The 72089-nt window shown below is 39.3% G+C and overlaps 1 protein-coding gene, 1 long non-coding RNA gene, 1 other non-coding gene and 1 pseudogene across 3 annotated transcripts in view; 1 reads left to right on the top strand and 3 right to left on the bottom strand.

The window, feature by feature from the left end:
* Positions 1–1565, bottom strand: part of LOC141621612 (uncharacterized) — an 11298-nt gene extending 9733 nt beyond the window's left edge. The window contains exon 1 of the long non-coding RNA XR_012532496.1: positions 1243–1565. This is a non-coding gene — a long non-coding RNA (uncharacterized LOC141621612). The remainder of the gene's footprint in view (positions 1–1242) is intronic.
* Positions 1566–34841: 33276 nt separating this feature from the next.
* Positions 34842–36517, top strand: LOC141621611 (large ribosomal subunit protein uL18c-like; annotated as a pseudogene).
* Positions 36518–37292: 775 nt separating this feature from the next.
* LOC141623650 (beta-1,3-galactosyltransferase GALT1-like) lies at positions 37293–44216 on the bottom strand. The gene is made up of 8 exons (XM_074439769.1): positions 43875–44216; positions 41544–42627; positions 40333–40568; positions 39957–40238; positions 39475–39603; positions 38172–38351; positions 37977–38084; positions 37293–37780 (listed from the first exon to the last, which is right to left on the bottom strand). The coding sequence occupies exons 2-8, from the start codon at positions 42394–42396 to the stop codon at positions 37562–37564; spliced, it is 2007 nt and encodes a 668-aa protein (XP_074295870.1). The 5' UTR covers positions 42397–42627; positions 43875–44216; the 3' UTR covers positions 37293–37561.
* A 5838-nt stretch (positions 44217–50054) lies between these two features.
* On the bottom strand, positions 50055–50161 carry LOC141624965 (small nucleolar RNA R71). Its single transcript, XR_012534768.1, has one exon. It is a non-coding gene; the product is annotated as a small nucleolar RNA R71 (small nucleolar RNA).
* Between the last annotated feature and the right edge of the window lie 21928 nt (positions 50162–72089).

Genomic DNA, 72089 nt, shown 5'->3' with positions numbered 1-72089 from the left:
CAACCTCGTGGTTGACCACCGTGTATTCGTGAACACCGTGATGAACCGTTTTATGGGAGCGAGACTTGACGAGGTTTAAGAGATAGGACGGAGCCGGATGGGCGTGAGACACTGGATCAGACGACTTAGTAACTAGATCATCATCTAGAAGACTTCACTTTTATTTATGTCAGTTCTTGTAATTTAATTTGAAAAGAGAATTTGTAATAATTAAGTTAAAATATTATATAAATTGCCTTGGAGTTTAATTTGTTATTCACTACCTCGGGAAACCGAGATGGTAACAGTCCGTTTTATTCAGGAATGTCTTGACGAGGACTTCTTTTATAAACCGGGGTGTTACATATTCTCATATAAAAAACACATTAATAGACTCTAACAGCAAATGATAAAAGCTCACAAAGTTTAGTCAAAGCTATTAATTGAACAGAAGGATCCGCGTCATTACTCAAACTACGTTGATACTCTCGAAGACTGTTATATCGATGATCAGCATCATTCATATCATTAGAATAGCTGGGACAGATGGAGTACTTGTTAACACGGTACTAGATTTAGAATTCAAAAGCAGAATTTAGACAATGGAAATCCAAAAATACCCCAACTTGAAACCCAATTCAAACCAAGTGCTCAGAAAACGTGTCAATATTTAATGACATTACTGCATTAAACATAAGAACCCTAAAAAATTTAAGATCAAATTCTTCAAACTCTTGATTCATCGGGTCAAATTACAACAATTAAGCATATACGTACAATCCAGAAAACCAACTGAAATCAACGATCCAATCCCAACCAAATTACAAGCTCGCTTATCGACATGTAATTCATCAGAGGTTTCGGGTCTTTTCTCACCCCTACATACTCTCCATTTATGCGGTCCATATTCAATACCAACATTTCCAAACACCAAATTATAACTCTAAAATAATTGAAAATACAAAATTTGTAATAACCAATTTTTAACCATGATTTTTCTAATTTTATACGAAAATAGAAAAATTGATGATGAAGTATTGCAGTGTGTGGCGATGACTGTTATAACATTAACTAAGAAACAAAATCCAAGCATTTTGGATAAAAATGACACGATTACATTAACAGAGAACAAGAACAAAAAATATCATATTAGATATATAGCTTGATTGAATCAATCAAAACAAAAAAAGAAAACCCCCAATTCTTATCAAGTTAACAAAATAATGCAAGAAATTACAATTAATCCCAAACAGAAGATCTTACTTGAAACGGAAATCCAGCCATGTTTTTCGTCATCGCCCCTTTTCTTTTTGTACCAATCCATCCAATGTCTAATTTAGAGCCGAAAACTGCAATTAATAGAAGTCGTCGGAAAATCAATAACTTGGTTGCTTGAAATATAAGCGACAAAAGAAGAGTGGTGGCTTGCTGGTTTGGTCAGCGTGGCCGGCAAAGGATAACACCATCTACGGATGTTGTCTGGAAAGCTACACGGGCGGTGGTGGTAGATGAGGGAGATGGAAAGTTAGAGGGAGATGGGAAGTTAGCCGGGGTGTGAATAAAATAAAAAGAATAAGGGAGAGGGAAGTTACGCGATGAGTTTGATTTTGCCTTTTTAAAATTAGTTCGTACGGTTCGTACCGTACTTTAGTTCGCACCTGACCCCGACCCTATATATATATATATATATATATATATATATATATCTGTTACTCGTAATCGTTTGTTTAGTCTTGATTAGATTGAATGAGGGTTACGATATAAGCAAGCAATGTTATAGTAGTCTTGGCTATAACTTTGAAGATTTGTGAAGAAACATTGAAGTAAAGTTATATATATAGGTGCTTGAGGTATAACTTTGAAGATGCATTTAGTAATTTGGATGATCACTTCAAGATAAGTCAAGTACAAGCGTTAGGAAGCTCAAGAGCTTATGATTAAGATAAAGAGATGATCCATATACTTAAGATCTCCAGGAATATTAGCTAGTATAGGACTTCTTCCAATAACGGTATATTTAGAAGTAATGTTGGCAAAGTAAAGTTATAGCTATTTTACCTATAACTTTACTTACTAAGCTTAATGTTATAGTCATTTGACCTATACTTTGAGTTGTGATATGAGGCGCACGGCCTAGGATTTTAAAACAATATTTCCAAAGCTTTGATCTTAAATATCTTTTCTTGGAAGCGTGTATTTATACTATAATGAGATTTGGGTCCGATTAGATTGAACAAAATTGAGAGTATACTATTGATTGGTAAAACAACTTATGAGTTGTCATCCTATCTAGGGTTTTCTAGTTATTCATATCTAAACTCTAATTTAGCCCATTTAATATCTTACTAGGGTTTTGCGCAAAGAGGGGTTGGGCCTATGAGCCGTTTTCTCCCTTGATTCATAACTCCTTGTGTAAGATAAGAATTAGGGTAAATCTCTTGATAATATTTGTTAGAGGTATTCTATCTCCTTATATCATTTGATTTATTCCTTTTTATCTTCCACGATATTATTGGATTAAATTATAAGAGGATTAGATTTATTTCTTGTGCAATAAACTACACAAGACTCACGACACCTTTTAGGGTTTCGAATGAAACCTAGACCTCCTTCTCTACTATAAATACACAAGTGCTTCATCTATTCAAAGCAAAATTTTCATGCTATTAAATTCTTTTGCAAACAAAACAGAGTAAAGCTTTTATAAACTAAATCAAATATTATTTTGTTTTGCATTAAAAAATCTTTTTAGAAAAGTCGTGCTTCATATTGCTATTTATTTCTAAGAATTCCATTATAGGATAATAGTGATTAGATTCGTTCTTATAGGTTCAATTGTGTGAACATCGAAAGAACAATCAAAACGCTTTCTTATTAACGCAAGTTAGTCGAGTATTTAACGATACTCAAAGTAAGTTACAACTAGAGTTAGTTGTACGAGTAGGATTGATAATTTTGTAATCCGTAGAAAGGTACTAAAGTTATTAATCGAGAATAGTGGACGTAGGCTTCGACGTGTGAAGCTGAACCACTTCAAATATCGTGTATCCCTTGCATCTTTCTTTATTTCGTTATTTACAATTTAAGTTGTTAATTATTTAGTCGAGTTTAAATCATAAACTTTGAGTAATTAATTAACATATCACGCTCATACGGACGAATAGAAAAAGTGGGCATATTTACATATATTTAATTCACCCCCCCCCCCCCCACCCCCCCAAGTATATCGGATCGATAGACTCTTCACACTCCATTGCCGGTTCCAGATAGACCATAGGAAGATGTGTCGATGGATTTCATTATCGCTTTACCTCGCACTCAACGAGGTAATGATGTTATTATGGTGGTGGTCGATCGTTTATCAAAGATGGCTCATTTTGTTGCTTATAACAAGACGGATAATGCAAGCAATGTGGCTGATTTGTATTATAAGGATATCATTCGTCTACATGGAGTGCCAAAGACAATAGTTTATGATCATGATTCGAAATTCTTGAGTTAATTTTGGAACATATTATGGAGGAAGGTTGGAACAAAGCTTTTGTTTAGTACTTCCCACCATCCATAAACCGATGGTCAAACCAAAGTTATTAATCGTATTCTTAGAACTATTTTACGAGGCTTAGTAAGCAAAACTCAAAAGGATTGGGATTTGAAATTAGCACATGCCGAGTTCGCTTACAATCGTTCTCCGACGTTTGCAACGACTCACTCTCCATTTAAAGTTGTTTACGGTTTGAATCCTTACTTACTGTTGGATATAATACCGTTACCTAAAGACGAATTGTTGCATAAGGATACGGAGTCCAAGTTGAAATCTATGATCAAGCTACATGAACAAGCAAAGGAGCGAATCAAAACCGTGAATGAGGCTTACAAGAAAAGGTTGAACAAGCACAGAAAACAAAGGCTTTTCAATCCAGGAGATCTAGTATAGTTGCATTTGAGGAAAGAAAGGTTCCCTAGCAAAAGGAAGAACAATATAATGCCAAGGGCCGAGGGACCTTACAAGGTGATGGAGAAAGTGAACGATAATGCATACAAGATTGAACTTTCATGAGACTATGGAGTACATGCTATATTTAATGTCGGGTATATATCTCTGTACCTTGATGATGACGGGAGTTCTGAATTGAGGACAATTCCTTTCAAAGGGGGAGGGGATGATGCGATATTGAATAGTGAAGAACTTAACTTAGACTAGGAGCAGCTAAATGAAACAGTCCCCAAGACTGTTTACTTACATTAACCATTTGGTACCAGGTCCGAATCAGCCAAGGGTGTCGTATACTCATATGTTTACTTGGGCACCAAGTAAATTACTTCCTTGGACGTCAAGAAAGCAAAGGCTGAGTATGGAGCAAGGAAACGTGCATAGGCAAACACTAAGTTGGTTGCCATATCTTTCATAGTTCAATTTTTCCTAACTAGTAGTCTACCCGGTTTTAGGAAAGTTTCCAAGTTTCTTAAAATATGGTTTAGTTAATTATCATGTTGTTGTTATTTCTTTTAGTTAATTTACCTAAAAGTATAAAGAGTACAATAAGGAAATATAGACATAGAGAAAACGTGTAATAGGGAAAGTCGACTGTTTCCTTATTTCCATCTAGGAGTGGGTCTAGCTTAGTATAAATAGGGCGCTATTGTATCCTTATTTCACATCAAGAATTATCAATAAAATTTCAAGTTTTCGTTTACAATTGTGTAAGCATCGGTGCAACGAGTTTTGTTCCAAATTCAGCTATTGTTTGACGCGTTTTCAAACATTAACACGAGTTATAATCAATAGGTCCTGATTATAATTCACCATTGTTTGAGTTATAGGTCTACCTCAAGCAAATATCCTTTGTTTTCTTTGTTTCATTTATATTATAAAAACACATAAAAATTATCAGGTTCAAGTTCTTATGTCAGACAGTTCCCACAACAGTTCAAATTAGATTAAATTCAAAAATCGGTCAGTCCTAAGTAGTGTCCAGTTTAATTAATTCCGCTGCACATAAAAAAATCTTATTCTTTCGAATAATTTTCGTATCACAAATCTTAATCATTGGGTTTATGATTTGATTAGGATATATATTTCTTATTCTTCCTTGAGTTTACAGCCATTTTCAGGAACATTATTACATTCTTATTTTGTTTACTTTCCCACAAAAACCAATCCTTTTAAATTAAAATCCTCATTGGTTATCAGAGCTTCGATTCAGAGTTATTAGTTCATTTATTCCGAACTACAATTAAAAATGTAAAATAACTCATTAGTGAAGAGAAGCTTGCGGGAATAGAGTTCATGGTTGAGGACCAAATAGGAGTTTTTAATGTGATGGTTAGGGCCATCAATGAGTTCATAGGGCCAAACCCATCAAAATTTGGTCATGGCAAAAGCAGAGGAAGAGGCAGGCGACCACCTGATGGAGGAGGAATAGGGCCACCACAACCACTTGGAGGAGGAGAGCAACTTAAACACTAATGACACTAAGGCAAGAAGAATCAAAAGGAACCAGGATAAATATATAAAGGTAGAGATTCCTGACTTTCCTTCTGTTTATTAAGGCTATTTAGACCCCTTATATTCCAGAAGTTAATATTATCCATTATCAATTCTCGATGAGGATCTTTCCTCAACAAATCTTTCAACTATAATTTTCCTTCCACTTAATCCACTTTTAGTCAATTGAACAGATCTTTGCAATGCACTATTGAACGCCTCCATAAAAGTTGACTTTCTTGGAACAGATTCGCCTACATATGCTTGTGAATTCACGCGTGATATAATTCGTGAATGGGTCATTACTGTCTCATTCACTCTATGAGTAGTTATCTCAGGCGTAACAGGTTGCACAGCTCGCTGTAGAACAAGTTTCACAACTGCCACAAGCCTCCAAACTCGCTTGGTTATGATCTTTGGTATGTCCATAAGCTTAGTTTTGGATTTCCTACAATTCAGTGGCATATGTCCCATTTCTTTGCATTGTGTACAAAGGATGGGGAAATCATATTCCACTCTTACCTTCTGCACCACCCCTTTCTCATTCAGGAATTCAAGGAACTTAGGGAACTTCTAATCCATCTTAACCTTAGCCACTACCTTAGCAAAATTAAGCAATGTTTTATGTTGAGTAGGCTCACCCGTCTCATAAACTCTCCAACAGTACTACTAATCTTCTTCAAAGCATTTGTACCCGATAATTTTAACTATAACCACTTTAATCCATATAAGCACAGTGGAAATCTCATATTTGACTAGTTCAGTATCAGCTCTCCATTCATGTATAATTATTTGACCTGGCAAACGGGTCAATCAGGCCAGGTTCGAGTCGGGTCAATTTCGGATCGGGTTATTCGGGTTTGGGTAATTTTCGAATCAGCTATTGTCAAGTTATTTATGGATAATAATCAGTTTGTAACAATAAAAATTCGGGTCGGAGTATACTGGGTCAGGTCAATTCGGGATCAAGTCTAGTTCGGGTGTCGGGTCGAGGTATACTGGGTCAGGTCAATTCGGGATCGATTCTAGTTCGTGTGTCGGGTCTAATAATTACTAGTTTGTTATCAAACATAATCTGTTCCGAATTTAAGGCTTTTTGTTGCATTCATAGGGTTCTGAACTTCACTAGGAGATATCATTCGGTAGGAATGAGATTTTATGGGGGAAGAAGATTTGTAATGCTATTTCGGATTTTTTCCAATCAGGACAACTTCTTAAACAGCTGAACTCTACTCTCCTCACCCTCATTCCCAAAGTGGCACGACCCACCTTTGTCCTTGAATATAGACCAATAGCTTGTTGCAATGTACTATACAAGTGCAATTCTAAATTATTGTGCAATAGGCTAGCTATGGTTCTACCTGATATCATTTCTCAAAATCAAGGAGGGTTCATTCAAGGGAGGAGCATTATGGAGAATATTCTAATTTGTCAGGATATCATAAGAATGTATGAGAAACAGGTTATGGCTCCTAGATGTATGATAAAGATGGATCTCCAAAAAGCTTATGACACTATTGAATGGGATTTCCTTGATCAAATGTTGCATGCTCTAAAGTTCCCTTCCATTTTTAGAGGATGGATAATGCAATGTGTTACTACTGCCACCTACTCCCTAAATCTCAATGGGAACATGTTTGGTTTCTTCAAGGGACAAAGAGAGTTGAGACAGGGGGACCCTCTCTCCCCCCTGTTATTTACTATCTGTATGGAATACCTTACTAGGCTTTTGATGAGTTCTACTTCTGCTATAGGGTTCAAATTCCATCCTCTTTGCTCCTCTATGAGGCTCTCCCATCTGATGTTTGCAGATGACCTCCTTCTTTTTAGTAAGGGAGATGCCCCTTCTATGATGACTATTATCAGGACTTTCTCTACTTTTTCAGCTACCTCATGACTAAAGATGAGTAAGGGGAAATCCAATGCTTATTTTAATGGAGTGAATGAAAATCTAAAGGCTGATTTCCTACAAGTATCAAGTCTAGTTGAAGGAAGGCTCCCTTTCAGGTATCTAGGGGTTCCTATCAAGACTACTAGGCTTAATGCTCAGGACTGCAAACCTCTCATAGATAAGATTGTGGCTAGAATAAGAACATTGGGAGCCAGGAAACTGTCATATGCTGGAAGGTTAGTACTAGTCAAGGTTGTGCTTAAAACCTTGCATAACTATTGGGCTCAAATGTTTATCTTCCCTACTGGAATTATTACTAGAATTGAGCAAATATGTAGAAATGTTTTATGGGATGGGGGGGTGGAATTCATGAGATCTCCTCTGGTAGCCTGGGATAAGGTGTGTAGGCCAAAATCAGAGGGTGGATTAGGGCTTAAACAAGATATTTTGTGGAACAAAGCTGCAGTGGGCAAGTTAGTCTGGTGGATTTACACCAAGGCAGAACTTCTATGGGTCAAATGGGTTAGCACTATTTATCTAAAGGGATCACCCTGGTAGGATTACTCCCCCGGTACTAATTCATTATGGTACTGGAGGAAAATCTGCCAGGTTAAAGAAGTTCTTCATCAAGCAAATCAGCAGCTCAACTGGGCCACGAGTGGTAATGAATATACTATATCTAAGGGATATGATCTAATTCGGAACAAATCCCTGGATGTCCCTTGGTCTGTTTGTGTTTGGAATGCTTGGACGATTCCAAAACACGGTTTTATAGCCTGGATTTATTATCATGGAAATATGAACACAAAGCGTAAAATGCATAGATTTGGAATCAGTGAAGACAATACCTGTTGTATCTGTGGAATAGAGGAAGAAACCTTGGAGCATCTTTTTTTGATTGCCCCTACAGCAAAAATCTCATTACTTGTATTGGAGCTTGGATGGGGATGAATATTCCGGTGAGTGGCTTTCTGAACTGACGACTGGGGAGATCTGGCTCTCAGGTCCAGAAAGGGACCCTAGATGCTGCTATCAATGCTTCCATCTATAATATTTGGCATCAACGAAATCATAGCAGGTATGATTTCACTCTTATACGTCCAAACAAGCTAGCTCGGATGATAATGGAAGAATTGAAAATGCGATTTCGGGGGTTGGATCGAAGGAAGTTGCATAGGAGAGACGAAGACTGGATTCAAGGACTGTTGAGAAAAGGGATGTGATCTTTTGGGCGACATGTTTTCTGGTTTTGTTGGTGAAGATTGATTGAACGAAAATGGGGGTGATTGATGATGACGATCTAGGGTTCTTACCTATTTTGTTTTATCAATTCTATCTGATTTTGTTTGGCATGTCTGATGGTTGTTAGTTTAGTTTTGGGCTTGTTTGGTCGGCCCGTTAGATGTGATATAGGGCTGAATATGTTGGACTGGCATTTGTTCTAGCCTTATTGTATGGTTACTTTTTTTTATATATATACACTTACATTTTATCAAAAAAAAAAAGGAATGAGATTTTATCAATATCTAATTTATTCCATACCCTTCTAATGAAGCCATCCACCACGTTCATGGTGGATTCGCGCCTAAGATGTAACAATAAACCACTGTATTACAATAATTGAGACTGACTAGCAAGATGATATAAATATGGTGATCTATATTTGGATTATCACCAAGGACATAGGGAGTTTGAGTCTCCTTTTGATGAGCAAGCCTTTATTCTCAATTCTATTAGAGTTCGAATTCAAGATCAAAGTCATATAGCTTTTCAGGAGAATGATGCTTGGGGTTTTGAACAGTATTTGGATGCTCCTGATACTTTGCCTATTATTTATCATGATCCTCCACGTGTTCCTATTGTTGGTCCTAATGGCTTTGATGGTCTTACTGAGCCGCTGCAGAATGATGTTCAGGATAACTCTCACTCTTCGAGTACTTCAACTCCTGAATGGCCTCTACTCAGTTCTTCTTCTGACTCTGCCCTTCCTCAAGCACCCCTAAGTCAGTCTCCTGATAATGATGTTTTTTATGATGTTATTCAGGACTTGAATGCTTTATTAGCCCAAAATGAAGATGCTGAAGTGGGTGTGGTTGTACCTTTTAATGATCCTCCTCCCAGAGTTCAAACTGATATCGTTTTAAATGCTGATTTGGTCCTTTCTGTTCATGGTTCTTCTTCTATGGCAGTTCCTCAATTTGGTAAAGGTAAAGACTTGCACCTATTACCTGGTCCATCTACTGTTTTTAACAAAGACTCTTCTCCTATTCCTAAGAGGAAAGCGTTTTCTGATCCGAGTCGTTATTCTCAATCTGTTACTGGACTATATGACTTTGAGGAGTTCAATAATGTTACTTCCCCTGCTAAGAGGGGTAGAGAGGGTTCACTGGGAACTGGAGGTGCTTCTTGCTTTAAGGAAAGTACTGGGTTTCGTTTAATTATAAGGGATGAGGATTCAATTATATCTAGCAGTACTTCCTCTGAAGTTAATTCAATTATCAATGTCCATGGTGTTGCGGGGATTGACCCTTCTCAATCCTCTCCTCAAGAATGAGGTGCATCTCTTGGAATTGCAGGGGTCTTAATGACTCGCTCGCTCCTGCAATTACGAAAGTTAGAGCGATGATATATAAGAATAATATGTATGATATTATATTTCTTTCTGAAACTAAGTGTTGTGTCGAGTCTGTATCGTCTTTGTTTCCCATTATGGCTTCAATAATGTCGTAGGTGTTGATGCTTTGGGTTCTAAGGGTGGCCTATGGATTGGGTGGAAGGCCTTTTGGAATATTGAGTGTCTTTTTAAATGTCAGAACTTTGTAATATTAAAAGTTAATGAAGGTCCTGGTCGTTATTGGTATTTGCTTTGCATCTACGGTGAACCGAAAAAATCCAAACGTGCAGCTGTTTGGGATCGACTTCAGCTGTGGATTACTTCACTGGATTCACATTACCTTATGCTGGGTGATTTTAATGAACTTGAATTCAGTGATGATAAATTAGGAGGTAATCATGGTCCCATTTTTGGAGCTCAAACCCTTTCTGAATGGAAAACACGAAATTCTTTGTTGGATGATGCTTTTAAAGGTCCTAAATACACTTGGTGTAATAATCGAAAGGGCCATGCACGTATTTATGAACGGCTTGATAAAGGTTTATGCTCTTCCAGTTTGTATTCTTTCTTCCCTAATACGAGTATCTTACATTTGCCTATACAGTGCTCTGACAATGCTCCCATTATTTTGGACACGGATCTTTTATCTCCTAATAAAAGTAGATTATTCCGATTGGAAGCTTGGACTTTTGAATGCCCTGAGTATCTTCAAATTGTTAAGGATGAGTGGTTTAGGAGAGATAGAGGCTCTCCTACTTTCGTACTGCTACGTAAATTAAAACGAGTTCGTGGGGCTTTGAAGGTATGGACGTTTAATAAAAGAAAGGAGTGGACGCAGCAATGGACGGATTTTGATGATGAATTAACTTCTAAGCTACAATAAATTTTTGATGGACACACTGAGAGTGCTTATGAAATTTGTCATTCAAAATATTTGGAGTTTAATAAAGCCACATCTACATTTTGGAAACAACGAGCAAAACTACACTGGCTAAAGGAAGGATATGCTTATACTAAATACTTTTTCAATAGTGTTTGGGATCGTTATAAGAAAAACTATATTTATGGGGTTCAACAAGATGATGGGTCTTGGTCTTTGGAGAGAAAAGAAATCTCTCAAGCTTTTGAGTCTTATTTTATGGGCATTTATGAAGCGTCTCTTCTTCGGGAGTCTTTTGAATCATATTCTGAGACTTATCAGCCGTTGTTTGCCAAGTTATTGACTAAGTTGAATAATGATCACGTTGACAAGCTTTCTCAACCTTCAGTAGGTCTCCCTTGCGACGGGTCGGTGATAGCATTGTTTTGTGTCGGTCTAAGAGGGTGATTTTATCACCCTCGTGTCTTTTAATATGGGTCTTTTGGTTCACTTTTCCTAACAATTGGCAATCGGTTATATGGTGGTAACTTGTGCATTTTTACTTGGTTGAGCACATAATCCTTATGCATGGAACCCGAGCGGCAATAGAGCACCTTTCAAAGGTCAAGATAAGGCACAAGAAGACCACTTGTAACCCGGAAACAAGTTGGGAGAAGTAGGAATGAAGACTAGAAGAAATGAAGGCAATTGAAGAGGTCTAGCTCGTGGAAAATAGAAATCCCAAAATGCGAGCCGGTCGCGCAGCCTGCGCAAAACAAAGTCTGCGCAGTGCGCACTATTGCGCAGGGCGGAACAAGATTTCTTGCGCGCTGCACTGCGCGACTACGCTTTGCGGGTTTTTCTAATCTCGTTTGTGGGCTTCTTAAGTGGAAATCTTTCTAGGTTTTCGTGAAGCCCTATATATACCCGAGAAGTTTGAAGACCTGGGATTATCACCTACCATCATATCATCTCTTCTAATCTCATTCTTAGGGTTTAATCTTGTAATAATTTAGAAGACTATTTGGATGCAAAGTTGTAATCTTTCTCTATTTCTTTGGGTTTTGAAGACTATGGAAGGCTAAATCCTTCCCATCTTGGTGTAATTCATCCAAAGTTTCCAACTTTGGTTTTGTAAGACTCTTTTAATCTCCTCTTATTTATCTAATGAACTTTTCTTGTGCTTTATTTCTTATGTTGAGTAATTGAATGTTTGGGTTGGCCATCCTTGCATGTTATTTACTTGATTATTGCAAATCCTAATGAAATGGTTTAATTTAGTTGGGATTGTTGAAGCAAGTTTGTTGTTTGTTGATTTGGTTTAAAGGATTCATGCAACAAATAGGAAAGTTCATGTCTTTTGCTCATTTGTATGGTTTAATGTTATGAGGAATTGATCCTAGCTTCATCTTTTGGTTGAATTCTTAATGCTCATGCTTAGTCTCTTGTCTTAGTTTAATGATTTGTTGCTTAAGCTTGAAGGATATGTGTAGATGGTTTAATTTGCATGTATCAACATCTTGAGGTGATAGTATTGGGTGGAAATTAGGAGGAGAATTATAAAAGAGTCAAGCTTTACCATTGTTGGTTACTAAGGGAGGATTGCACCAAGTTCTCTTAATTATTGAATCATCTTACTCACCAAGTGTTTGTTATATTGCTTGTTAGACTAAGGTTGCAAATTTTACTTTGTTTCATGTCACCAATCAACTCAAAAACCCCCCTTTTTATGTCCCTCTATTGTTTGTCATTGTGAATAACCATTGTTTGTTTATAATCTTGTCTTTAGTAATCAATAGTTTACAATTCAAGTACTTAGCTTAATAGACCTTCTCTTGGGTTCGACCCTTACTTGCACTATATTACTTTATCATTTAGAGTAGTCTAGAGTATAGTTTGGCTTATAAATTGTTAATTTGGTACGCTAATTCTAGTATATTAACGACCTAGTTTATTGCTTATCAAATTTTGGCGCCGTTGCCGGGGAAGGGCAACATAGCTAGAACTTGAGTTTGTGAATTTATGTTTAGTTGTTTTATTACTCCTCTTGTTGTTAGAAGTAATAGGAAGTTCTAACTTGTTTGCTTAGTGCGAAGGTTTATGTTTGGCTCCCCACAACACGGTGAATCAACTCCCGTGGACGAAGACGCTTTTGGAGCCTATTCTTGGTTATTCACTAACCCTTGGTACCAAAGAGCCCAACGAGAACATAGAGTAGAAGAACCACCTTTAGAAGCCCCTATTGAAGAAGATCCTATTGACGTAGAGCCAATTGAAGTGGAATACCCTTCAATGGCGAATGATACTAGAACTATTAGGGAGCTCCGGGCAAGGAATTATGACACTCAACCTCTTTGCATAGCCTACCCACCCATGGGGGCTAATGCCAACTTTGAATTGAAGGGCTATTTCATTCACAACCTCCCAAAGTTTCATGGACATGCGGGAGATGACCCAAATCGCCATCTTTCCGAATTCCATATGATGTGTGAGGGTGCCATTCCAAATGGTGTCACGGAAGATCAATTTAAGTTGAGAGCTTTCCCATTTTCACTTCAAGATGGGGCAAAAGATTGGTTGTTTTACCTTCAACCGGGTACAATCCGTACTTGGAAGGACATGAAAGCGGCTTTTCTTGAGAAATACTACCCCGACTCAAGACATAACCATGCAAAGAAAGCCATCACTTCTCCGGAGCAAGATGCAAGTGAGAGCTTATATGAGTATTGGGAGAGATTCAAGAAGTTAGTTGCTCAATGTCCTTACCATGGCCTTAGTGGTGATGACCTTTTGGTCAACTTTTGTGATGGTCTTACACAACAATACCAAATCATGGTTAATTCCGCTACGGGTGGTGGAGTTGACAACTATTCCGTGGCGGAGGCAAATGAGATCATAGAAAGGTTGGCCGCTAGCACAAGGAACTATGGAAGAAGCCGAGGGTCAAAGAATCTTAACTCCACTGAGACACCTTCTCCTTCTACCCACAAGCTTGAGAAAACCGTGGATGATCTCACAAAAATGGTTGCTCAACTAGTGGGGAACAATCAAGGAGGAGCACAAGGATCTAATGTGGAGTGTAATTTTTGTCAAGGGCCACACCCAATGGAAGCTTGTCCCATCATGGAAGAGCAAGGAATAAGCAAGGAGAATGTAAGTGCAATGGGGTATGGGAATTACAATGCTAGAAATCCTCAAGGGGGAGGATACTACAATTATGACCCTAGTGGCAATACTTACAATGTTGGGAGTAGAGACAATCCTAGACTTGGTTGGGGTGGTGACACCTCAAAGAGTTTTGTGAATGGTCAATTCAACCACTTGAGGGACCAAAATTCCCGACAAGGTCAAGGCTCAAATTCTCAAGGAATAGGAATGGGAATTTCAACAACCAAGGTAGAAACCAAAACCAAGGTCAATCATCCCAATTTGGCAATCAAGGTAACAACAATTCTCAAAAGGAACCAAGTGTTCAAGACTTGCTTAAAAACATTTTGCAAGAGCAAGTCAAAACAAACAAGAGGCTTGACAAGATTGATGCCGATAAGAATGTTAGTGATGCCAAGGTTGCCAACCTAGAAGTCCAACTTGGCCAAATGGCCCAAGAACTTGCCAAGAAAAATCAAAGGACCTCAACTTCTATTCCCTCCACTACATTTCCTCCTAGAGAGAATGCTAGTGCCATGACATTGAGAAAGGGGAGAACTTTAGAATCCCCTCCCAAGAAGAAGAGAAGGGGCAAGTCACAAGAAAGGGTTATTGAGGTTGAAGATCAAATTGAAGAGGAACTTGTGGTTGAACAAGGGAAAGGATCATCTTCAAAAGCTAATGAGGAAAAAGAGAGGAGTCCTTTGAGCATTGACAAAGGAAAGGAAGGAAGCACCAACACAAAGGATTCACTCCAAGAGATTGAAAAGAAATATGAACCGGAGGTACCATTTCCTAGTGCCCTCACAAATCCCAAGACTCATGAGATGGGTGCTTTTGTTGAGCGAGTTTGACATAGAGATCAAGGACAAGCAAGGGAGTGCTAATGTGGTGGCCGACCATTTGAGTAGGCTTCACATCAATGAAGATCTCGTGAAGACTATGGGGGTAGTTGACGGTAGCTTTGTAATACTCCGTATTTATAAGTCTTGGGGTACTCTATCGAGTAGCCCTTACTCTGTCGAGTAAGGGTAAGTTGCGAGATAAAATAGTTTCTGACCTGTTGGGTACTCGATCGAGTAGCTGGGGTACTCGATCGAGTAAGGGGGTACTCGATCGAGTACCTTGGGTACTCGATCGAGTGTCCGGTTTTACGGGGAAGTTTTCTCGGGTTTTGTTAATTATGCGATTAAGGTATTTAAACATATTCGTCATTGTTTTAAATCACTTTTACAAAACCTAAAACCCTGTTTAAGAGAGAAAGCAGCCACTTCATCTTCCTAATCGCATTCTTAGCAATTCCGAGAGTTCGACGGTCGGTTCTTGTCGTTTTTTCGTGTCGTTGGATTCCTTGCGTCGAGGGTAAGCTTTTAATATAGTTTTTATAATGTTTTGTTAAGATTGGTTAAACCCTAATTTAGGAATTGGGGTTTTGGTGTGTAGTTTGTGATGTGTAGTCTTTATGTGTTTGTATGATAGGAGGAGAATTCGTAGAGGAGCCGTTTTGATACAAATTGTAGATACCGTCTCTGCGTGTTGTGCTTTCCAGGTAGGATTTCCTACTCGGTATTAGTCCCATAATGGGATATTGGTGATGTCTTTGTAGTTAGTTGTTTGATATGATGATTGTGATTGTGATTGTGATTGTGGTTGTGTTTGTTGATGGTTCTCGAGATGCGTTCTCGGCTGAGTGGGGTCACTTGCGGGAGTGACTTCACGCCCTAGTTTCGCCCTTCGTGGAACCCGCCACGAAAGGGGATGTGCACATTAATGGGACAGGGTTATCGCTCGTACGATGAGCGGGGCTTAGGTGGGAACGGCTGCGGTCCCCATCGCGGGCAGAGGCCGGTCCAAAGTGGACGATCGATATTGAGACGATGGGAGTTGGTGGTGTGTGTGTGTGTGTGTGTGACATTCGGTGCTCTTTTATCTTATTGTTGATATATGTATTGAATTGTGTGATTAGTACTGACCCCGTTTAAATGTTTTAAAAACTGTGGTGATCCATTCGGGGGTGGTAGGAGTTATTGAGCCGGGTGTGATATGACGCGTATGGGATAGCTGGGATGAGTCATCACGTGGCAGTTAGAAGTCTTCCGCTGTGTCAGACGAAGTCTAGTAGCTTTGATAGTTTTAGCTGTAGACCGTATGAGAACCTTGTAATTCCTTTTATTAGTTTTGGTTTGAACATGTAATCACTTAATCTATAATTACTTTAAAAGTACGTTTCTTTATTGTCTTATGATATTCGATACCTCGGCAACCGAGATGGTAGTATCCTTATACCTGAGTGGTCCTGGTAAGGCACTTGGAGTATGGGGGTGTTACAAATGGTATCAGAGCGACGATTTTGGAACCTGTAACAAATGAACATAATGAACATAGGGAGTCTAATAAAATGAACCTGGTGTATGTGTAATGGGAGCCCCAGCTGATGCTAGGTTTTGGGTGAGTAGGCGCCCTCACTTCAAAATCTTGGCCCCATGATACTTAAGCCAATCACATGGTATGGGAACGTGGAGTCCGTGTGTATATGTGCGTGTGTATGTTAATTGTCTTTGTATATGGTTGGTTGAAAGCATGTTGCATGATAGTTGGTTGACATGTTGGTTGGAATCGTTGGGAAAGTATATGAGAATGATGAATGATATGGTAGAAAAAGAAAGTAGTTCGTATATGATGATGTGTGATGAAGTGGATTTGTAATGTTGTTGTATTAGCAACATGGAAATAGGATTTGTAAGTGTATGGGTGTGGTTTGTGTTATGAAAAGTTATGAAAATTTAAAACATGCGAGTAATACATGATTGAAAGTTGAATGTTATATGCGCATGATAGATGGTAATGTTTGACTTTTGGTAAGTAGTAGCATGAAGAATAGAGGTTCAATGATATGTGTTTTATATAACGAATTGGATGAAAAGCATGATGGTTGTTTATAACGTGGCACTTAATAACACGAAGTAGATTATTTTGTTGATTGTATGAGGAGTCGCGCAGATTTGAATGCGTAGTTGTAATCATAATGTTGAAATAATAATGAATGCATAGTACGTTGGGGTATGTGAGATAACATGCGGGTAGTATTCACGAGTCTGCATGACTCGATTGAGTGGGTTTGATTCGATCGAGTGGGTACTTGTCGTTATTTTGACCAGAATCGTGTTTTTTTGGGCACTCGATCGAGTACCTCGGGCACTCGATCGAGTATGGGGTCACTCGATCGAGTAGCCGGGCTACTCGGTCGAGTAAGTCAGAGATCAGAAGGTCTGTTTGGGTTCTGGAGTCGGGGCACTCGATCGAGCATGTTGGGCACTCGATCGAGTAGCCTCAACTCGATCGAGTAGGTTCTGGTACTCGATCGAGTGGGGTCTGTGCAGGTCATATGCGTATTTCGGGTCATATGTTTGTCTTTTGACATTCGTTGCATATTATGTTTAATTCAAAGGTGTTGTATTACTTCTTTATGCATTGTTTTACTTATGTGTTGGTCCTGAAGCGTAAGTTACCCAATCTTATGATGTAAAGAGTGGCACTATGATGAGTATGAGTTCGGTGGGGAGGACATGAGTTATATGTGATTATGATAGATGGTGGAAAAAGAAAAGGAAGATTGGTATAGTTTATTGAGGCATGGCGCACGTTTTGCGAGACGGGATGAGTGATATGATTGTGTGTTGAGTAATGTAAAAATAAGTGAATATAGACAAGGGATGATGTGAGTATAATGAACGTGAGAATGAAAAGATTGAAAGTGAGAATGTGGATAGTGGCAGCTTGAGATGTGTAAAGAGTTATGGAAGGAAATGGTTAGGAGTCGTGTGGGTTATGGATTTAGGTAGTGAAAGTTCGTTTAAAGGGGTTGAGAAGAGTAATATATAGTGAACTTTGTGGAGACATGTCGCGAGGTGTATTTATAGACAGTGAGTGAGTTTGGGAGGTTTATTAAAAGATGAAACTACTGTGTGATTTCCTTGGGTAATTAACGGTATTAAATGAATTCTGATTTCTAGAGATGTAAAAAGGGGGATGCAATTGTTTGAACGTTAAACGTTGGTTCTATGGATATATTAGTGGCAAGTATGAGTGATAGCATAATAAGAGAAGATCCATGGTAAGAAAGAGTGAGATGATGTCGGTAGAAAATAATGGAATTAAGTTTTGGAGCAACGAAGGGGTAACCAGATCTCTAAAGAGTTAGCTAGAAGGAATAAGGAGTTGAACTATTAATTGGTATTATTGAGTGTAAAGAGAAAAGAAGGATAAAAGTAAGCTGAGGAAAATGTTCACCGGAGCTATGTGATATAAAGAGAAGAAATCATCGAAATATGTGATGGTATCACGAGGATGTTAGCTAAAGGTTATATAGGAGTTTCAGGGCAACATGATTGGTAATGAGTTTCGAGGAATTAAGGGAGTAAGAAGTTGGTGGAGTATTGGCACGATCGAGATATTTTGGTGGAGAGTTGGATGACAATACAAATAAGATAGCATTGGGAATAATGTTGAGGTAATTTTTTGGATGGGTTTGATGTTCGTTATTTGCAATGTTAACCAAAAATGGTAGAAAAACCATGTTATTTTGATATGAGTGTAAGAGATTTTATATACGAGCAAATGTGGCATTGTGGTGTTATCACTAATGGCTAAGAGTGATGGAATATTAGAAAGGTAGCAATTCTAAAGAGGTTAATTTGGTAGGGACCTGATTGTTGTGTATGATTGTGAGAGGGTATAAGATGTGGTTAGATGAGGCGGACGCTATTAGTTGAATAGTGAAGGTGTGATTATATTTGGCAGGAAGTGATGGTTGTGCGAATGGGGAATATGTTATGAGGGGCATATGAGTTAAACTCGGGCGGCGAGTAACCTTTTCGAGTGTGGTGACTTACGTGGTCAGGATTGACTAGTTGGTTGTGATTACGGGTCTGTGATTTGTGTAAATGTTTGTGTGAGGTTCTGACCTCACAAGAAGTGGTATGGTATGATAATTATAAAATTGTTTTATGAATGTTCGGTAATATATATGTTGGACACGGTAATTTAATTTAATGATATCCAAAAAGGTAATAACTTGATTGATTTGACATAGCTAGTTATAATTTTATGCGTATTCATAACACATGTGTATTCCGGGAAATGGTAGAGATGATGTTCATGAGATGCTTATCTGTCTATCCATATAATATGTTGCGTGGTGATTTAATAAAGTGGATTTGAGTAAGTTTTTCTTGTCTGAGAAGTTATGCTAAGTCAGTATTTATGGGAATTGTATGCAGTTGTGATGTCTATCGGTGTGGTTGTGGTGCCTCGGGTGGTGATCCGGGCACGGTACATAGTGCTGTGATGCGGGTATTTTCGCACTACGGTGTGGCTGTTGGTGGTGGTGTTGTGATGCCGTCACCGGTTGTGGTGGAGTAGGAGGGATGATTATGATTCGGGTTTCGAAAGTACATACCAGTTATACATAGATTGTTGTTTTGTTTGATGTTGCTCTCTGCGAGTGTCAGTTTGTGCTGATAGACAGTTGTCTTGCTTATTCATGTTTTCTTTACCAGGTTAAGTTGGGAATGAGGTAGAGTATGATGTGAAATAGAGTTGTATATGTTTCGTTGTTGTCATGGGATAGTGATAATCTGTTGATGGGACACGGTTGTGAGAGGTTGTTACGGTAATTTTGATCTTGTTTTCAGATGAGACATCGGTAGACATGTTAATGGAAAATGATTCGTGGAACATGTGTTGTAATGAGCTGAAAGCGGCAGGTAGTTCATAATCTTTTGTTGAGACAGTGAGTGTAGGGTGTTGGGGAAATTAGTGTCATGTTAAGTTGTGTATGAATTTTGCGGTAATGAAAGAAAGAACTTGAGGATCTAGTGTGCGTGTACGTAACGAGTGCGGACCGTGAGTTATGCTTCTGGGAGATAAGTGCCCTACGTAGAGAGGTATGTTGTTTGGCGGTAATAATGAAGAGTGGGTATGGTGATTTGCTACGAGTTTATGGTATAGGTTAGGTCTTGTTGCCGAAATGAGTTGAGGAATGGGAAATGTTTATGTATGGGAGCCTTGGATATAAGAATGGTGAGTGTTTGGTTTATAGACGGTTATCTTTGACATGTGGTGGTACAGAGGGTAATGAGATATAGATATGGTTTGGTATTAGTGAGTTACGAGGACGTAACATTTGTCTTAAGAGGAGTAGGATGCGATAAAACAGATTTTGATGGTTGTACATATGGTAATATATTCGAAAGTTGAGTCTTGATGTAGAATAAAAGATCGATTCGTGTTGTGGGTGATTTTATTAAAGGTCATGACCGTGCTTGTAGTAGCGTGATGTTTAGGAGTGTGAGAATATTTCGCTAGTATTGACAGTTGGATGATGAGGTTACGAGTGTGAGTAAACTTCTAGGACGAAGTTCCTTTTAAGGGTGGTAGAATGTAACATCCCGTTTGATGTCTATGAGTGTCTTGGTATTGGAATTGATAGTTGATGATATTATGGAGCTAGCAGCATTAGAGGATGGTAGTTGGTTATGTATGGAGTTGGTGTCGTGAGAGATATATATGTAGTAGATACGATATAGTGAGTCATGTTGTGGAAGTAAACATAGTTGGTGGAGTGGGTGTTAAGAGTTCATGTTCTATGTTCGGTCGAGTTCTTGAGTCCTTAGCTAAGTTGTTGTGTCTTGGTCGAGTCTGTATGGTTGTTTTTATGTATGGGTTGAACTTCGGGGACGAAGTTCCTTTTAAGGAGGGAAGACTGTAATACTCCGTATTTATAAGTCTTGGGGTACTCTATCGAGTAGCCCTTACTCTGTCGAGTAAGGGTAAGTTGCGAAATAAAATAGTTTCTGACTGTTGGGTACTCGATCGAGTAGCTGGGGTACTCGATCGAGTAGGAGGGTACTCGATCGAGTACCTTGGGTACTCGATCGAGTGTCCGGTTTTACGGGAAGTTTTCTCGGGTTTTGTTAATTATGCGATTAAGGTATTTAAACATATTCGTCATTGTTTTAAATCACTTTTACAAAACCTAAAACCCTGTTTAAGAGAGAAAGCGACCAGTTCATCTTCCTAATCGCATTCTTAGCAATTCCGGAGTTCGACGGTCGGTTCTTGTCGTTTTTCGTGTCGTTGGATTCCTTGCGTCGAGGGTAAGCTTTTAATATAGTTTTTATAATGTTTTGTTAAGATTGGTTAAACCCTAATTTAGGAATTGGGGGTTTTGGTGTGTAGTTTGTGATGTGTAGTCTTTATGTGTTTGTATGATAGGAGGAGAATTCGTAGAGGAGCCGTTTTGATACAAATTGTAGATACTGCGTCTGCGTGTTGTGCTTTCCGGGTAGGATTTCCTACTCGATTAGTCCCATAATGGGATATTGGTGATGTCTTTGTAGTTAGTTGTTTGATATGATGATTGTGATTGTGATTGTGATTGTGGTTGTGTTTGTTGATGGTTCTCGAGATGCGTTCTCGGGTGAGTGGGGTCACTTGCGGGAGTGACTTCACGCCCTAGTTTCGCCCTTCGTGGAACCCGCCACGGAAAGGGATGTGCACATTAATGGGACAGGGTTATCGCTCGTACGATGAGCGGGGCTTAGGTGGGAACGGCTGCGGTCCCCCATCGTGGCGGTGGTCCAAAGGGACGGTCGATATTGAGATGATGGGAGTTGGTGGTGTGTGTGTGTGTGTGTGACAGATTCAAATTTTTCTGTTTATCTTATTGTTGATATATGTATTGAATTGTGTGATTAGTATCGACCCCGTTTAAATGTTTTAAAAACGTGGTGATCCATTCGGGGTGGTGAGCGATTATTGAGCGGTGTGTGATATGACGCGTATGGGATAGCCGGGATGAGTCATCACGTGGCGGTTAGAAGTCTTCATTGTGCGACGAAGTCTAGTAGCTTTGATAGTTTTAGGCAGAGACCGTATGAGAACCTTGTAATTCCTTTTATTAGTTTTGGTTTGAACATGTAATCACTTAATCTATAATTACTTTAAAAGTACGTTTCTTTATTGTCTTATGATATTCAGTACCTCGGGCAACCGAGATGGTAGTATCCTTATACCTGAGTGGTCCTGGTAAGGCACTTGGAGTATGGGGGTGTTACAAGCTTACCACATGAATCCCTTTACTCCATGAAGGCCGTTGAGCCTTGGTATGCCAACCTTGTCAATTACATGGTCACCAAGAAGTTTCCCACCTCACTTTCATCTAGTCAAAGGAACAAGATCAAGTCCGATTCTAGATTCTATATATGGGATGAGCCATACTTATGGAAAATGTGTCAAGACCAAGTCATCCGACGTTGTGTGCCGGATGTAGAAATTCCATCCATCCTAAAGCATTGTCATGAGTACGCTTGTGGGGGTCACTTTGGGCCTCATAGAACGGCACGTAAAATCCTTGAGTGCGGTTTCTATTGGCCCAAGTTGTTTAAAGATGCTCATGTTTTCGTTACTACTTGTGATAGATGCCAACGTTTTGGCAACATATCACGTAGGAACGAAATGCCCCAACAACCGATGCTCTACTTGGAAATTTTTGATGTTTGGGGAATAGATTTCATGGGGCCATTCCCTAACTCCTATGGATACATCTACATCCTCTTGGCGGTCGACTACGTGTCTAAGTGGGTGGAAGCCATTCCCACAAAATGTGATGATGCAAAGACGGTGCAAGCATTTGTCAAAAGCAATATATTTTCAAGGTTCGGCTTCCCGAAAGCCATTGTGAGTGATAGGGGGACTCATTTTTGCAACAAGGTGATCTCCACCTTGCTTCAAAAATATGGTGTGCTTCACAAAGTTTCTACGGCATATCACCCCCAAACAAATGGCCAAGCGGAAGTCTCTAACCGGGAGGTTAAACACATCTTGGAAAGAACGGTCAATCCCGACCGAAAGGATTGGAGCAAGAGGCTTGAAGATGCTCTTTGGGCTTATAGAACGGCTTATAAGACCCCAATCGACATGTCCCCATATAGGCTCATTTATGGGAAGGGATGCCACCTTCCCGTAGAAGTGGAGCACAAAGCCTATTGGGCAATCAAAGCTTTTAATCAAAATGTCGATGAGGCGGGATTGCACCGGAAGCTTCAAATACAAGAATTGGAAGAGCTTAGGCACAATGCCTATGACAATGCTAGCATCTACAAGGAAAAGGCTCGGTCTTGGCATGACAAGATGGTCACAAGAAGAGTTTTCAAAGAGGAGAAGATGTGTTGGTTTTCAAAGTCGCCTCAAGAATTTTCCCTAACAAGTTAAGGTCAAAGTGGTATGGACCTTACAAAGTCAAGAAGGTTTTTCCCCACGGAGCGGTGGAGGTGGAAGACCCGACCTCGGGGAAAGTGATAAAGGTAAATGGGCAAAGGTTGAAGAAGTACTACAAAGGAATCGAACTACAAGGTGAAGAGGATCTTCTAAAAGAAGATCCAATTTATAAAGATTGATTCTCCAACATTGACTAAGTCGAGCCATCGACGTTAAATAACGGCAAATTTGTAAATATTCTATCCCAATTTCATTGCTTTCTTAGAGTAGTTTATTTCCGCAATTTAATTCCGCAATTTATTTACTCGCATGTTAATTTTCGTTGAATTAATTTCATTTGCATTTGACATGTAAAAAGGCACTTGAGGTTTGTTTAATGATATAGTGATTTGCAAGAACCCTCTTGGAAGGCGTGCCCAAGAGGAGATGAGAGTCGGGTTTGGTGAACAAAGTTATAGGAAGAGACCAAAGAAAAGAGAACAAGAAGAAATGGGAAAAATTTTGGCTAAGGAGAAAATTTGGAATTAAAAGAACAAGAGTCAAAAACTGCGAAGCATGGCGCAGCCTGCGCATAAGGCTTGCGCAGGTGCGCAATTTTGCGCAGGCGTGAACAGTGAATGCGCAGCCTGCGCAGCCTGCGCAGCCTGCGCAGCCTGCGCAGGTCTGCAATCTCGTTTCCTTATCCTCTCTTATCCCGTGTTTCATCCTCTTATTTCACCAGCATTTTTTCGACAACACCCAAACTCCCCTCCTCTCATTCAACTAAAATTCAACCAAATCACTCCATATCAACAACAACCCTCCTTCTCATCAGCAATTTCTTCACCAAATTCATCCTTGGCATCAAAAACACCATCAAATCTCCAATTTTCTCGACAAAATCCCCAATCTCCCAAACCCTAGAATTTTTCCGGGTTGATTTGAAGCTTGTTCAAGTGGATTTCTGGGTTATAAAGGGGTTTTTATGCAACATTCTTCCGTATTCAAGCAAGATTGAGGATTTTTTCGGGAAGGTATAACAACTTTCTTCACTATCCTTGTCTTAATTTTTTTCAATTCGATTTCCTTTGAGTAGTTGAGTTGATTTCTTGCTTGTAAGTACTTGTTTGGGGATTGTTGGCAATCATTTTCTGTTAGGGAAGGCAAATATTCAACAAAATTACCTTAGCTACACCATTTTGTGCTAGTGCTCACAAGGTGTTTGTTGAATTGCCCCTTAGAAAATTTTTCAGATTTTTGGTTGTTTTTAAGTGGTTGTTTTTGCAAATTTAAAAGAGAACAAGATGGTTTTTGGTCTTGGCAAGGGAAAATCTAAGAAGAAGGGTGACTCATCCAACCAACCTCCACCAAATGCACCACCCAAACCTTTTAAGGGGGATGAAGGGTTACCAAACAACCTTAAGACTCACTTTAGGTTCCTTGAGAGTAAGCCCCTACCGATCTCCAAATTTCTTCACCCTAAACCTTGAGGGATTTGGGTATTTACGACCACACCCTTGCCTTCCTCACCAAGGTGGGGTTAGAGAAGTACATTAACCTTCAACTTCGTACCTACCCCGCCTACACCTTAGAATTCCTCTCAACCATCGAAATCACGGGGGAAAGAGGGAATGAACGGGTGAACTTTAGGTTGAACCGAACTTGGCATACCTTAACCTTTGAGCGGGTAAGGGAAATTTTGAGAATCACCAAACCACCCTCCTCCTTAAACTTACCGGGTACGGCCTTGGACGATTCTTGGTTTGGGCTCACAAGAAAAACTCCCCGGACAAACAATGACAAAATCTCCTCAATCACAAATCCCCCCATCCGGATTCTTACTCGGATGATTTCATGTTTTTTCTTTACGATGGGGGAACCTACCAAACTCAATGATGGAGTCCGTGAGTGTTTGTGGGCAATGTTGCCCGAGGGGGAGGGAGTGCCGGATTGGGCAAGGCTTTTTGTGGTTGGTGCGGCCAAGCAACGTGAGAAGAAAGGAAGTATTAATTGTGGAGGTTTGGTCACTCTTTTTGTGGCTAGTTTGGTTGGGGATATTCCGGAAGAGCAACCTCAAGTGTGGGGGAATCACCTATACAATGAAGCGGGGTTGATAGAGACTCACATGATTCTTCCAATGGATACGGTTTCATGGAGTTGTCATTGGTTAGGGGAGGGGAAAGTACAATACATGAAACTCCCTTTGAATGGCCCCCTCCCGAGTGGACCACGTGCCCGGGATTTCTTTTGTCCCCCCGAGGGCAATCTCCCCAACCCACCCCCACCAAAAATTCGGAAGAGGAGAGCCGTTGAATTCTCCCATGATCCCCAACAAGAAGAAGAAAGAGAAGTTGAGATTATTGAGGGGGGCTTCCATGAGACCCCACACATTCCTTCATCCTCCCATCCGCCTCAAGACACTCCTATGTTTGAGGCCGGAGGTTCCTCAAGTCCACCTTTACCACCTTGGCAACACCAAATGTTTAAGTACTTTGAGGACACCGGGGGCGTTGGAAGCGATTAGTGGGAGGGTTGAGAGCTCCCATTCTTGGCAACAACAACAAGCGCCGAGATTGGAGAGTTTTGACCATTTTCGAAAATCTTTTGAGGAGCATAGAAGGTTGGGAGATGAGGCCGAATTGGCCCAAAAGAAGATCCTTGAAGACATTGCCAAGAGGCAAGAGGAGTCTCTTGCATGGCAACAACAATGTGCCAAAGCTTGGGCGGAAAATCAAGCCATGTGGCAAGAACAAAACAAGTGGCGGGAAGAAGTGAGTCAACAATTTGGGGTGCAAAACGAAAGGCACCACCAATACCTTGACGACTCCTACTACGACGCCAAAGCCCATGAAGACTCCTTTGGCCTTATTAAAGGCCTTTTCGGCATGACTCTTCACCCCAATGACCCAACCTACCAACCCCCCATCAATGAAGCTCAAGTCAATGCGGCCTACACAAGGGCCCAACAAGAAAGAGAAAGAAGAGAAAGAAGAAGAAAGAACCGGGGGGCATATGAGCAAGGCGAAGGCTCGGGCCCCTCCAACTAAATTTTTGAAGAAGCTGGCACTCCCTCACATTGAGGACAATGTGAAATTTAAGTGTGGGGGAGTGAGAATTGTAACATATGTAAATTGTCTTTCAAGTCAAATGCAAAAAAAAAAAAAAAAAAAAAAAAAACACGAAAATCCCGGCTAGGTGAAAACCCACAAGGGTGGGCGCCTAGGCAAGATTGGGAAGGTGGCCGAGGACGAGATGAAAACCCGAAAGGGCATTCCGGGCAAAATGAAGAAATGAGTTGCGAGCCACCATGAGAGGAAAGGAAAAGCTAAGGTGAAAACCCAAAAGGGCACCTTAGGCAAAATGGGGGATTTTCACCAAAAAAATTGAAAAATTGAAAATTGTAACACCAAAAAGATGGAGGGATAAGAAGGGAGTGATAAGGAGGTTCTTGGAAGGAGGCTAGATTAGGATTTAATTTCATTTTGAGTCACAAAACTTGTCCCAAATCGGTGGATTTTTGTTTTGGCTACTTTGGTTGTTGATTTGCTTCGGAGTGTGGCCAACCAAGTAGCATGATCATACTTTGCTTGGAGTGATAAGGGGGTGATATAAGTGGTGAATTAGGATGTTTTAGGAGTTGCTTAGGCCACTTTGCTTCCACCTTGGGATAAGGTGAGAGTGGCCATCTCTTGTTGGTGATATAAGAAGGGTGGAGTTGCGTGATGAGTCGGCGTTGGTGGTGTGTCGTGTCTTGTTTGAGGGAGAAATAAGGAGGGTGAGTGAGTGAAGAGTGTGTGCAAAAACTTTGAGTCATGTCTTTTTCTTTTTAATCGGTGGTTGTGTTTTGAGGGAGGCATAAGAAGGAAGAGGAAAGGGAAGAGAGATCATTCCCTCCCACACCCTCTTGTAGACTTTACGGTTGCTTGTTCCGGGTTTTGCTCGGGACTAGCAAAAGTCTAAGTGTGGGGGAGTTTGATAGCATTGTTTTGTGTCGGTCTAAGAGGGTGATTTTATCACCCTCGTGTCTTTTAATATGGGTCTTTTGGTTCACTTTTCCTAACAATTGGCAATCGGTTATATGGTGGTAACTTGTGCATTTTTACTCGGTTGAGCACATAATCCTTATGCATGGAACCCGAGCGGCAATAGAGCACCTTTCAAAGGTCAAGATAAGGCACAAGAAGACCACTTGTAACCCGGAAACAAGTTGGGAGAAGTAGGAATGAAGACTAGAAGAAATGAAGGCAATTGAAGAGGTCTAGCTCGTGGAAAATAGAAATCCCAAAATGCGAGCCGATGCGCACTGCTGCAAAAAGCAAAGTCTGCGCAGTGCGCACTATTGCGCAGCTGGAACAAGACTTGCGCACTGCGCAACCTGCGCAACTCGCTTATGGGTTTTTCTAATCTCGTTTGTGGGCTTCTTAAGTGGAAATCTTTCTAGGTTTTCGTGAAGCCCTATATATACCCGAGAAGTTTGAAGACCTGGGATTATCACCTACCATCATATCATCTCTTCTAATCTCATTCTTAGGGTTTAATCTTGTAATAATTTAGAAGACTATTTGGATGCAAAGTTGTAATCTTTCTCTATTTCTTTGGGTTTTGAAGACTATGGAAGGCTAAATCCTTCCCATCTTGGTGTAATTCATCCAAAGTTTCCAACTTTGGTTTTGTAAGACTCTTTTAATCTCCTCTTATTTATCTAATGAACTTTTCTTGTGCTTTATTTCTTATGTTGAGTAATTGAATGTTTGGGTTGGCCATCCTTGCATGTTATTTACTTGATTATTGCAAATCCTAATGAAATGGTTTAATTTAGTTGGGATTGTTGAAGCAAGTTTGTTGTTTGTTGATTTGGTTTAAAGGATTCATGCAACAAATAGGAAAGTTCATGTCTTTTGCTCATTTGTATGGTTTAATCTTATGAGGAATTGATCCTAGCTTCATCTTTTGGTTGAATTCTTAATGCTCATGCTTAGTCTCTTGTCTTAGTTTAATGATTTGTTGCTTAAGCTTGAAGGATATGTGTAGATGGTTTAATTTGCATGTATCAACATCTTGAGGTGATAGTATTGGGTGGAAATTAGGAGGAGAATTATAAAAGAGTCAAGCTTTACCATTGTTGGTTACTAAGGGAGGATTGCACCAAGTTCTCTTAATTATTGAATCATCTTACTCACCAAGTGTTTGTTATATTGCTTGTTAGACTAAGGTTGCAAATTTTACTTTGTTTCATGTCACCAATCAACTCAAAAACCCCCCTTTTTATGTCCCTCTATTGTTTGTCATTGTGAATAACCATTGTTTGTTTATAATCTTGTCTTTAGTAATCAATAGTTTACAATTCAAGTACTTAGCTTAATAGACCTTCTCTTGGGTTCGACCCTTACTTGCACTATATTACTTTATCATTTAGAGTAGTCTAGAGTATAGTTTGGCTTATAAATTGTTAATTTGGTACGCTAATTCTAGTATATTAACGACCTAGTTTATTGCTTATCAGTCGGATATTGCGACGGGTATTATGTGAGTGGAAATGGGTAGAGGGGACAAGGTGGTCACCCACCCCATGTGCTTTGTCTCTCACCCCTATGGGTTTTTTGTGAGACGATATGGTATCCGTCGCAAGTTTGCGACGGATACCCTCCGTCATAAGGGAGAATTTGTGCTCAACCTTTCATGAGAAAGGAAGTTCGTACTGCTATTTTCCAACTAGGACCTACCAAGTCCCTAGGGCCAGACGGTATTCCTGCTCTTTTCTTTCAACGGTATTGGTTTCATGTTAAAAACGAGGTGACTAATGCAGTTTTGGCCATGCTAAATTCCGGTCATATTCCATCTGAAATAAATAGAACTTTTATTACACTAGTTCTGAAGAACAATTGTCCGGAAAAGGTCACTCATTACCGGCCTATCAGTCTTTGTAATGTAATAATGAAGGTGGTCACAAAATGTATTTCAAATAGGATGAAGCCTCTAATGTCGATCCTTGTGGGTGACTATCAGAATGGTTTTGTTCCAGGTAGATCTATTACTGATAACATTTTGATATCTCATGAGCTTTTTCATCACATAAACAAGAATTCATCGAGAAAGACATGTACTATGGCTTTCAGGGTGGATATGAGTAAAGCTTATGACAGGCTAAGTTGGAACTTTATTTGATCTACTTTAACTTATATGGGTTTTCCTTCTTCTTTTATTCAGTTAATTATGAATTGTGTGCAATCAGTTACTTACGAAGTGATTATCAATAGTTCACCTAGCAAAGCTTTTCAGCCTCATACGGGTGTTCGGCAAGGGGATCCTTTCTCACCTTATTTATTTGCGTTATGTACTGAGGTGCTTTCTCAATTATTGCTTGACGCTCAAGAGACTCGTATGCTTCAGGGAATTAAAATTTGTCGAAATGCACCAGTGATCTCACACCTATTGCTTGCCGATGATTCCATCTTTTTCATTGAAGCTACTGCTATATCATGTCGGGTGTTACGTGATATCTTGGATACTTATTGCCGTATGTCGGGACAAGTTATTAATAATGATAAATCAGCTGTTTCATTCAGCCCTAATTCTACTCTTCAAATTATGCAAGATTGTATTAAAATTCTCAAAGTTCCCTCAAGTAAGGAGTTGGGCAATTATTTGGGTCTCCCAACGGATTTTGGGGCTTCTAAAAGGCAGGTTTTTGCTTTTGTCCTCGAAAAAGTCCGCAAACGAATTTTGAGTTGGAAGAATAATTTCTTATCTGCAGCCGGTCGATTGACACTTATCTGTTTTGTTCTATCCTCACTATCAATATATTCTCTATCGGCATTTCGTATGCCGGTAAGTGTGAGCTCACGGAATGATTCCTTGATCTCACAATTCTGGTGGGGTGGTTGTCGTTCAGAAAGGAATATTCACCGGTGCAGTAAGCTTTTTATTAGCTGTCCAAAGTCCATGGGGGACCTAGGTATACGTAATGTCAATTGCCTTAATCAAAGTTTATTGGCCAAGATTGGGTGGAAGATTATTAACAAGCCTATTTCCCTTCTTAGTCGTGTTCTTGGCTGTAAACTTGGGATTGATAAGACTTCTATTATGCATGCGAATTTCCATACGCAAGGATCCTTTTCTTGGGGTGGACGTAGCATTAGATGGGGAGTGGAATTGCTCTAGAATAATTTAGCATGGGAGGTCGGATGTCCCTCTACTCTTGATGTGTGGAGGGATAAATGGATTCAGGGTTATTCACTTGCTCAGCTAAGTAATTTGAGTAATGTTGCTGTTGCTTCCAAACCCCGATACCAAGTTTCGATATTGCAGGATTCAGATGGTAACTGGAATTCTGATATGATTGTTCAAATATGTGGGAATGAGCTTTATTCTGTCTATTGCTACTCCTTCTGTGGACGATACTGATGAGCTTTATTGAAAATTAACGGGGAATGGCCGGTATTCTAGCAAAAGTGCTTACGCTTTTATCTTCTCCAACATTTGGAATTCGAGAGCTACAATCAAGGACAAGTCTCGATTTTTCTATCCAATCGAAAGACTTCTGCAAAAAGGAATTATGGTCTTTACCCATTAATAACAAGTGGAAAATTTTCTTATGGAAGATCTTTTCTAATTCCTTACCTTGTGGGGAAGAAGCTTTGAAGCGAGATCTCCCCTGGAATTCTCTGTGCCTAACTTGCAATACTGACCCGCCGTCTACTGAATCTTTGGGCCATATTTTTCGAGATTGCTCTTTTGCAGCACGAATCTGGTTTGCTTCTCCGTTAGGTATTCGAAGTTGTTCTGGAGATACAATTCCTATTCAGCAATGGATCATTAATTGGCTTCGTTTTTTCAAGAAAAATGATAATTGTGCATCAACAATCTCAGCATTTGTCAGTAGTTTATGGCATTTGTGGTGTTTAAGGAATCAAATACATTTTCATGACTCTCCTGCTACTTTGGATGGCACACTACGTTTAATCAATGCTGATGCCATTAATAATACATGGGCTAATAATCAGTTGCGGGGTCACTCTTCTGCTCCATATTTGGTTGATCCTGACGAGTGTTAAGGACCGTCAACTATTATCAATCACTATCCATATTTGTTGCTGGGATCAAAGCTATGTATGTCCCTTGCTATCCGTATCAAGTGTGATGCAACTTGGACATCCAACTATAAAGCTACAGGGGGTTGGTATTTTCAAGATCACTCGGGTTCTATCCTTCACTTCGGTTGCTCTTCCTTTTGGGCGAAGTCCCATCTTCAAGCTGAAGCAATGGCCCTTAAAGCTGCTATTATGGATGCCACTTCAATGGGTTTTTGACATTTGGACGTAGCTTCTGACTATTTGATTTTGGTCCTACAGGTGAATGGGTTTGCTTGTAATACTCGTCCTTTCAGGGACTCGTTGACCAACCTTGACCGACCTTTGGGGTAGATGATAACCTTTAGGAATGCGTGTGAGAGGTGCCTTGTGTCTTGTTTAACCTTAGGAGTGTGTGGTATTCGATAGAGTAGAGGCTACTCGATCGAGTAGCTTGAGTACTCGATCGAGTCGGGGCCACTCGATCGAGTAAGTGGGTTACTCGATCGAGTAGCGTCTTTTCAGCGAGGGTTTATAATCGTATTTTGATAAATCGCGAATCATTTCCGCCTCTTTCCTTCAGACCTAGATGCCGCCTTTCTCCTTTCCCTTCACCATAACTTCTTCCATGGGAGCTTTTGAGGATGTTAGTGCCTTGGGGATGCGTTGCTTGAGTCGGGTAGCGGTCTTAACGCCGATCTAGGATGCGTAGGTATGTCATCGTCATCATCTTTGTCTTTGTTGTTCCTTGTAGGGTTGTATTGGTAGTAATAGGCTTGTATACTGTTTGTATAGGGATTGCTTGCTTGGTTTATGTCGTATGGTTGATCGAGGAATCGCTGCTTTTGGTTAAAGGTAGGTTCGCCTACTCAGTTTCTGTTGGTGGTCTAGTGTGTCGGTTGTTGTATTATTGGTGTGACCGTGTGGCTGAGTATACGTGGTAATCGGTTGGCGTATGCTGTTTTGTTGATTGTTGTTGTATTGCAGCTGTTTGTGATTGATTGTCTTTGGTTCTCGAGGTGCGTCCTCGGCTGAGTGGAGTCACTTGCGGGAGTGGCTTCACGCCCTAATTTCGCCCACCGTGGAACCCGCCACGGGAGGGGATGTGCACATTAATGGGACAGGGTTATCGCTCGGTATGATGAGCGGGGCTTAGGTGGGAACGGCTGCTATCCCCAGTGGGGCGGGCTGGTCCGTGGAGCGATCGGTGTGATGATTGGTTGGAGTGGTTGTGACTGGTGTGTGTGTGTTTGGTTGTGTTTGTGATATGTTGATAGTTGATTGTTGTGTCTTACCTCAGTTACTGACCTTGTGTGGTGTGTCTTGTTTGTTTTGTTGTGTCTGCCGTGATCCCTTATGGTGAGCAGTCAGTCTTAGCAGGTGTTGTCTTGGATGGTACCTGGAGTTTAGGCAGGGATGAGTCTTCACGAGTGACGTTAAGAAGTAGTTATATAGCTTGGACGAGTTGTATCTTTTGTATTAGTAGTTTGGTTGTATCACTTGTAAAATAACTTAAATGTTCTTTTATCGACTTTTGATGATTACTTACCTCGGGCAACCGAGATGGTAATGTCCTTATATGCTAGGGAAGGTCTTGTTAAGGCTCCTTGGTATATGGGGGTGTCACATTGTTGATCCTGGTCAAGAAGCAAAAGCGACCATTCGTTGTATTTCTACCCCTGTATTGTCCTATCACTGATTTTCTCTTAGTCATTGTCCTAGAAACTTAAATAGGATTGCCCATGCTATAGCTAAGACTGTAACATAGTTGGTAATCTTTTCACTCTGACAAAAAACAAAAAAAAAAAAAAAAAAAAAAAAATTAATTGATTGCACGCGCAACATCAGTTTCAAAGATCTGAACAAGTATCTTAGAATTAACAACAAATTCAGGATTCTGCATCTTCTGCTTCATCTTTTTGCTAATCACCTCGGTCCATGTCTCATCAAGTTGTTGATTCAGCACCGTATCAACATCGTCCTCTAATTCTTCAGGAACCTCATCTAAATCCAGTTCTAGATCATATGGAATAAGACATCTCGCAGCCTGCTTCATATTCCATTGAATCTCACGTTGATCACTCACATCTAGTAGATCTTCCTCAAGCAAGTGATATCTACCATTCGACTTATTCACAGAATTACGAGCTTTATTGAGTTATTTTGTGTTTTTTAGATCTAGCCATTGCAAAAACTATGAAAAACAATGAAAATTAGAAATTTCTCTGTCATTTATTTTCGTTAACCTAGGAGTGTGTTTGGATTGAGAAATTGGAAAGAGATGGAAGAAAATTGGAAGGATGATAAATCAATTATTTGGTTAACAAAATGAAGGTTGAAGAATTTGAAGAAGAGACCTCCATTTTCTTCCAACTAGACAAATTATTTCTCATCATCATATGCAAGATTTAGAGGAAAAAATAGCTTCTCCATTTTCCTTCCTTTAATAGCACCAATAAGTCTTGTCGTTTGATAGTGAGCCAGCATCATCCCACCACCGTCATGTCAAAAGCTGCCATTCGCCAATACGCCCTCAAGTCCACTATTCTTCTGTACTTCCAGCGGCGGATCTACTCACGGCATTCCGGGGTGCGCGGGCACCGGTAACAGATTTTTTTTTTTTTGCGTATTTTATCTAATTTTCAGGCTAAAAAAATAATTTTATAACTTTTTTATGTGTGTATAGATTTTAAATATTAATTAGGACCCCAGAAAGAAATTTTTCTGGATTCGCTATTGTGTACTTCTCCTAATAATAATCCCCCTACTACTAAAAGAATAAAAATTCTCTTAGTTTTCCTCCAAAAAGCATCTAGCTAAATAAGGTAATAAATAAAATTTTCTTTCATTACATTATTATCTTTTCAATGAATATATTCTTATAAATAAACTCTAATTTTTTAAATAAATTCATAATTATGATTTTTTCATTAAAATAAAATAAAATTGATATTAAATTATAAAGTATAAGTTGCTAAATTTTTCAGTAATGCAATAATTACTACTGTAGAGAATAACTTGACACATGCTTACTATTATCTTCGTGGCAACAAAAATTCACTAAAAAAAATTCACAACTTAAATAATTTTTTTTATTAATTTTCCATTTCAATTTTTTGTTTCATATCAAAATACAATGCAGTGAACTGGTAAATATTAATGAGGTGCAAATTTTAAAAATATAAATCTTCCTATATACTAAGAGAATATAACTTCTCTAAAGTTTTCCTTCCAAAGTGCTCAAACTTATATATGGAAACAAATTAGATTTTCATTTATTAAACTAATTTTCCATTTAAAATAATCTATACATAAAAACTGTACCTCCTATTATTAACTTCGTGACGAAAAAAAATTTTTTTTAAAAAACTTTGATGTAGTTAAAATATTTTCATAAAAAACACAATTCATGAAATTATTCAATTCTTTTGATTAATTTTAATATTAGTTATTTTTTATAAAAATTCGTGAGATATAAATCTAAAATCTATAACTAATACACTAAAAATTAAAAGTCCTCTATTTAATGCGCGGGATCTACACTAGTTACAGTATTACGGAATTTCGTTGGCGGGAAATCAAGTATAAGCAACAACCAGAAACAAGAGCACGCCCGTAATTGTTTTGTAAAAAACAATCAGCTCAAGGTATGCAATTTCCAATTTAATTATTAACCTGTCCTTCAATGGAGAAGAGAGACAAACTCCATTTAATTCCTATTATAATTACTACCCATTAACAATTTTGACTTGATGCTTTTTTGCTGTGCCCACCACCTGTTTGTGCAAATTCACCACTGTTGATCTTACAGGTTTCACGTTTATGGCTCTTTTAAATCTCCGTCCAATACAAAATGTCAACATTTGTTCATTCACTACGACTCATTTTTTTTTTTGGCAGCCATAAAAAAAAAGTTCCTTATGCAAAGCAAGTCACAAATTGATGCCGTTTAATGTTCGTTTGTTTTCGTCACAAATTGGAAGTAAGTCGGAACTAATTATCTTCTTATCAAGCTGTTTATATCTGTTATACAAGTCAATGTGATGTTGTTTGTTATGGGGAATGGGAGCTTCAGCAAAAAAATCCGAGTTCCTTGATATGTTTGTAGGTCTTTGTTAGAGGCCATTGCTAGTTGAAGCGAAGATGAGGAAAAGGGCAAATACTCGGACTGAAAGCCCAAAAATACGAAACAGAAGATTGCGGAAAAAGGTACTATCATTCCTATTTGGTAAATGTTTTTATATTCACATTTCGCCTTTAACACATAAGTAACACCCATTTGGAACAAATAGTTAATGCAAACTTACTAAGATGACATGTTTGCTAACCTCAGTATGATGGTACTCCAACCAAGCCAAGACTTAGTATTCTGCTCAGATAAACAATTGTATGCAATGTTGGTTGATGATGAGAATAAGAAATGTTTGTTTTACGGAAGCACTCTGCAGAAATATCTCCGCACTGATACCAATATGAATACAGTGGTAAGCACTCACAATAATCCTCAATAAATTGTAACCAAAAAAAAAAAATCCTCAATAAATACTATATTTATTATTGTCAAAAAAAAAAAATACTATATTTGCTGGCAAAATTAGAAATAGCAAATGGGTCATTTGAGCTGCAACTGTTATGCTGGTGAGGTGCGAGTCGGATTGGGTTTGCTAGGTCTTAACATTGGACAGCTATCTAGGAGTAACATGACTTGTAATTCTTTCAGGAGGTTGCAAAAGCAGTTGGAGAAGAGGTGGTTAAAGCAGCAATGAAGCTCAACATCAGTGAAATATCATCTTGCGATCGCAATGGCTCTCCTCATGGTGAAAGGATGAGAGCTTTTGAAATTGCCATGTATGAACATGGTTTCTTGCCCTTGCAGTCTAAGTTGTACGGACAGTCCTCCTAATCGGTGTTCCCGTGTCGGACACCCGTGTCGGACACCCGTGTCGGACACGACACTCGTCGGACACACGTCAAAACGTGTCAGACACCTGTAAAGCCGTGTCTAACTTTTATCTTTTATTTGGGCACGTGTCCGACGCGTGTCCATGGTATTTTGAGCCGTGTCCATGGTATTTGGACACACCTTCAAACGGAAAGTTGAATTTAAGGTAAATGACGTGAATTGTTATAGGTTGAATTTGGTGGAAAAATGTTCTTTAGACAAGTAATGAAATGTCCAAATATATTGATTATAAGTTGGTTTTTGGTTTTAGAAATGAGAATAAGTTATATTTAACGTCAAATTTTTACATTCATTTATTTAAATTTAATATAAAATACTTTTTCAAAAGTAAAATCACACATATATAGCTGCAAAATATATATTTTATTAAATTTAAATAACGTGTCCCGTTTCCTAAATTTCTTGAGATGCCGTGTCACGTGTCCGTTTCGTGTCCGTTTTGGTGCTACCTAGCTTGCAGTAGCTATGTTTCACTATCTTGTACAGCGCGAGCTCATGTCCGTTTCAGCATAAGGAGAGGCTAACGCTCATTTCTATAATTTGGCATAAATTCTACTCCATAGGATTGCTTGTATAAATGGGATGAAGGGAGTAACTCAAACTTCCCACGTGATAGATAATCCAGGATTCATCGTGGTATAAGATTTGAATAAATAAAGTAAAAATACAATTTTGTTGTTATAATTTATCTTTCTTACACTTGAGCAAATTATGTCAGTGTTTTAGCAAATGCCATGATACTCTTTGCATCATGGCGTTCTATACAACACCCACAATTAATTTTACACTAATAATTACTGCCTTCGTTCTAATCATTGATTTACTTTTGATTAAAATAACCCTCCCATAAAATATAGAAGTTAAACAAATGAATGGGACGGAGGGAGTAATAAAGACGGGTTTGGTCACTTTGGACCGGGTCATTTGACCAGATCGACACATAATGACAGATAGGTTTGTGATAGACTTATCCCTTGTTATGAAGATAATGTAGCAGCATAGAGAAGATAAGAAAACGAAAAGAGAAAACTAAATAGTTCCTTAAATTGAATATATTGCTACATCCTCATCTAATTCTATACAAAGCAAAAATCCATCCCCCTCTCATCCTTCATATTGACCCAAACTGTCATACAGCTAAACCCGTCAAACTGGTAGCCTCGCCCTCAAAAAATGGAGGGGAAAAACAAATATGGTGCGCCTCTATATGCAACCCTAATCACGTATACTAACTACAACCTAATTCCTAAACCGATCAGCCCATCATGTCATATGCATCTACTGGATCAATACTTACCTCATACCGTCTCCACAACAGAAAGCTCGTTTGGTTTCTTCAAGTTTTTGCCATAAACAAAGCATGTCTCTTGGACTTTGATAGTGAGCTACAACATAATTATCCCGGCATCCTTCATTGTAAACCCTTTGTTCATTTTCATACCTCACATCAAATCCATCCTTTTTCATGTCTGCTATCCATATTCCCATCGCTACATCTTCCAACTTAAACATCTGCCATATTTAAGGTATCCAAATATCAGTATTGATCTCAAGATGTGAAACCAAACCAACCATGAGCCTGATGTATTCCTTGTTTAATTACAGGGGTTAATAAGCTGATCTCACATGTAACATTATTTCATATAAGGTTTTGTGTTTCAACTTTTAGTTCAATTGAAAAGGGATGACTGCTATCGTTCTCAATTACCTTCAAGTCACCATTATAATGTCTTTTGGCAATAGCATTTGCAATGTCATGGGAAACAACGTATCCTGGACCATGTGCCCAAGGGGGATATGTTTCTTCAAGCCATTCCTACAAATATAGTACATTTCAGAAAAGCAGAAAAAAAAATATATGAGCCATAATGTAAATAGAAGCTATCAGGAATCACTTTATTACCTCAGTACTAATAAACCATTTGCTGTCAGGACTTCGATGAGGTCGCGAGTCTGAATTGATGAGGCCATAAAGCACTCCATGGCTTACATTTATCCTATTCAAAGAAGCTATCACCTCATCAACACGAACAAAAGCATCATCATCCGTCTTCATAACATAGTTTGCTGAAACAATGCGTGTCTGTAGAATTGAGTTGGGAAGTATATAAATTAGTGTCAATTTTATAAAAGGACGCACATAAATACTCCCTTCCTTTAGGTTAAAAGAGGTCCATCCTTCAAAAGGCAAATAAGTTATTCACCGAACTAAAGGAGTACGGAGTTTAATTATCAGGAAAATGTGGCCAAAAATCTCAGACTTTAAAGACATGGGGCACATTGAGGTGGCCAGTAGCGATGAGGCACAAGGTCAGCGCCTCAAAGGTAAGAGCCCCACTATTTTCGCAAACATTTGTATTTTAAACATAAATTTTGTTCAACATACCCTTATAGATTTTGATGAACGATAATATGTACGTACATGATTAAAAGTGAAGGATAATGAGGCAAAAGAAGGGGCATAATAATAAAAAGAATTGAGGGAAAGTTTTTTGGAAAATGCATATGGTGCCTCGAAGCTACGCCTTTTCTACACAACATGAATTAGGTAGATGTGTGTTTTTAAACTAAGACCAATATAAAATTAAAATATATGTTTGAAGATATGTGTAACTGTGTAAGGTACCTTACATTGCACTTTTGCAGTACAAAGAGTCAAACATCATTGCCTACCTATCGTTAAGCGGCTTGCACTGAAAGTTGCTGGATGAGTCAGCAACTTATGTAAAAACTTGAAAAGGAAAAAAAAAGTTTGGTACTGTATTCAGAAGCTTTTTTTTCTAACTTTACACTATAGAATTAAGCAAAGCTGTCACACTATAGAATTAAGTAAAGCTGATGAATGATTAAGCTGCCATGGAGCTGCTCTGCTCCAAAGTCGATTTTTTCCCTTGTAGATCTATTTCTTTACAATTCATAAACGCTTTAACGCGAAGCTGGAAAAATTAATACAGCATACGAGGACCAATTTTTTGTTAATATATTTCACCCCAACCCCATTTTGTTAATTTGTTTTCTTCTAAACCACATTGGCTCATCCTAAAATAAAAAATACAAAGAAGAAAAATCATCTACATGCCAGAGTTCCCAGAACTACTCTTCCTCGGACTCTCAAAGCTATCGTTAAGATGTTCACCTGATATTACTTCCTTTTTCCTCAGAAAAAGAAAAAAAGAAAAAGATGTGTTGAAAGTAAAGAGATTTACCCCAAAAATGCAAATGGCCACAGTCTTCCAAGTAATTAAGCTGTAATAATCAACAAATGGCATCAGCTGCACGTCTCCATAAGTCCGAGCCTCATTCCACAGTTCTTCATTTACTCTCTGGTTTTTATGCTGTGAAGAGACCAACAGAGTATATAATAACCAACCAAACATAACGTTGTTCACGAATTAGAAACTTACTGCAGAAAAAGCAATTCATAATAGAATATGAAAATTAATTGAAACACATTGAATTTTTCATTTCGGGTTCAAGTTGGGTTTGGGTCGAGTCAGTTTTGGAAGGTCTAAACTTGTACAAAACAGCGAGAATAGCAAAATTGTCGACAAAGGGAGAGATGGAGGGAGGGAGAAGGAGCATGGTCGACCTTCACAGTGTCAAGAACAAACATTGACATCAACCTGACAGAAATTTTACAAGGAATCAGTATCATTTAGATGAGAAACTAAATAACTAACATACGCACCAGACCAACAAAAAAGCGTATGACAACTGAGCCAGAGCACACTTGTGGATACTGCATCCATGTTCTTCGAACAGCCATTCTACGCTTGAAGTTGTTTGCGGTAGAGAAAATCCCAATGAAGAGGTCTAATGGTTTTCCATCTTGAACTGGAACGGCTTTAAGAACTTCCAAATCACGAACATGTTCTAGATCCTCAGATGTGGGAAGACCACTGGCAAGGACTGAAATTAAATGCAAATCTCCAGATATTCTTACTTCACCAATCAGCCAAGGCTCTAATGTCTGAGAAATCATACAAAAAGGCAGATGACCATTATTAGTTGGCCATTCACATTAGCTTTAAAAGGGGAGCTCACAGAAGATCATAAACAAGTACCTCGCGATAAGCAAATGAAGTAATGTGCTTCCCATCAACTGTCATTTGTATTCCTTCTGACCCCACCCTAAGTGTTGCAACAAACGGATAGCGCTGTTTAAAAGGGAAGTACCGTTTTGTCTGGAATCCATCATGACCCAAATCAGACAGGTTTGAGCCATTTCCATGTGTAAACACTTTTGATGTTAGATTTACATCCTTTCCCACAATTTCATTACACTGATCCAGCTCATCCACTGCCAAAATTAAAGTAGAGACGTGTATATAAAATCCAAAATACATAGATAGCAACCTAACCCGGTACAAATGTAGAAGTAGATATCTTCAGAAGGTTAACCTCAAGATACGAATAATTCAACCTATTTGCCAAAAGCATGAATACGAGAAAGTATTCCTTTCAGAGCTATTTGCTTACAATAGGGAGTGTTCAAACATTCACAAGACTAGATGTGGGGGGCAAACGAGTCATTTCTATCACGTAAAGGTTGATATAGTATGGATCGGTTCATTTGAAAAAAAATTGCACTTCGAGGATCATGTCACTTTAGGTTGAAATTTATTAAGCCCAAGAGTGTGATATTATCATGTCATTTAGGATAGCGGGTGGATCTGTATTGGTCATTTTAAGGTTAATGGTTATGAATTGGGTCAATCAGGTCTGCGTTGGGTCATTTAGGATTGTGTCTACTAAGGTTTTTGAAATATTGTAAACTTCAGTATAAATTCAAAATAGTTGTTGAGTCATTTCAACTCAGGTCTATCCGGGTCGGGTCGGATTGACTGGTCAATATGGATCCATCAAAGTTAGGGTCGGGTACGAGTGGATTATATCATTTAGCTTGTGGAGTTGTAGATCGTATTCAGGTTGTTCAGTTTGGGCCTCGGGTAAAGTTATTCGCGCCGGGTTAGTTATGTCATGTCTAAACAAGGCCCAAAATCAATAGGAGTTGCCTCTGGATTACTGTTATTAATCTACTCAAACTTCTGATTCATAAATACAGCAAGATTACCGCAATACGTCGAAGGTTTCCACGTATGGTGGACTAACAGGGTCAGATGTAAGGTCAAAATTGGTGATTAGTCATTCCACAATCAATGTTGACATGAAAGAGTATTTTGAATCGATGGGTAATTTGAAATTAGGCTGCTTAAATCAACAAGTATCCCAATCATTACAAAAAGAAAAGACGACGTGTGCAGAGGTGCAATACCTTTCTTCTTGTCGTCAGGCTCTGGAGATGGGCAGCGCTCCTCTTCCCCCCAATCATGTGCAGCGGTCCAAGTATTTTGAACAATAACTGGGTCCTCTGTCAACTGATCTCCATGAAGCCTCACATTGTAGTGTAATATAATGGGTGGTTCTGGCTCTCCAGGAATCTGTTCTCCAGTTAAGTCAATCCGGAAGTTACCTAGAAGGCCATTTGGACTGCCAATAATTGTAATGGAAGAACCTTGAGTCAAACCACATGGGACAAGTAACCTAAACTGGCTATCATTCAGTTCCAAGGCATTCATCCGATTAAGGTAGTGAGGACACTGCTTCTCTTTCGTATTACCCGATCTATTATCATTATGTAGTTTTTCCTCGTCAATAACAGTCATTAGGCCATTCCAGGCATATGAAGCTTCCTTAGAGGCCTCTACTGCATTTGGCAAAGCTTGAGAGTGATTGACCATATGCTTCATCTGGTTCCAAGTCAGCAGTGAATTTCGCTCCTCTTTTGTCAGGTTCCTTTGAACATAAAGACTGGAAACTAAGGTATCCATGGGAATAACTTGAGTATTGTTTTGAAGCGGTTCGACATCAGCTACAGCAGTGTACCGAATCCATTCTAGAGGATTAGTTTTGACCCATTCAAACTGATTAGTTGTATTAAACATGATGGAGCCAGACAAACTTTGACCAAAGGGGTTTTGTGTGGTGGCGTATCGTAGAACTAAAACCATAAAAATGGATGCAACAATAACACCACCATAACATTTCTTCATTCCCTTCATCACTGATCCCAACAAGTATGGCCAAACTGTCTCTATAGCAGAGTGAAGCTTACATGCGAAGAACATGGACCCTCGAGCTCTCCCGGAAGAGAAAGATCAAGAGATATCATACAGGTAAAGTGCACAAAAAAATGTTTATAGGGCAGCAAGAAACAGGTCATACGCCACACAAATGAGAAATCATCCAATGATATGACAGCAAAATTCTTCACAAGAAAAGGATTCAATATCCAATAGCAGTGTATCACAGTAGTTGTTCGATGATATATCAATGACAATGTCGCTTCACCCCATATCCTGAAAGCCAAATTAATACAACATAAGGCTGGTTAATCATTAATGAGCTACCATTAAGAAACCACCGGCCAACAGACTGACAGATCACATATACATCAGTTTTATTAGTTTTGTCATAGCATGAATCAATCATCCACTTATATTAATATTGCAACAATGCAAATATAGTTCCATCATTATGAGTAGAAGTTTCCTCTTTTTTTACACCTTGTTTGAATGGAGGGACTCGGAGGGGAAGGAAAGGGATAAATACAATTAGGATTTGAAAGGCAATCATCCTCCCTCTTAACAATTTATCCAAACAAGGCCATAAATATCCTACTATTGAACAAACTTGAAACTCTACAGAGCATACGGAGATTCAGCGAAAGTATGAGCAGCAAACAAATTGACAAACATTCGCAACCCTGGACTGGAGAACGTCACAATTGAACTCAACATAAATAAGCTGGTGAACACAATAAACCAGAACAATAATATAAATGAAATAGATAATAGAAGAATAAGAATTTTCGAGATCCAGACCAGAGGCAAGGCCTGATCAATTCAGGCCTGATCAATTTCATAGGTATCTAATCCTAAAATTCAGATAATGTTGAAAGACACGGTAAAAAAAAAAAAAAAAAAAAAGTGATTAAGATGCAGTCCTACATTTCACTACTTTTGCACAACCCATTAAATAGAGAAATACACCATTCGTCTCAATTATTTGTATACCTTAGATAAAAATAAAAATAAAAAGTAACAAATGATTGGGATAAACGGAGTATTAAATGATCATGTGAAGCAATGAAGTAAAGAGCTACCTCACTATCACACAACCAAATCAGTCTAACATACCAAATAAATCTCATTAAAGAAAACCCTATAGAGATAAATTGGTAACAAGTTGAATGCACAGTGAGACTGACAATTAATGAAGATAATTTCAGTAATCTGATTTACATTGTAGAAGCAAAATTAGCGGAAATTGAATGTGATTGAACTCAGTGCATCACACATGTTGCTACACCAAAACAAACTCCAGTTATTAAAACATCTTTGGAAACCATCAAAGATTGATATTATATGCTAAAAACAAGCATAGAGTATCAGGACAGATCTAAGTAACACAGCATTCAACCTCAAATTCTTTAAATAAAAAAAAAATACGGTGTACTTCAAATTGAAGGTAACTGACACAAATAAAGCACCAAATATTAACTGAAAATTACAAATAAAAAAATAAATAAAGTAGAAGTGGTTACCCTAATGATGGAAACGCATGAACAAGAGAAATAGTTTATGGTTTGGAGGAGGAGGAGGAGGAGAGATAAAAGAGAGAAAAACAGTGTTGTTGTTGTTGCCTGTTGGTGGGATGTTATTATATTATAATGGTGTTTCTTTCAACATTGGACTTCAAGTCTACGCTTAAAACCGGAGAACAAGCGTCGACAGAAAAATATAGAGCAAGAATTTTCAAGCTTTAAAGCATGTCCTCTTAGCACTCCCTCTTATGTAAGAGAAGGTCCTCTCTATTGTGAGGTATGCATAAAGGATCCTTTTTAAAGGAGGATATTCTCCATTTTCTCTAGTTTTAGAGGAAGGGGAACATTGGCCCTTGTGCCAACTATCCAATTATATTTGTCCATATTTAGTATTTGCTTTTTATTTTTTTCTTTTAATATAAGTTGAAATGCAATTAAAATGTTAAGAGGATAAAAAAGAGGATCCTCTCTATTGTAGGATAAAATGTTAGAAAAGGTGGAGCAATATTACCGTAAATAATATTACAAAAATATACAAAAATATAAATGGCGTAAATAAAAGAACAATAATATAAAATAGAGTAGAGAAGAAAGATGTAGCCTGGGTCGAATCGCTAGGCGCTTTCCTAAGAGAGATAACGGCTCCACGGCACTGGTTACCAAATAGTGCGTTCCTCTCCCAAGATACGACAACCCGTTGGACTCCTTCGGTAGCAGCAAGAGGAGCCCCCGAACCGACGATCGCCCGATGCTCAATAATAATATTATATGATAAAATTAACTTTTATGAATATTATAATAATGATAATAATAAAATGTTCTTAATCTTTGCATTCGTCGACTCGCATGATTGCATGTAGCTTCAAATAGCACTATTCGCAGAAGAACAAAGATCCTCATATATATTGAATAATTGACAAGATGGTCAAAACTAATTAAGGTGAATAAAGACCAAGATCACACCATTTGTAAAGGTAATTATAAACCCAATATAAATGCAATATTCAAAACGGACAAATGTAATAATAGTGATACTAATCACTCATTAGATCACCCACATAAATGTGATTGACCACCATCATATAAAAACCATTAACTACGGAAATAAATGGAGGATAAATCATATTTATATATTTACTCAAATATTAAAACCCATTAATAAATTCTTAAATCACAATATTTTCTAACAATCCCCCACATGATTTAAGAATCGAAAAACATTTTAAAATAATAAAATAAAAATAAATAAGATTTAATAATCTAAAAATAAAATAATTTTTTTTTTATATAAAAGTAATAATATTGAGCATACAATACCGCGTAATAGGTGTAGGTACCTTCCGGGTTTGAACCAACACTTAGTGTAAGTGAGCTTGCACTCGAAAGAACCATAGTAGTATAAATACTTTGAACTAGGTCCCTTAGATCAAGCTTGGGCTCACCACACACACGGTATCAGCAATCGATCAGGTTCTATCAGTGGAGCGCGTTAATGGTCATGCGCAGGTATCTTGTATCATGAGTGTATCTAGGGAGTTGCCCACGTCCCATAGTAGCGACCACACTACGAACACTCACTAGGTGAATCCTCCAAGGGTAGGTGTGACATCCACCCCGCAAAAATTATGCCTTCGGATTCATTAAGAGTCAATGCTCAACCTCAAACCGTTACAACCAATAACAATGAGAGCACCTCATAAAACACAAATATCACACTTCGCCATAGGAATGAGACGCGGATCAAAATAAAATATCCGCCAAACAAATGGTGCTCTCCTTAATTAGCCCACCCACGCCGTTATTATTACCCGTTGAACTTCTTTCATGGGATCTCCAATCTTTGAAGACGGGTTTCCACTGCGATGGCTACCACATGGGCAATAAGTCTCATTCCCCTCGACGATTCAAATCTCATAATTCAAGTACGTACTTGCTGGCCAGCTTTCTCATAAATGGATCCGTGATATCACTTTCTGAATATTCAAATAAAATCACCATCATGATGGAAAAACACGTGTCTCAAAGACCACGTCTCAAATATCAAATTTCTCACTTTCTCATCACGCTTTTCCTTTTTAGCTTTTAGCTAAAACTCCATCAACAAATAATAACGGAATATGAGGTATATATGTGCTCGGACAATATAAGCATTTCAAATGCATAGGCTCGGACAATATTGGCTTATGAAAAACGTCGTAATAACTCTTTGACAATTTCACTTCCATGCTCGTAATATCCAAAATAATAATAATAGTCTGCATCATATCTCCATAATACTGCACCTCCACAATATAAAATAAATAGCCATATGGAGCCTTTGATCGCATCAAGATTAAAATCCAACTCGCTTCAATAAACCTTCGAAGTAAAGAAGGAAAAATACAGTTAGCGAGATATATAATAAACATTCGATAAATAATTTATGTCCCAAATTCTATGCATGCCTTCACCATATTTAAACTAGTACATACATATGATAAAATCTCATGAATATATGTCACTACTGTAATAGTAGTCAAAAAATCGCAAACCGAACCAAAACTCCAAATGTTCTCAATACATCACATATCAAATCTAAATAAACATAGTGATAAGATCAATATAAATATTGAAACAACTGTTAATCTTTATAACATTTACAAAATACAATAACACTTATCAACACTCATTAAACTACGAAATTCCGATGCACCATATTTATGAGTATCTCATTATAAATGCTCATTTCCATGCATTAATCCATAATACATAAAACAATGACATTTGTTATCGTTACATTGTCATGGTATATTATCACACATATAAAAGCATAGACATAGATAAACCAATTGACTAAGATATGTCTGTCACCTACTCATTCAATCAAAATAATAGGAGTAACCATTAAAAAACACTTATTCACGAAATTCTTTATAGCGAAAAATTCACATCTAACAATACTCTCAACGTATAATAGAGACATATGAATATGGTTACCAACTTTAAAAAAATATCATCTATCCCGGAAAACGTAAATCATCCATAATATAATTCTCATCATCCAAAAAAAAAAAAAAAAAAATAATTGTTACAAACATGAATATTCGAACAAGAAATCGATCCCATAACCACTAGAGTCAAATATTATACAAACTTAAAAATGAAAACAACCCCCACATTTATCAAGTCCATAGACAAATTATAAAATTGGTAATATAATATTCGGTATATAATTATCCAAACTAAAAACAATTGAATTATCACCAAGGTATTAAACAGATTAGAAGTATGTATAACACCTTGATTAAGAGTGCATTTCTATGTGAACAAAAACAAAGAGAAGAGTCTCATTTCAATCCTTTGTAGCAAATAAAATTAAACCCGGCACTTTAAATACTAGTCAATATTTCCATTGTTTCAAGCTTCAGACAACCAAACATAAAACTACGACATATTTGTGTTTGACAAAAACAAAAGAAAAGATCAAATAACCATTACTACGTATCAAAAAGAAAAGAACAAAATACCAACCCATAAGAAACATGTACGGAGATATACGGATGAACTCTATAACAAGCATCCCACAAACTTAAAAGAATTTTTTCAAGCAGTAAAGGATCAAGCAATATTTTTTAAATCATATTAAGCTAGTGGCCTAATGAAAACATCAATATTTTTAGCAAACATATTGGCAACGAATAACATGCTATTCTATGTTATGACATTTAATCTACTATAAACTTTATAATATCATTTACGGTAACGCGGTTTATCTCTCTTAGATTGTTAGAAAAGGTGGAGCAATATTACCGTAAATAATATTACAAAAATATAAATGGCGTAAATTAAAGAACAATAATATAAAATAGAGTAGAGAAGAAAGATGTAGCCTGGGTCGAATCGCGCTAGGCGCTTTCCTAAGAGAGATAACGCCTCCACTGCACTGGTTGCCAAATAGTGCGTTCCTCTCCCAAGATACGACAACCCGTTGGACTCCTTCGGTAGCAGCAAGAGGAGCCCCCGAACCGACGATCGCCCGATGCTCAATAATAATATTATATGATAAAATTAACTTTTATGAATATTATAATAATAAAATGTTCTTAATCTTTGCATTCGTCGACTCGCATGATTGCATGTAGCTTCAAAAAGCACTATTCGCAGAAGAACAAAGATCCTCATATATATTGAATAATTGACAAGATGGTCAAAACTAATTAAGGTGAATAAAGACCAAGATCACACCATTTGTAAAGGTAATTATAAACCCAATATAAATGCAATATTCAAAACGGACAAATGTAATAATAGTGATACTAATCACTCATTAGATCACCCACATAAATGTGATTGACCACCATCATATAAAAACCATTAACTACGGAAATAAATGGAGGATAAATCATATTTATATATTTACTCAAATATTAAAACCCATTAATAAATTCTTAAATCACAATATTTTCTAACACTTCAAAGGAGGATATTCTCCATTTTCTCTAGTTTTAGAGGAAGTGGAACATTGGCCCTTGTGCCAACTATCCAATTATATTTGTCCATATTTAGTAATTGCTTTTTATTTTTTTCTTTTAATATAAGTTGAAATGCAATTAAAATGTTAAGAGGATAAAAAAGAGGATCCTCTCTATTGTAGGGCAAATTAAATAAGAAGAGGATGAAAATAGTGAGGATGGAAGTGGATGATAGAGAAAGTGAGGTAGAATTCATCCTCCCACCATGTTTATGCTTAAAGACTCCATCTTTATTGTTTATCTTGCCTTTAGAAACATGATGAGTGAGTAGTTGCCCTTCTAGGGTCTAGAGGGAGTCTAAACCGGATTATTGGGCATGATAGGTTGATAGTTTTGAGTCTTTGGTGTAGAATTTGTCTTTCTTAAGCATTGCATGCAAGGTGTTTGACGATTTGTGTGAGTGAGAACTTGTACCTTTTGTCTTGATAACTTAATTCCTCCATTAAATGAAAGTTTGTTGGTGGTCTTGTTGCATGTTTTAGAATGGGTAGTTGCTCAATGAGAGTTGGTAATCGTCTATAGGATTTTCAAGAGATTGAATCTCGTCCTAGGACGAACCTACACCTTAGACTAGTTTAATCGACTTGTTTGCCCATAGTTCGCTTAGATGACCCCGAAAACCCTAGTCTTTAATCAATCGAATACATACTTCGCTTAATTACTTGCATTAGTTACTATTAGTTTAAACAAAACTCACCTCCTTACAATTTTTGACTAGACTTGATTCTTACCTAGACTAAGTAGAAACCCCTGCCGTCTTCGTGTTCGACATCCGACTAAATACTACATTTAATTGGGTTTTTATAAATTGTTTTGATAAGGGTAGTGACGACAAATACCTACTATCAAATGGCGCCGTTGCTGGGGATGGCGTTAGGTTATGCTTAGTTTTTGCTTAGAGTCTTTGCTTTAGTCCTATCTCAATTGTTAGTTTGTTTTAATAGTTGTGTGTTCTTTGTAGAGTGTGTGATTTCTTGCCTTCCCCTAGTGTGTAAAAACACTAGGAGACTAACGATTTGTCAAGTGCATGCCTAGAAGGAACCACCAAGCTCTTCTCTTCAACTCCGACCCCGAAAGGCTTTTTAGAACCTTGAGGACAAGGACCCTTGAGAGAGTTAGGAATAGTTCCCCTCAAGCAAACTTTGACCAACTAAGTTCACACATCCCACAAAACATTGATACCACAACCACACTTCAACCGAACCTCACAATTGAGCCTCTACTAGAAAACCCTTTTCATAACTTCCCTAATTATAATAGCTCACCTCAAACACCACCACATCAAACACCAAATCCACCACCACAAATGGCTCTTAGAGATCATAACCGGCCTAACCATAATGATTCATGTAACCCTATCAATTTTGGCACCTTGGCCCCAAACAACTTTGAAATGCATCCCGCCCAAGTCGGGTTGATTGAGAAAGATTTGTTCGAGGGGCATATTGAAGAGGATGCCCATGCTCATCTCCGGAAGTTTAAGAGGAAAGTTTCAATGATGAAGAAGAATGGGGTGTCCGAAGACACCTTGAGAATGATGTTGTTTCCGTTTTCATTGACGGGCAAGGCGGACCGATGGTTGAACATTCACCCACCGGATACTTTCACTACTTGGGATGCCTTGGCTAAAGCATTCATGGCCAAATATTACCCTTCCTCAAAGACCGCAATGCTCCGTAATGAGATTCATACATTTCAACAAGAGGATGGGGAGTCTTTGGGTGAAGCTTGGGACCTTTATCAAGACTTGATAGCAAGTTGCCCCCATCATGGAATACCGGAATGGTACATCACTCAAACATTCTTCCAAACTTTGCTACCAAGGACTAAGGAGATGGTAAATGCCTCCGCGGGAGGAGGATTTGATCACTTGAGTGATGAAGAAGGCACGGCATTGATCAAGAAAATGGTAGATTCGGAAACAAACTATGGTTCTAGAGGAAACATGCTAAGAAGGAATGGGAAGTTTCCTAAGGAAAACTCCTCCAACTCCGAGACAAATGCCAAGCTCGACTTACTCACAAAACAATTTGAGAAGTTTCAAAGAAATCAAGTGCACCAAGCCGCAACCTCACATGGGGAACCCATGGAGGAAGTGGCTCAAGTCTCAAGTTGTGAACTTTGTGGAGGAAGTGGTCACACATATGACTTGTGTGCCAACAATTACAATGGTGTCTACGATGAAAATGTGCAAGAGGTTAACGCTTTTCAAAGCTTTAACAACAATTAGAGACCCACAAGACCACCTTTCAACAACCCAAACGTCTACAATCCAAATACCAATTTCTACCACCCCGGTTTAAGGAACCATCCCAACTTTAGTTACAAAAGTACCAATGTTCAAAACCCACAACACCTTCAACCACAAGCCCCAAACAATCCACCCGGTTTTGCTCAACAAAGGGGAATATTCCCCAACCCAAGACCTAATCCCGGGAATCAAAACCAATGGCCAAACAACAATCAAAACCAAAATTATGGGAATCAAGCACAAGGATACCAAGATTTTGGTGGAAATCAAGGCAACCAAGGGTTTTACCAAGGGAATCAAGTGAACCAAGCAAACCAAGGATTTTGGCAAGGATATGTTCATGGGTTTCAAGAACAAGGTCAAGGATCAAACTTCAACAACAATGGTCCTAGAGCTAACTTCCAAGGAGGGCAAAACAACAACCAAGGTTCCAATGCTCGGTATGACTATGGGTTCCCTTTACCCATAGCCAACCAACCTTATCAAGAACCCCAAGGTGAGCTCTCTCAAGTTGAGCTTTTGAAGATGATAAAGAACATGCAACTTCAGCATAGTCAAGAGATGGCAAATTTTGCTAAGGCAACTCAACAAGAACAAGCAAACTTGAGGGCAACCTTCCTTAAGGACATGAGGGAAATGGAATCTAGGATGGCTTCTCATGCTATGGCTAACCCTTAACGGCCGCCCGGTGGTTTGTTGGCCCAAGGACAAAGCTCCAAGGATGCCTCAAATAGCCACCATGCTCATGCGGTAGTGCTAAGGAGTGGTGTAGAGCTTGAGGACCCCTACAAGGACCTTGTGGTAGAAATGGATGAAAATCCCAAGAGGAATTAGTTGGAAGTGAATGGTGAAGAGGAAAGCTCACCCATTGAACCATTGGGTAAAGCTAGTGAAGACAAGAAAGGGAAGAAAGTTTGTGAAGACTTGTCTAGAAGGGTAATACAAGAAGACAAGGATGTTGATGGATATGTGGAAGACCTCCCTTATGAGGAGGAAGCTATTTAAGAAGTGCCTTTGCGACACTCTAAAAAGGTAACAAAGAATTCGGCTCCTCCAAAGGTACCTTCCAATTCTCAACTTGTTCCAAAAATTCCTTACTCTTCAAGAGCCATAAAGAGTAGGGAAAACCTCAAGTATGCCAAGTTTTGTGATATGCTTGAGAAACTTGAGGTTACCCTACCCTTTACGGAGGTGATTATGAACATGCCAACCTACTCAAAAATTTTAAAAGACATTTTGACAAAGAAAAGAGTCTTGGGTGACCAAGAGATAGTGGCTGTGGAAGAAGCATGTAGTGCTCATATCCTTAACAAAATGCCCACTAAACTTGGTGACCCGGGGAGCTTTTCAATCCCATGTGTAGTTGGTGGCGTGCCCATATCTAGAGCTCTTTGTGATTTGGGAGCAAGTGTAAGTGTTATTCCTTTGAAGGTTGCCAAGAAAATCGGAATTCAAAACCTTGCTCCCACTTCAATGACTCTCCAATTGGCGGATAGGTCCGTCAAGCACCCTATGGGGGTGCTTGAGGACGTACCCGTCAAGGTTGGAAAGCTTTTGATTCCCACCGATTTTGTTGTCCTCGATATTCCGGAGGATAGCCACACTCCCATCATCCTTGGTAGGCCATTCTTGGCTACCGGAGAAGTTCTCATTGATGTGAAGAATGGGCGGCTAACCTTCCAAATTGAGGGCAACAACATCGAATTTAACCTACCGAATTTGATGAAAGGACCAAAGATGGAAAGGTTGAGCACTATTGAGTTGGTAGATGAGGTGGTACATGAAGTAGCCAGTGAAGAAGCGGAGATGGAAGAGGTTTTTCAAATCTCCTTGCATGATGAGGCAATGAAGGAGGACCATGAAGTTGATGAGGAACTATTGAAGAAAGTGGCGGAGGGCTTTCTCCCTCCAAAGGTACAACTCAAACCCTTGCCTCCCTCACTCAAGTATGCTTTCCTTGATGAGGGGGAGGCCTACCCGGTGATCGTTAATGCTAACCTAAGTGAATCCCAAGAAAAGAAGCTTTTGGAAATCTTGAAAACTCATAGAGGGGCACTTGGGTATAGCATTGATGACATCAAGGGCCTAAGTCCGAGTTTGTGCATGCATAGAATAGTTTTGGAAGAGGGGAGTTAACCCAAGGTTGACGGTCTTAGGCGGATTAACCCAAAGATGGCCGAGGTGGTGAAAAATGAAGTGTTGAAACTTCTAGAGGCCGGTATTATATACCAAATTACCGATAGTAAATGGGTTAGTCCGGTCCACGTGGTACCAAAGAAGGGGGGGGGGGGGTACAAATGGTTGAACAAGAGGATGACACCACCCTACCTACTAGACCCGTGACCGGGTGGCGCATATGTATTGACTACCGCAAGCTCAATGCCGCCACCCTAAAAGACCACTTCCCGATTCCCTTCATTGACCAAATGCTAGAAAGGCTCGCGGGCCATGCATACTATTGCTTCTTAGACGGTTATTCCGGGTTCTTCTAAATTCCCATCCACCCGGATGACCAAGAGAAGACGACCTTCACTTGTCCAATAGGAGTCTATGCCTACCGTAGGATGCCATTCGGGCTTTACAATGCGCCCGACACCTTTCAAAGGTCCATGATGGCAATCTTTTCTGATTTCCTAGAAAAAAGTATGGAAGTTTTCATGGACGACTTTAGTGTCCATGGAGACTCGTTTGAACATGGTCTTGAGAACTTGACTAGTGTGTTGAAGCGATGTGAGGAGCACAACCTCGTCCTTAATTGGGAAAAATGCCATTTCATGGTAGAGGAAGGGGTTGTACTCGGTCACATCGTCTCAAGTAGGGGTATTGAGGCCGATGGGGCTAAAGTTGCCGTCATAGAGAACTTGTCACCCCTTTCCAATGTAAAGGGAGTGAGAAGTTTTCTAGGCCACGCCGGGTTCTATAGGCGTTTTATCAAGGATTTTTTGAAAATAGCAAATACATTGACCTCACTACTCCTTAAAGATGCCCCCTTTGTGTTTGATGAGTCTTGTCTTGAAGCTTTTCATAGGTTGAAGAGAGCATTGGTCACGGCACCAATAATCCAGGCTCCGGATTGGAACCTTCCCTTTGAGATCATGTGTGACGCTTCGGACTTCGCGGTTGGGGCGGTACTTGGTCAAATGGTGGATAGGAAGCACCATGTGATATATTATACAATCAAGACCCTTGATCAAACACAATGCGGGTATTCTACAACCGAGAAAGAAATGCTAGCAATTGTTCATGCCGTAGAAAAGTTTCGGCAATATCTTGTTGGGTCTAAGGTGGTGGTTTAATCCGATCACACCGCCTTGAGACAATTGATGGTGAGGAAGGATGCTAAGCCCCGACTTTTGAGATGGGTGTTACTCCTTCAAGAATTTGATCTAGAGATTAAGGACAAGCCGGGATCCGAAAACCTTGTGGCGGATCATCTTTCGAGGTTAACTAAGGAGTCCCGAGGGGACCAAGACGATGGGGTCCCTATTGATGAATGGTTACCCGACGATTCTATCCTTGCTATTACCCATTCCACCCCTTGGTATGCGAATATAGCCAATTTCTTGAGTTCTAGCTTTATCCCCGAAGAATTTGATAATCAAGCTAGAAAGAAGTTGAGATATGAAGCTAAGAGATATGTATGGGAGGACCCTTACCTCTATAGAAGGTGTGATGATGGGATTTACCGGAGATGTGTTTCTCAAGAAGAAGGGCGTGAAAATCTCCAAGCTTGTCATGCTACCACTTATGGGGGGCACTTGTCCACATCTAGGACCCAAGCTCGGGTTCTTCATTGTGGCTTCTATTGGCCCTCCTTATTCAAAGATGCATATGCCTTGGTTCACTCTTGTGATTCTTGTCAAAGAAGAGGTAACATTGGAAGGAGAGATGAGATGCCGTTGAACAACATCTTAGAAGTTGAGCTTTTCGATGTATGGGGTGTGGATTTCTTGGGACCATTCCCATCTTCATTTGGCAACCAATATATATTAGTTGTGGTGGATTATGTGTCCAAGTGGATTGAAGCAATAGCCGCCTCTACCAATGACTCAAAGGTTGTTTCCAAGCTTTTCAAAGACTATATTTTCCCCCGTTTTGGAGTACCCCGGGCCGTTATAAGTGATGTTGGTTCACATTTCATCAACCGAACCATTTATGCACTCCTCAAGAAGTACGGTGTCCGGCATAAGGTAGCTCTTGCTTACCACCCCCAAACCAATGGGCAAGTGGAAGTATCCAATAGACAAATCAAGGCTATATTGGAACGGGTTGTGAACAAGTCTAGAAAGGATTGGAGTGCTAAGCTCAACGATGTGTTGTGGGCCCTAAGAACCGCATACAAGACCCCAATCGGCACCACTCCTTACCGGTTGGTTATGGTAAGTCTTGTCACCTACCTCTCGAGTTGGAGCACAAAGCAAGATGGGCCCTCAAGGAGCTCAACTATGACTTAGATGTTGCGGGAAACAAGAGGTTTCTTCAACTCAATGAACTTGATGAGTTGAGGATGGATGCTTATGAGAGTGCAAGACTTTACAAGGAAAGGACCAAGAAATGGCATGACTCGAAAATCACAAGAAAGGAGATTGTTGTGGGTGACAAGGTACTACTCTTCAACTCCCGTTTTCAACTATTTCCCGGGAAGTTGAGGTCTCGGTGGTCGGGACCCTTTGAAGTAGTTGTGGACGTGGGCCCACCTGCATATGCCCAGCCGATCTGTGGACAACGGCAGCGGTCTTTTTGAAAGCCACGCTCGGCGGCGTAAAGGTGCTTTCGACCGGATCGTTTTAGATCGGTCGGTTTAAATCTCGTAAGGGTCTCGAAACGATTAGAGATGTTCGGAGTCGCCACCAAGCATTTGTGGGATGCCTGGAACCCGTTCGAATTCCACTTTATACCTCGGTTAAATCGAAGCACAAAGCAGCGTTTTGACATAGGTACTAAAGATAAGGAAATCGTCCCTCTTTAGCATCCTATCTCTAGAATGACTCTCGTACGCCCTGGATAAGGTCGTCCACTATCCAAAGTTTCTGAGTAAAAGGTGAAGGTACGTATTGGGAAGCCCTTTAATCAGACACCCAATCCCGCCCGCGTTTAGCGGCCTCTACTGATCGATCTTGGTTGGTTGAATGCAAAAGTTGATAAAACGGTTTAAATGCATGAATGCACATCCAATGATTTAAACCTAACATGTGAGCTTTCTAAGTCGGTTGATTTAATCCAAGTATCAAGTATAAGATGTCGAGTTGGATTAATGATTGATTTGCATGCAAGACGGAAATTAAACATCCATTTACCGTATTAGGTTTAGGGTGCATAACATGATCTATTTGTCTTAGTAAGGCATTTGGCAAATATGGTTCGAATAGTCATCTGATCCGTCTTATATCCGGGTTAACCGGAGTCGGGATTGTCCTGGACTAATCTTTGGAAGGAACAGGCCTGTACTGCAGGCGGCTATAAAAGGCGCGAGCCAGCCGGCGGTGTAAGGGGCCTCCCTCTGGTTTTGAAAATGAGACAGAAAAGGCCTGCTTGAGGCGCGGGTTAGCCAACGGCTGTATGCCGTGTTCTGACTGTTTAGAAAACGTTGTAAAACGTGTTGAAAGTGGGTATTTGAACCCGGTTTGATCTTGAAAGGGTCGTTTAGACCGCATTTGTTGATTTGAAGAACAAGACTCGAATAATCATCATTGTTTGATAATATTCGGTGTCGGGTTCGGTTTGACAAGCTTGACATGAATAGTTTTGAAGATGATTATGGACTAATTGTTTTATGTCCATTTTGAATGTAATTAGTCGTTACTCATCATCGCACCCGGGTTAAAATCCGGCATGGTATATGGAACCAAGGATGATTTCGTGTTGGTGACTAATATGCATGTTTTGCAAATGTAAAGAAATGAAATAAAAGGTTTTAAAATACCTCTTAAATGTCATTAACCAAATATTATCACCGAAGCACGGATTTTAACCGTCATGGTATGAAGAACCAAGGGTGAAAAATGCTTTATCGTTAAAACATGTAAAATGAAACAAAAAGGTTTCGAAAATACTTGAAATGGTAAAAACCGATTACAAATATGAAAAATGGATTAAGGGAAATGACGAGAATAAACACGGTTGATCTCTGGTCTGAACACCCCATTTAGGCGCGAGCCAGTAGGCGACCTAAGGGACTTCTGCCTCAGACTAAAAATCAGTTTTGGCTCGTTTATTCCATGTTTTGGTTCATGTTATGCATGTTTTAGCATGTTAAAGTCATGAAACGAATGAAAACATAATAAAAGAGGATTTTTACACCCTCATACTTACATGTTTGGTTGTGGCGAGTGACCGACGTAAGTGTAACAACTTGTTTGATCGGAAAAAACTCGGTTTAAAATCGTTTTGGTAAGTAAAAGAGTGTTTTAAATGTTTAGTGATGGTGTAGTGGTCAAAGTGGTCGGACAAGTAGTTTAATGCACGATGACGGTACCAAACAATGTGTAAGTCTCGTGTTTACGATCGGTAGGTCGTAAACACGCGTCGGGTTGTGACTTTAGAAGTCGAGTCGAGAATTTTAAGGGAGAAAAGAGGGGGCGGACACTCGCGTAAGTCTCAAATGGGTGGCATTTGAGGGGTATTTATAGGAGAATGAGTGGTTGTGTGAGTTTAGAGCGACGTGGCCACCTGGGCTGGTCAAAGAGGCGCGAGCCAAATCGCTGCACTTCGAGTTGTGTTGTCACTATCATAACAAACGCAATCATGATTTGTTCTATCCTAGGTTTTGTAGTCACATGTTTGGTACTTGACCATTCATGAATCCGGGAAAACTTAGTATATAAGGCTTGAAGATATTTTGTTTTTGTGGTTGACTCGGTTTGACTCGTTGTTGGAGTCGGGATTTTGAATTCTCGAGTCGGTTTTTTGGCTTGGTGTCGGTTTTGACTCTAGTTAGTGTCATCGCGACCCCGTCGTTGTGCATTAAACACTCCAGGTATTTTTTAAATGTTTTGAAATGTTTTGTTTTCGAAATCGTTTTAAGTTTTCCGACGTAAAGTTGTACACAAACTGTCGATCAAACGCTGCGATCCCAAAACATGTTGTAGTCCGATAATCATCGGGTGTTTGTTGGAGTCTCCGCAGATCTTGGGTATCTCTGAGCCCCCACTTTGACTGAGGCTTGGACAGGGCGAAAGTCAAAGTAGAGTCCCCAGGTTAATCGAAGATTACAACCTGAAGACCCAAGCGACGTCGAGGCGGCTCGAAAGGATTCGGGCCAAGGACCTGCCGTCGGGAAGGGCGACGCCAAGGCGACTCGAGTGTACGAGTCAAGGACCTGTCGTCGGGAATAGTTCAGAGTCTGTCGACTGCCCGTGCGGGTCGTTTAAAGTCTGTTAGACTACGTGCAAAGGCTCGCCAGCCATAGGAAGGAGTCATACCAGAGGCATCTTCGGATATGTCCTTGCATGTTTGCGGATAAATGCTCGCCAGCTGCGGTGCGTATGTGAGGAGGGCTCACCAGCCGCGGTGCGTATGTGAGGAGGGCTCGCCAGCCGCGGTGCGTTGTAAGGCTCGCCAGCCGCGGTGCGTTGTAAGGCTCGCCAGCCGCGGTGCGTTGTAAGGCTCGCCAGCCGCGGTGCGTTGTAAGGCTCGCCAGCCGCGGTGCGTTGTAAGGCTCGCCAGCCGCGGTGCGTTGTAAGGCTCGCCAGCCGCGGTGCGTTGTAAGGCTCGCCAGCCGCGGTGCGATGTAAGGCTCGCCAGCCGAGACAAGGAAATGTACCCGAGGCATCTTCGGGATGTGTCCTTGAAAAGGTAAGGAAATGTACCCGAGGCATCTTCGGGATGTATCCTTGAAAAGGTAAGGAAATGTACCCGAGGCATCTTCGGGATGTATCCTTGAAAAGGTAAGGAAATGTACCCGAGGCATCTTCGGGATGTATCCTTGATGTGTTGCGGACAAAGGCTCGCCAGCCAAATGTGACGGTTGGTTAATGGACCATAGGAATAGCCGCGTCGAATGGGCTTGTTTTGAAAGTAGCGAACTTGTGATGTCGCTGGGGATATAGCGAGTATGGATTCTCGCTATCACTGCTTTTGGAATGAGCGGGTTCCGCGAGGAAGCCCCCTGCTGGCATTTGAAGGAATAGTGAATTTGGAATTTTCACCATTCGGTTTGAATTTGTAGTGGCGGTTTTGATCGCCGTTTGTCTTAATTTTGAAAGGAAATAGCAAATTTCAAATCTGCTATTATATTTGAAGTGACGGTTTATGTGCCGCCGTTGACATTTGAAAGAAATAGTGAATTTGGAATCTTCACTATTGATTGAAGTGACGGTTTATGTGCCGCCGTTGACATTTGAAAGAAATAGTGAATTTGGAATCTTCACTATTAATTAAAGTGACGGTTTATGTGCCGCCGTTTGCTTGAAAGAAATAGTGAATTTGGAATCTTCACTATTATTTTGAAATTGGCGGTTTTGATCGCCGTTTGCTTGAAAATAGCGAGTTTTGAATTTTCACTATTTGTTTTTGTTGGTTTTCGAGGAAATGACAATATTTGATATCGTCAATGAAAATTTTGAAGTTTTGTTGTGGGAAATTGGGCCAAAGCCCAAATTTCGCTAAAAAAGAAAGGGGAGGCCTGGTTTAGGCGCGAGCCATCTGGCGATACAAGCCGGCTTCCCTATTTTTGTTAAAAAGACGCGAGGTTGAGTTGCGGATGAACATTCATCTTCAACCTCGAAAATTCGCCCAAAATCGCCATTGACGGTCCTTCAAGCTTGCTTTCATCCGTGCCATTGTCAACAAATGTCATCTCAAGGTAAGTACTCCCTCTTGAATCCTTTCAAATTTGCTGATTGTTAGCTAGATTGAATTAGGGCGGATTTTGCCCTAAAAATCGAATTGGGCGTTTTTTTTAGCCAATTTCGAGTGAAATTGATGTTTGCATTAGGCTAGAAACCTGTTTAGGAGTATAGGGGTGCTTTTAGTTTGCATTTTGGTCCCCGTTCCCGCTCCCTATGCTCGAAAAACGTGAATGAGGCGAGAAACCGTCTCATTTCATAATGCCAAGTTTATTTTCTTGGGTAGTGGGCCCCATTAGGTTGCATTGTAGTCGAGAAAACCCGTATTTGCCATTTAAGGACCTTCATTGGATGTTTGCGGGCAAAATTGAATTTTTGCCTTTTGCGACGGTCTTACGTCTGACAAAATAAGCGCTTGTTTGGGCTTGAATTGAGTCAGTCTGCCTTGAAATGGACCTTATTGGTATTTTAGGTCACCTTGAGGCGTGATAAAATCACGTTTGCCTTTTTGCGGTCGTTTTCGAATTTTTGACCGGCTCGGGCTCAAATTAGCGTATGAATTGCCTTTTTGAACCGTAGAAAAATCCCCATTGTGTCGGGAATGTACTTTGGGTTGTTGGCAGACCTTGTATGGGTCTTGAAATGCCGTTTTTGTGGTTTTGACTCGTCTTGTAATACCCCGTATCTTATATAATCGATTAAACGGATATTATTATATATTAGTTATTATACATTTCATATTGGTTGCATCGTAATATCGTGAATGTTATTAAGTCGGGTTTATATCGTATATGTTGAGTCGGGCTACATCACATTTTGTCTTTTGGGTCAAGAATCGTATCACCCATCTACCCATCCACATTTACCCAATTACCATACCCGTTTAAACCATTTGCCTTACCCGGAACATGTAACCATCATTTACCCTAAACCTAATCTAAGAGCCGCTCTCCTTCTCCCCTCTTTTAACAGAGGAGTCATTTCTAATTTCATTTTATCATTCATAAAACCATTTCTAAACCTAGAGAGAGGGAGAGGAAGAAGAATTGTCGAGCCTTTCATTTGATTGAAGATTTCTCATCGATTCCAACCTAATTCGATCTCTCTGTTTGTAAGTCGATTTCATTCCATTGTTTATACTGTTTTAAAGGGTTTCTCTTCAAAACGTTTGAAAAGAGAGTCCTGTTTATTTGATGTCTAGTTTATGCATATAAAATCTCATAGTCAAATTCTTTATGGTTTGTCCTAGGTGATTTATTTATGAACATGTCGCTGAAAAGTCCGCGAATCTGATTTGGTTGTGGAAAATGATTTGAAACCCTAATGTTTATGTCGATTCAATTATGAGGCTTCTTCATACATTATCTTTGTATAGTCTAGATGATAATAGGCTTTAGAATTACTGCAAAATAATGTTTTAAACTCGTTTTATGAATCAATTCTTTTTATGCGACGGTTTCTGTCAGTTTTTGGAAATCAGTCTGCAAACTCTTGATAAATTTGGAATTTGAGAAAAACACGTTAGATATAATTTGTAGCTAAGACTCATGGGGTTCCAATCCAATTGGCCTTGTATCAATTTGATTTTTCTGGAATTAGTTATGTATTTTATTCCGAGTCTGTCATGTGCTGGAAAATCAGGAAAAATCGTGTTTGTCCTTTAAGTTGATATTCCTATTAAGTTATGATGAGTCTAGGTTATGTGCATGATTGTTGGATTGAGTAGGTGGTAATTATACATAATTATGTTATGTAGGTGATGGATATGTGAAGGATCATAATTGATTGCTTGTGTGCTTGGATTGCGAAAAGGTAGGGAAATACACTTGACTTATTATCGTTGTTGTTGAATTGTGTTGACTTGTTTGTGTTTCATATGACCAAACTGTAAACGTTGACTTGATTCGTGGTTGTTGATTCATGTTACGATTCATACCTGGAATGTGCTTGACTGAATTGATCGTATTGAGTATATTATCAAAACATTCGGTAACCGGCATGATTTTATGATTTACCAGTTCAATGATATACATATTGTGTTGCATTAATTTCTTGAGCATTCATATGCATTGGAGATGGAGGATGTTGTGGTGACGTGGTGTGGTGATGATGATGTTGTGATAAGGCCCAGGCGGGTTTTGCAGACTTGCCCTGGTGTCCTCAACAAGGAAATGCGGATCGGCTTCGGTCGATATATAGTCTACCGGGGATCGGTATGGCTGGGTTGTACGGGTTATGAGATATGAGTTGAGATGGAGATGGAGGTGACGGAGGAGCATGCATATCATACTTTGTTGTTTCATTGTATTCCCTACTCAACCTCGTGGTTGACCCTGTGTATTCGTGAACACCCGTGATGATCCAAATATTGGGGAGCACACACGAAGTTACGAGATAGGATGGGAGCTTGATGGGCGTGAGACACTGGATCAGAAGACTTAGTAGCTAGATCATTATTTAGAAGTCTTTCACTTTTATTTATGTTAGTTCTTTGTAATTTGATGTAAATGAGGTTTTGTAATAGTTAAGTTAAAGTAATTATATAATTTTCCTTGGAGTTTATTTTGTTATTCACTTCCTCGGGAAACCGAGATGGTAACAGTCCGGTTTATTAGGGAATGTCTTGTTAAAGGCTCCTTCATAAATCGGGGTGTTACAAAGTGGTATCAGAGCCAGGTTCCTCAGGCCTAAACCAATGAACCCAATGAACATAGGATGTGTCTAAATAAAATGAACCCCTGGGTAGGAACTGTTAGGAGCTCACGGTGCGGTTAAGAAGGCGCCCTTAATACGTGCTCTTTTGCCCTCTCAGTTTTGAGCCAGGTAACCCGAGATAAATTGAGTGAATGGGGTAATTAGAAGTAAAACCTTGGATATAACCGAGTTGATGTATACCTTGAGACCCATATATTCTAACCATTCTGCAGGACAACGTTACGGTAAGTATTTTGTATGAATGATGACGTGATCATATGATGTTGTGGAGATGAGAAATAAATTTTCGTGTTCTGGTTGATAATCAATGAAGTGTTGGATTGTGGTAATCGTGAGCGTGAAAATAATTGCGAATTGATGATATTTATCTGGATGGATGTTGAAGATGTGATGATAGTACTATTATGTCTAGTGATATGCGGTTATGTGATCCCGAAGCCCTGCTAGTATAGTATTGTGATAATAATGAGACACACTATTGAATTGCATGTTTCTAGTCATAGCAATCGCGATTAGATGTAAGGAGTATATCGAGATGCGAAGGTATTCTATGGGATAGATGTTTACGTAAGTACAAAGTGTGAGATTTAAGTTGGGATGGGTTAGTATACATAGTATGTTCATAAGAGCTTGTAACATAGTAAAGAATGACCTAGTGCTGAAACTCGTTTTGTTTGATTTTACTCTTTAATTGACCTTACTGCCATTTCCTTTCTGTTTATTGTCTATGGATGAAAATTTTATGAGAGATAGCCTCGTGAGTTAGTGTTCATTTGGCGTTGGTTTCATGCTTATAGGATATACGGATTAGGAGTAATAAATATTTTAGTGGGCTGTGGTCAGGAAGTTCCTGTGCAATGATGTTTTGACCAGCGATTTTGTAAAAATCCTCATTTAAATTGTATTAATAATTTTTGCATAATTCCAACTCCATCGATCAGAAGATTCGCATATGTTTTCAAATTGATAAGCCACGAAAATTCTTGATGTCTCTATATTAAATGGTAAGTTTTGCAAACTGACCCAAGTTTCGGACCAATTGCTGTCACATACTTGTTTGGACCAACTGAGTTGTAAAATTCTTTAAAAATAGGATTCTTGTGCTTTAGACCTAATTCTTTTTCCCCTGTGTTTGTAACTCTCCGTATTTTATAAAAGTAATATAAATCAAGTTTTAATCGGACGGTTATTTGTTCGTGGTCTTGGAAGTTACAACGTGAATCATGACTTGTAAAATGTGCGTTCTATGTTGAGTTTTCATACAATTGTTTGGTTATTTCATGAGCCTTATTAATGTGACCTTATAATGTTTTTTATATGACGATAGTAGCATGCATGTTCAGTAGTTATGTATCTTAACAAGTGATAAAATTAAAGCTTAGTTGATAACATTGTTGGCATGATAGTATGAGTGAAATTGAATAGCTTAATTTGATCCGTAACCGAGGGTGAAATGTTTATTATGAGTCCGGTTGTTTGCATATTTTATATATGTTTGGCATGTTGTAATATCTCTGGTGTTCATCATATTTGTATAGTGGTCGGATATATATAAATGTAAAGCTATATTGTCATATCTTGGTAAAGTTGGTGGCGTTAAATGTTAACTTGATTGTTCTAATATACTCGCATGAATATTTATAATAATTATGTTTAAATGTTTACACATGGATGGTAGTAATGAGTATGTCTAAATGTTCACACATGTAGGATGTCATCTGAGTTCTAATGTCTTCTATGTGAGTCTGTGTGCCTATAGTTATACTTATTACTTTCATTGCATTAATTTATTTCAGTTGAACCTAAACTTATGATATGATAATAAAATAGTGTTGTTGTTCCTTATGGGATATGTTCATAGTTGTATTGTTATGAAATGCTAAGGTGATTATTTTGACGGAAATTTTTTTTATGTCAGCTATGTTGGCCAATTATAATGAGATAACCCTTTGATGATTCACATGTTATGCGCATGTTTAAATGATAGTCGTTATAGTTACGTTTAATTGAGCCGCGAGTTGCCTAGTTGTTCAAACCGTGCAAACCAGAGAACTTGTTCACCTTGCTAATCTTTTGTCATAGATAATGTTTTACAAGTTATATGATGGTATACGTACATGTTTAAGTTGTTTATGCGAGATCTTTTGTTTCTTTGAAAATGAGTTATACTAAGTTCTTTGGACACAATTGAATGATATGGTTGCTAAAATGTTAAACACATGTGCGATATGGAAGTAATGTTGTTGTTGTCATGGATCATATGTTGTTACTTTTATTGGGAAATATGTTTTCAGAATTTATATCGTGCAAACAATTTTGATAATTTAAAATATGAATTATGAGTATGTTGTTGATTGTTTAAATTCATCGGTCTAATTCGTGACCTAAATCAGTGAGTGAGTAAATGGTTGTATGGACATGTCAATAAGATCCTGTGATTGTGATGGATAGTAGTGGTAGATCTATTTTCTGTGATATGTTTACAAATGTGAGAAGTTTCTTAAATTGTTTTGTTATTTTTACTCTCCCTCGTTCATGGTCTATAATTGATCATCAAATTTGCTTAATTACATACATGTCTATTGCCCTCGTGCCTACTCTATCCCAACACCAACTTTGATTATGAAGACCATTAGTTAGTGAGCTATTTTCGTCATATGCGAGGACGTGGTTGAGTTTTATTTTCTTTATCGAGGTAACACGATATTACCGTCCCTAATACTTTTATTATTGTTCGGGGTTGTATGTGTATGTGTCATTATTTGTCATCGTTTTATGATACCAATTTATACATGGTAATTGTGAATTTCTGATGATTGTCATTATTTCGGTTTGCAATTATATAAGTACGTATTATATATCTTATTGTCAAGAGGGGGATTTTGGTGAGATGGGTTTGGGTAGATTTGAATGACATATATGATTGATTGAGCACAAGGATTGGAAATCTATAAGTTTGTAAAGGAAACAATTAGATTTGGTAATGGTTGGCAGTAATAACTTTTCGTTTGGTTGCTAGGAGATAATGGAGGTACTACGTATTAATTAAGATTGTGTTGTGCTATTGATTCTCATAATATGGAGCTTAAGTTATACTACGATATACCGTGTGGACTTTGGCCTTGAGTTGAGCCTTATTTCATTCGGATTCTCATATATTGATTTTTGGTTCGTATTGTAGTTAAATTGTCTAATCCTTGACCTGACTCGTGGGTGAGTAGCTTAGAGTTTTACTCGCCCGAGCATACCTTTGACTTTATATCAAAGCACTGAGATACGAATTTTATGCTAATGTACCTGATGCCGAAAGTACGATCGAACCACCCAAACCAGACTTTGGGGAAGAGGTGAACTAGGAAGGGAATGACATAGAAGTCACCAGAATCAGAGTAAGCGCGACCTAAGGACTGTTAGGTTAGAGCTAGTAACACCATGATCGGTCTGTTATGAAACCGTGTAAACCTTTGGCTCCTTTCTTGTTGTTCTTTTAGTTTGATGTTGTGTTTTAAGTTAAGCATGAGCTAAGTAATAAGTGTACTTGTTGACAATCAGTTAATTCCATAATAAAACCTTGTTTTCGACTTTAATGTTACTGCGCAATCTCTTATCATGTGTTCTTTTCTGTTACATGTTGTTGACAGTGATTTTGTTGCATAGGAATATGAAAGTTGAAAAGAGGTTACGAGGACGTAACCATGTTTTTAGTTGGGTAGGATTGTAAAATCTTAATGTTTATGTTGCACTGTTTGTAGATTGTGGTTTTGATCAAGTTGATGTTCCGTTGTGCGGTACCTATGCAAACGAGTTCTCTATGTTTTGTTCTTACTTCTGATTAGTTGGGTTATGTGAAGATGAGTTAAACTTCGGGACGAAGTTTATTTTTAGGAAGGTAGAATGTAACATTTCGTGTTCATTATATTTAATTGATGTGTCAAAAGTGTGTGTTAACTGTGTTAGAAAGGCGTGATGTCCGTATGTACGATATACAATACCCTTTTGATGTTTGAGTATGGGAGCGAACTTCGGGACGAAGTTCATTTTAAGGGGAGAAGACCAAATACCCCGTATCTTATATAATCGATTAAACGGATATTATTATATATTAGTTATTATACATTTCATATTGGTTGCATCGTAATATCGTGAATGTTATTAAGTCGGGTTTATATCGTATATGTTGAGTCGGGCTACATCACATTTTGTCTTTTGGGTCAAGAATCGTATCACCCATCTACCCATCTACATTTACCCAATTACCATACCCGTTTAAACCATTTGCCTTACCCGGAACATGTAACCATCATTTACCCTAAACCTAATCTAAGAGCCGCTCTCCCTCTCCCCTCTTTTAACAGTTGAGTCATTTCTAATTTCATTTTATCATTCATAAAACCATTTCTAAACCTAGAGAGAGGGAGAGGAAGAAGAATTGTCGAGCCTTTCATTTGATTGAAGATTTCTCATCGATTCCAACCTAATTCGATCTCCCTGTTTGTAAGTCGATTTCATTCCATTGTTTATACTGTTTTAAAGTGTTCTTCTTCAAAACGTTTGAAAAGAGAGTCCTGTTTATTTGATGTCTAGTTTATGCATATAAAATCTCATAGTCAAATTCTTTATGGTTTGTCCTAGGTGATTTATTTATGAACATGTCGCTGAAAAGTCCGCGAATCTGATTTGGTTGTGGAAAATGATTTTAAACCCTAATGTTTATGTCGATTCAATTATGAAGCTTCTTCATACATTATCTTTGTAGTCTAGATGATAATAGGCTTTAGAATTACTGCAAAATAATGTTTTAAACTCGTTTTATGAATCAATTCTTTTTATGCGACGGTTTCTGTCAGTTTTTGGAAATCAGTCTGAAAACTCTTGATAAGTTTGGAATTTGAGAAAAACACGTTAGATATAATTTGTAGCTAAGACTCATGGGGTTCCAATCCAATTGGCCTTGTATCAATTTGATTTTTCTGGAATTAGTTATGTATTTTATTCCGAGTCTGTCATGTCTTTGGAAAATCGGAAAAATCGTGTTTGTCCTTTAAGTTGATATTCCTATTAAGTTATGATGAGTCTAGGTTATGTGCATGATTGTTGGATTGAGTAGGTGGTAATTATACATAATTATGTTATGTAGGTGATGGATATGTGAAGGATCATAATTGATTGCTTGTGTGCTTGGATTGCGAAAAGGTAGGGAAATACACTTGACTTATTATCGTTGTTGTTGAATTGTGTTGACTTGTTTGTGTTTCATATGACCAAACTGTAAACGTTGACTTGATTCGTGGTTGTTGATTCATGTTACGATTCATACCTGGAATGTGCTTGACTGAATTGATCGTATTGAGTATATTATCAAAACATTCGGTAACCGGCATGATTTTATGATTTACCAGTTCAATGATATACATATTGTGTTGCATTAATTTCTTGAGCATTCATATGCATTGGAGATGGAGGATGTTGTGGTGACGTGGTGTGGTGATGATGATGTTGTGATAAGGCCTAGGCGGGTTTTGCAGGACTTGCCCTGGTGTCCTCAGTGCGGGGCGGATCGGCTTCGGTCGATATATAGTCTACTGGGATCGGTATGGTCAGGTTGTACGGGTTATGAGATATGAGTTGAGATGGAGATGGAGGTGACGGAGGAGCATGCATATCATACTTTGTTGTTTCATTGTATTCCCTACTCAACCTCGTGGTTGACCCTGTGTATTCGTGAACACCTGTGATGATCCAAATATTGGGGAGCAGACCTGACAGGTTACGAGATAGGATGGGAGCTTGATGGGCGTGAGACACTGGATCAGAAGACTTAGTAGCTAGATCATTATTTAGAAGTCTTTCACTTTTATTTATGTTAGTTCTTTGTAATTTGATGTAAATGAGGTTTTGTAATAGTTAAGTTAAAGTAATTATATAATTTGCCTTGGAGTTTATTTTGTTATTCACTTTCTCGGGAAACCGAGATGGTAACAGTCCGGTTTATCGGGGTGTTACACGTCTTTTGCTTGAAAAGAGGGGCGAGTCGTTTTTGTGTTGTTTTTTTTGTGAATGGTTCGGGGCGGGATTGCCCCTTGTTTTTTGTTTGCAGGTTGTTTTGTTGTTTTTGGATTTATCCATTTCATGCCGTCGTAATGCCGAAATTTCGGCTGACGTTTTTTTCTTGTTGTTTTTGATTGCAGGATATCATTTGGGACCGATGGGGTCCGTTGTTGAGGCTTTGGAGGAGGAAGTCGATCCCGGAGGGGGAGAGTCGACTGTTTTTTGTTACAGGCTTGGTTGTGTTTCTCCCTGGAGGCCTTTGTCCGGCCAATGATCGGGTATCGATCATTGGTCGTTGTCTGCCGAGATCCGGATAGGCGGCTAATATGGCCGGTTTGTCCTTTTCGTCGTGGCTCATGGGCAGGATGGCTGATGATTGGGGGTCAGCACCGAAGTGGTGCATCGCGTCATGGTTCTTGGCCTCCTCATCATCCAAAATCTGCCAGGCATTATCTTCTTTTTTGTCATGGAGCAGGAGCGGAGGGTTATCGTCATGGTAACCTCCTCTGCTTTTGCTGTTGCTCCTCTGTTTCCCCTGTTGCTCTCTTTCTTTTCCGTTTGAGCGGATAGAGAGTGCTTAGTTCGGTAGGTGGCGGATAGCCACCAGTTCGTTGTCTTAGGCCAGTGTCTGTATGATAGACGTTTGTTTTAGGCCAGTGTCTGTATGATAGACGTTTGTTTTAGGCCAGTGTCTGTATGATAGACGTTTGTTTTAGGCCAGTGTCTGTATGATAGACGTTTGTTGATGTATTTTGCGTAAGGCGGTTTGTATATATATGTTTTTGGACTGTGGTTTGTTTTGTGATTTTTGGCTTTTTTGTGTTGTGTTTCGGAGGAGCGTTGTTGGCTGTTGACCCCCCTTTTGCTTTGCACCAGTTCCTGCATCGTTAGTGTAGAAAACAGGCAATAGATAGCATATAAACACGTAGAAGCATTTGATCACGTAAAGCATTTGTTTGAAAAATCAAAATTAACCAAGATGACTTGAAGTTAAAATTGAAATTTTGAAAATGAATTTTTGAAAATTCCGTGGCAAAATCGCCACGTTTTGAATTCAAAAGGAATTGATTTGAAAATTTGAGCAATTAACTAGTGTCGTGAATTAAATTGCATCGAAATTTTGAAGATGACTCGAAAAATTCAAACTCAGACCGTCAGGAAAGAATTTTTAGAAAAGGATTTTTGCGAGTACATTTTGCTTTTGAGGTCAAGACTCGAATTTGTGAGTGCTTGAATTTTGGAGGAAAATTGATGTCGTGTTATCAATTTTCGATTTTGATTTTTGATTTGCGAAAAAGCGAAAAATTTTCGGAATTTCGACTGACATGGACACGATCCGTCGCGGATCGGGGCGACTAGCCCTTCCCCCCTTAAAAAAAGAAAGAAAAATCCGTGTGTTTAAAGCTGTGTCATGGAAACCGTGTTGGATTTCGTAAAACGCGAAAACAAGGAAATGTGAGTGTGAAGAAACACAAAATTTCCGGATCATCCCGAAGAGGCGAGGTTCCCAAGGCGGGAGGTTTGAGGTGTCAGGAGAAAACACATGTTGAAAGAGACAAGTCAACAGCGGAATCCTGGAGAAGCCTCAAAGAGGCGCGAGCGTCTTGCGATGGAAGCGCTCTCTTCTTTTTCGAAAAATGCGCGATCATTTTGTATAAATAGAGACGTTTGCGCTTCATTGTTTCAGCATCCGAAACACAAAAACATCTCTACAAAACCTCCTCTTATTCCACAAAAATATTTCATGGATGCTTTTGAGAACGCCTTGCGAGAATGGTGCCGGGATTTGTCGCCTCCCGAGAAGTATCAACTCGATTGCATGGGAGTTGGTCAATTGTTGGTGCTTCGTCAAGTCAAGGTGCAACCCTTGTTTCTTGAAGCATGTTCTCGGTTTTGGGATTCGAAACATCATGTTTTCGTTTTCCCGAAGGGCGAGATTTGTCCTCTTCTTAGAAGAAGTTGGAGTCATTGGTGGGTGGCGGGTTGTACTCCGGTGCTTCCTCCGACTCGGTTGTGCTACAAGGAGAAATTCCGTTCCATGTTGGGCTTATCAACAAGCCAAGTCAACTTTCTTCTTGCTCCCCATGGTGTGGATATGTTGGCTCTTATTAACATCTTCTCGAATAGGTTAGATGCTAATGTCTCGGAGGTGGCTAGGAGAAGGGCTCTTGCATTTTGCCTTGTCCATGTGTACCTCTTTGTTGACGTCTTGAAGAAGGAGGGGCCAAGATGCCATGGTAGCATGACCCTTATCCATGTGATTGAGCAAATGGAGCATGGTAGAGATCCATCGTGGTTGGTGCTTGGAGAGATTATCCAAGCTTTGGACAAGGAAGGCTCTTGTGGAGAAGCTCCCTCTTTTGAATCGCCAAGGATCCTCCAAGTGTGGCTATTGGAGAGGCTAAGGTATGTAGAGCCTCCGGTTAATCCTTCTTCTTACTCCTTCCGTCACCTTACTATGAGGAAGAAGTTGTATCCGGATAGTTTTGCTTCCACCGAGGCCTATTGGGCCGCAAGATTGGCGGAGGAGGGTGGTCCTCATATCCGTTGGGTGGTGCCGTGGTGGCACTTGAGGTCCTTCACGGGGTTGCCCGCTTCGGGTGCTAGTCCTCGTTCTATGATGGTGGTGGGTTTGAAGGTTGTTTCCTTCATTTATCCCGAAAGGCTCATGAGGCAAATGGGGCGTCAACAAAAGGTGCCCGCTCAAGATACTCTTGTCCAAGAGAATGTTTTTCGGAACTCCGAGCTTGTGGAATTCTTTGAAACGTGGTGGGCCACTCGGCCGCTTTGGGAGGTGCCAAACCCCGCTGCCACGACATGGGTGACTCCCGCTTATGTCAAGTGGTCACGTGCTCCGTCCTTGGAAGAGAGATCCAAGTTTCGTAAGGACGAGGTTGTCGACTTGAAGTACCGAGAGGTTGGCAAGGCCAACCGTGCCTTCTTTGAGGAGTATGCTGATGGAGCTACTCCCGATGTGATGAGACCGCCGAAGAGGAGGAGTTCCGGCCCCAAGAGTATGGTGGGCCGTGCATTGGCTCGTCTTGGGTCGAATATGGGGTCTTGTGCTAGACCGGAGGCCGTCGCCGTCTTAGATCCATTTAGGATCCGTTCCGAGGTGGAAGTCCATGCTAGGCGGGCCAACAAGAAGAACAAGGGGAAGATGTACCCCGAGGGAAAAGGCAAGGGTAGAATGGAAGAGTGAAGACCCCCATTACCCACTTTATTATTATGTTGTATTATTGTTGTGAGTTTTTATTATGTTGTAGTAGCTAGTTATTGTGTGTTTTGTGCTAGTTTTACTATGTGAGGTGTGTTAGTGGACACCTTAGCTTTGACAAGTTGTAGACTCGTCGAGCTTTATTTGTCGTTGAAATTGTAATCCCTCCCATTATTAATTAAATAAGAGGATTGCTCGTGTCGAAAATTGTGAACGCTTGTTTCTTCCATCCGTTTGGTAAAGGCAATTCGATTTGAATCGTCCTAAACAATTGCACTTGGGGAAGTGGTATTTTGTGGAAAGGGAGAAAGGCTCATTTTTGTATTTTTGTGGGGAAAGGGAATGGTTTTCCCTTTCTCTTTTTTGATGGGGATGATTTTGTATGTGGGGATGGTTGTATCCTTCTTGTGTAAGAAAGGACTGCCTACGTATCCACCTGAAGAGGTGAAATCAAACCATGATCGTAGTTCGAAATGTTTTGTGAATTTGAATTGGGTTTTGTGGTTGTATCCCTCAAGCATAAGAGGGACTGCCTACGTATTCACCTGAAGAGGTGAAATCAAACCATGCTCGTAGTTCAGGGGTTTTGTTTTTGTAGTGCAAATGGACGTTGCCTTTGACGGATCAAAGGACATTTGAAACAGGCAAGGTGCCTCAGCTTAGACTCGATAAAACATGCAATTTCAA

The sequence above is a fragment of the Silene latifolia genome, chromosome X, assembly GCF_048544455.1.
Source record: "Silene latifolia isolate original U9 population chromosome X, ASM4854445v1, whole genome shotgun sequence".
Lineage (NCBI taxonomy): Eukaryota > Viridiplantae > Streptophyta > Magnoliopsida > Caryophyllales > Caryophyllaceae > Silene > Silene latifolia.
This window is presented reverse-complemented; position numbering and strand designations above follow the sequence as displayed.

Coding starts and splice junctions, on each gene's coding strand:
- LOC141623650 (XM_074439769.1), bottom strand. CDS start 42,396: ATGTTCTTCGCATGTAAGCTTCACTCTGCTATAGAGACAGTTTGGCCA. Junction 38,085..38,171: donor AATGGTTTATTAGTACTGAG/GTAATAAAGTGA, acceptor CTATATTTGTAG/GAATGGCTTGAAGAAACATA. Junction 37,781..37,976: donor ATTATAATGGTGACTTGAAG/GTAATTGAGAAC, acceptor TAAATATGGCAG/ATGTTTAAGTTGGAAGATGT.